Source organism: Macaca nemestrina, chromosome 3 (genome assembly GCF_043159975.1).
Source record: "Macaca nemestrina isolate mMacNem1 chromosome 3, mMacNem.hap1, whole genome shotgun sequence".
In the NCBI taxonomy this organism is placed as follows: domain Eukaryota; kingdom Metazoa; phylum Chordata; class Mammalia; order Primates; family Cercopithecidae; genus Macaca; species Macaca nemestrina.
This window is the reverse complement of record NC_092127.1, coordinates 137486790-137545570: the sequence shown is the minus strand read 5'-3', so window position 1 is coordinate 137545570 and position 58781 is coordinate 137486790. Positions and strand designations below refer to the sequence as shown.

General features: G+C 37.1%; 1 protein-coding gene across 1 annotated transcript; it reads left to right on the top strand.

Moving 5' to 3' along the window:
- The first annotated feature begins 4045 nt into the window (after positions 1-4045).
- LOC105477384 (betacellulin) lies at positions 4046-54377 on the top strand. The gene is made up of 6 exons (XM_071093505.1): positions 4046-4404; positions 28078-28176; positions 42855-42972; positions 48669-48815; positions 51000-51109; positions 52461-54377. Exons 1-5 carry the CDS (start codon positions 4341-4343, stop codon positions 51106-51108), a joined length of 537 nt encoding a protein of 178 aa, XP_070949606.1. The 5' UTR covers positions 4046-4340; the 3' UTR covers position 51109; positions 52461-54377.
- The last annotated feature ends 4404 nt before the right edge of the window (positions 54378-58781 follow it).

Below are 58781 nucleotides of genomic sequence, written 5' to 3'. Positions count from 1 at the left end.
TGTTACTTTCCCAGCAGAGCCTTGCTCTGTGCTTTTCCTTCTCTCTACCTCAACTATTAGTAAGAGAGGGTTAGTAAGGGTGCCTGTTCCTACTGGTTCTATGTACCATGTAAAATTTTATAATGACATAACAACTATTAGTGGAACATGGTGGCTCACGCTTGTAATACTAGCATTTTGGGAGGCTGAGGAGGAAAGATTACTTGAGGCCAGGAGTTTGAGACTAGCCACATAGTGAGACACCCGTCTCTACCAATACTACTACTACTATGACTCCTACTCCTGCTACTATCAACTATAATTCACTGAACAGTTTCTAATGTATCAGATTTTTTTCCTTGAAGATATGTATTGTTGGGGATCATAAAAACTATGTAAGTCATTGCCATCACATTTTATCAATGAGGAAATTGAGGTTCAGAGAGTTAAGTAGTTTGTCATTCGGTCACTGGGTGACACAGATCCAAATTGAACAGACTGAACAGATTCCAAAACCAACTGTACATAATATTCCAGCTCTGTTGTCCCACCTAGAGGAGTGTCTACCTTGAAGGGAGTCTGGGACCAAGTAGGAAGAGATGAAGCCACTGTGGCAAGTACATTAGGAAGAGATGTCTAGGGCCACATAGGTGTTTTCTCACTTAGCCTACAACTAGCGTCAGCACAAAAGCCCAGATTTTTTTAAATCAGAAATTACTTTTTGAAGTATGTTTCAATATGGCCAAAAAAAAAGGATCATCATGGTGAACTGAAACTAACAGGTATAATGTCACGGAGACAATTATTTTTGAGGTTTATCAACACATGTTAAGCTGCCATTTAAAAGAGATAGCAAGTTGACTGGGTGCGGTGGCTATTGCCTGTAATCCCAGCATTTTGCGAGGCCGAGGTGGATCACCTCAGATCAGGAGTGTGTGACCAGTCTAGTCAACGTGGCGAAACTCCGTCTCTACTAAAAAAAAACAAAAAAAATTAGCCAGGTGTGGTGGCAGGTGCCTGTAATCCCCAGCTACTTGGGAGGCTGAGGCAGGAGAATCGCTTGAACCCGGAGGTGGAGGTTGTAGTGAGCCAAGATCATGCCAATGCACTCCAACCTGGGGGAAAAGAGCGAGACTTTGTCTCAAAAAAAAAAAAAAAAAAAAAAGAGAGAGAGAGAGAGAGATACAGTCAAACACATTGAGAAATACATATAAAAATGGATCCCCTAGACTGAAGAGGAAGACACAAGAAAGTAGGCAGGAAAAAAAAAAAAAAAAAAAAAACCTCCCTCAGAACAACTAGATTACAAAATAAAATTACCTGAATACAACATTTGAGCAGTGATTTTTCATTGATATTTTCCTAGAGACCAATTTAGTAGTTTTAAATAAAATATTTGAAAGTTCTCTCTATATAACTGTATCACTAATAATCTACAATGCATGATGCTTATCATTACTATAAAAATTACAATTTTAAAAATGTCTTTCTTCATTTTCATTCGCCCACTCTTATTAAATTAAATAAAGTTAATGGTCATCAGGAAATCTTCCTATACTACTGAATGCCTTAAAGTCTTAATTTGGAGAATACATGTTGACCTAGAAGGAATGCATTCCAAAATTTTCCTTTCCATCACAGCGTGTGTCTTTTTATGTGTTGTGCCAGATAAGTAACTACAAGTTTATTTTGTCCTGTACAGAAGACAGGGAGGACTGTCCCAGCTGCAGGCTGTTCTGTGTGGGAAGAGAAAAGGCTGATGCTTAAAGGCCCTCCAAAGGAATCTACTTAAGCCTCATACCAGATTTGGGAGGACTGGTTATACCTGCCTAAACCCGGCACAGGAAAAACAGCACTCAAGCAATTCCTAGCTTGGGGTTACTAGGAATACAAGTATTACCTTGTGACTCTGGTGTAACTTTGGTCTATTTTTCTCTTAGCAACAGCTCAGCTTGCAAACTAAAACATTGAGACACAACTCAGTTACATCATTGAGGCCCCAGGAAAATCGATTGTTACCTTCCACTCTTCCAAACTTAATGGTTGTATTCCGGATGCCTCATAAGCAAATGACTTGAGAGAGACAGGTGGTTGGAGGGCAGGGGAGGGGGGGTTGGGGGAGAAAAAGAAGGAGGAGAAGGAGAGGGAAGAAGGGGAGGAAGAACAGAGAGAAAGAGAGAGAGAAAAAAAGAAACAAGCAAGCAAAAAAGACAGGAAAAGTCTCCTAACCTTGAAGAGATTGGATATCCAGTGTCAGAAAATTTGGAAGGCATAGTCTTGGGAGTACTTATTTTATTTATGGTGGTAAATAAAGCCCTCAGGGAAGGTTATTAATTTATCTGTCCTATTTAGTATATTAAATTATACTACTTCACATTCTAGTGGCCTGAAAAAGTTAATTTACCACTTGAATGGCATGAATGATGAATACTTACACCAAGTCCTGGAATTTTCCAATGCTCAACAAACATTTAGTAGTTTTTGTTTAGGTCTCACTTTTTTGTTTTTATTGGTGTCTATGAAAAAGGAAAATAAAATTGTAACATTCTGTTGGGGCTAACAGGGCAGCTGTTGGCTAGGCTAAATGTCATCTTGGAGTAAGAAATACTTTAACTTAGGGCACTGATGCTGGGAGATGGAGAGAATATCAGAAAGGATAAAGGCAGGGTGGAAGTGTTGGGAGGGAGGGAGATGATGTCAAAATCCGTTGGCTTCCAGTGTTTCTGCTCTTTTTAGCTGGGGTGCAGTAACCTTCCATCTTACAACTTTGGGTTTCTCTAAACTTCATGTCTGCCTTCTCTACCAATGTTTTATGAGCTGTCACGTGGGACTAGAATAGGATTCTGAAAATTAAGAGCTGCGTTTTATTCCACTGGATATATCAGTTGCCTGGGGCAGTAAAATGATTTGAATTAGTTTTGAAATGAAATGTCATTCGTGGGAGAAAAATACACAACAATTTATTTAATTTAAACAACAGGATGGCGAGGAAGAAGCAGACACCCAAGCTACATTTCATATGTAAAATAAGACTTATGTGACTTTTGGATGCTATAGAAATAAAATTTCTGTACTGAGGGGCATAATTATCCACAAAAATCTTATATGAGGAACACAGATCAGTACAAAAACAGCTGTACCTTTTGGTTTTCTTGGAGGCATAATCTAACCACATAAGGTAAAATTGGATGCTGTTTGCTTTCTCTAAAAGCTGTGAGGATGTCTTTCTGTTCCAGAAAGTGCTTAGTGCAATTAAATGAAAATATACTGAATACATGAGTAAATTCATAAATAGAAATACAAATGAAATTTCTAAAGTAGGTCCTGGTGAGACCAAATTTTACAAATTATTAGAAGACAATGCACCTAGAAACTAAGACACTAGCTTGAAGACTTTTTTCATTTCTTTTCTTTTCTTTCTGTTTTGTTCCTTTTTTTTTTTCTTTTTTCTTTTTTTGGTTGTCATTGTTTTGAGACAGTGTCTCATCCTTGCGCCTAGGCTGGAGTGAAGTGGCTCGATCTCCGCTCATTGCAGTCTCCATCTCCCAGGCTTAAGCGATCCTCCCGCCTCAGCCTCAGGGAATAGATGGGACTGCGGGTGCACATCACCATGCCCGACTATTAATTTACCTTTGTATTTTTTGTAGAGACGAGGTTTCGCTATGGCTTCAAGACTTTAAAAGGCAACAATGACTCTTTTGAAATTGCCTGCATTATCAAATGCCTGAAGTCAACCACAATGAATGGTGACTATGGTTTCTCCATGACACTAGCAATCCTCTGAAATAAAGGAAGTTAGAATTCCAGAACACCTTTGGGTCTCTGACTCTTCCTCAGTGGCTTCCAGGAGTTTAGGTCAGCCTGCAGGCCCGACGGGCACCCCCGACACCCCTCCACACGGATTCTTTACATCTCCCTCCCTACCTTGTTTACGCTCTAAGGGGGAGGGAAATGAACAGTCAGTCAGGTGAGACCCAGCAGGGGGAGTGGTGAGCTGGTCCGAGGGCAGCCCGAATATGTCCCTGGGTGTGGGTGTGGGTATGGGTGTGGGGCAATTTGGGTGGGAGCAGCGTGGAGGCTCCCAGGACCAAGTCCTGCGCCTCTTTGGCGGGGTGTGTGCAGGAGGAGCGGGGATAAATAGGAGGCTCCCTCCTCCCGACGACATTCACGGAGCCGGCCGGCCGCCCGCCCTGGGTGTTTCCCTGCCCTGTAGCCAGGGTGCCAGCCTGGGAAGTAGTTTCGTTTCCTTCTGGCTCCGGGATTAGTTTCCAGGCACCCTCTCAGGCGCCCGAGGCCCGGGAAGGGGGCGAAGAAGGAGGGAGACTTGTCTAGGGACTGCCCGGCCCCGCAGAGCGGGTTTGATGGACCGGGCCGCCCCGGGCAGCGGCGCCAGCTCCCTGCCACTGCTCCTGGCCCTTGCCCTGGGTAAGTGGCCGTGCTGGGCACTGGAAACCATCAGGAAAGTCTGGGGCTGGAGTCGCGGGGAGGGTGAACCCTGAACCGAGCTGGCATCTGGACAAGAGGGCGCGCTCGGGCTGGCAGGCGCGGGTTGGAGAACTTTGAAGGCTGGGAGAGCGCGAGGTTAAAGATCTGGCAATTGGGCACCTGGGGCTGCACCTGTTGGAGGCAGTCCCTAGACGCGTGAGGAGGCCCGAGGGCGGAAGCGATTCCGAGGTCCTCGCTGCCAGTGCTGCAAGTAGGCCGCCAGCTGTTGCCTTGTGCACACAGCAGAGGGCCTGGCGGCGCCGGCGGGGTATTCACCGCGGTGAGGCGCTGTGCTCGCGAGTGAGGGCGGGGTGGGGGCGAGCAGGGAAACCCACTAAAGAAGCTCACGTGGGAGTATAGACCAAGAAGCATATCCTGCAGGAGGCAGAAGAACGGGAACTCTTTGACTGGAGGTGTGATCACCTGGCGTTAGGGAACAGTGCCAGCAGGAGGAGAAGTAGCAGGATGCCTAGAGCCCTCCAGAGGGTCTCTCCTGCCTCCTTAGGAGTCAGAACTCACAAAGCACAGCTAGAACTTCAGATGCCGCTGGAAGCAGGCCTCCCCTTCCCCTCCCCCGAGGAAAGGTAATGAGAAGGCTTCTAGGTAGGAAAAATCCCAACTCCTCAAAGTATGCTCTCTGCATCATGATCATTTTGCGGGGCAGGGAAGGGAACTCAGTGACATTTTCTAATCTTAGCTGGGCTGTAGACATATCTGGGTTTGGAGCATTTATGTGGTAGGAGGAGAGTCTCCACAGCTGAAGTGTCACCATGATATCACTCCTACCCTCAAGCCTGGGAAAGGGACACCACAAATGAAAAAGAACGGGAATTCCTCTTATGGAGGAAAAAGAGAGGAAGCCTAAATGAAAACTTTCATTTGACTGTGTCCTTAGAGTAAGAGAGGTGGCTAAAAAGGTACAGTGAACTTGGTTGGAGGTGGATCAGACTTAGGACCAAGGTTAGAGAAAATAAACTTATTTAACAAACCCTGAAAGGGAAGGAGTCAGTAGCAATTTAGTGGTAGAGTGAATGTGTACATTCATGAAGAAGCGCAATGGGGCTGAAACTTAACCGCAGAAATCGTCCTGATGCTTTTGCCAGCATTGCTTGCATGTAGCTGACATTCTCTTCCTCCACCATGTCTAAACTGTACAACAATCAAAGTATTCCCTGAGAATCTGTCATAGTCAGCAAGGTGCTGAGGTATGTAGGAATGGAGGTGGGGAAAGGGCTCATGAGATTCCTAAAATAAAACATGATTCCTGCCCTAGAACTTACACTGAATTTGGAAATGCAAGCCCAGCAGTGTAACCTGTGGAAAAATTCATGAAATCAGAAAAGGGAGAGAGAGGTCAGCAGTGGGGCCTGAAATAGTGGGGAAAGGCTGAATGGAGGGCACCAATGCGTGCCTTGAGGCTTGGGTAGAGTTTGCAATAGTAGAGAGGAAAGAGGGAACAGAGACCAGAGAGAAAGCATTAGTGAAGGGTTGGTGATGTGAATGAGCGTGCTTTACTGGAAAGAGCAGAATTTCTGAGAGGCAGACACATTATGAAGAACTGAAAAAGCCAGATTAGAATATTTGGAAAAGAATCAATAAGCTATTACACACACACACCATCACAGGGCTTGACTAGGGAGTGATATGATGCAAACAATGATTTAAAGGTGATAAATCTGGCAGTGAGGTGCAGTATAGGAAGGGGATGGTGCCTGTGGGCCAGAGGACCTGATTGTCTCATAGGTGTAATACGGGTATGAGCTAATTGGGGCCTAAATTAGGGTGATGTTTTAGCAGAAGTGTCATAGTAGAAATGACTATTTAAAGTCGATGGACATTCTTTCCCCTTTACTATCACACAATATTTTCTTCTCAAAACTTGTCAAAAGACAGAAATGAAAAACAAAAAGCAAAACTCTAATTTAGTGCTATTGTACGCTCAGGGTAACCTAAATGTACAACCCTCCTGTTAAATGATTGTCTTGGGAAATTGAATTTGGTCTCTAGATCCCCTTAAAGCTCTACTTCTTGCAGAATGCCAAAGGATGTAATTTGTTGGCATCACTGTTTCCATTAAGTGGTCCTATTTCTGTCACACACACTTTACTTTGAAGTCTCTTTCCTAAATTATGTCACGTGTTGTTCCATTGACTTTTTGAAAACAATGTGAGCAATAAGATGCATGAGGCACTGGTGTGTATGTGTGTGTGTATGTGTGTGTGAGAGAGAGATGGTGGAAATGCGATGAGAGTGGGCATTGAGCAGACATGAGTCCTGGTTCCAGTTCTGCCATTTCATGACTCTAAGATGTCTGTAAGTTACAACTTTCTGGGCATTGTTTTTCTCATTTGTCAAATGAAGAGGTTTCATTAGATGGTGTTGCCCTTTCCATGTTACATTCTTTTCAAAAAGTAAACAAAACAACATGTGATGTAAATTAGAAATGGCTTATGTTTATTATAAATGTAGATGCTCCTTAAATACATCTGGCATTTAGTAGATGGATCTTTACAGGATAACTTCCATTCTAACATATGCAAATTGTGTACTACTTTCTTTGGGAAATTTTATAAAGACAGAAGTGGGTTTGGAGATATAAAAAGAAGGTATGCCATAAGCAGATTATATGGTACAAATACATTTAATATAAATATAAATTATATGTTTATGTGTTATTGATATTCTTTATATGCATTAATTTGGTTTTATTTTCTAAAACCATTTAAAGGTGTTTTCTAAGTCAGTAGAAATCCTGAGCCATTTAATCTTACTTTCTCAAAAAATGAGATTTTCCAAAAGGGGCTCATATTTCTCTACTGTATTTTCTTTTTCTTTCTTTCTTTCTTTTTTTTTTATTCTTTTAGTTTTTTGAGACAGAGTCTCACTCTTTTGCTCAGGTTCGGGTACAGTGGCATGATCTCTCAGCTCACTGCAACCTCTGCCTCCAGGGCTCAAGTGACCCTCCTGTCTCAGTCTCTCCAGTAGCTGGGACAACAGGCACTCGCCACCACACCCGGCTAATTTTTGTATTTTTTTGAAGAGATGGGATTTTGCCATGTTGGCCAGGCTGGTCTTAAACTCCTGGTCTCAAGAGATCTTAGCAGATAAATATTTGTTGCTGAATTAGGTAGGGAGAGATAGGACATTCAAGTACAGAATGTCCTATCTAAGGAGACATAGGACACTCAAGTGCAGAGATGTCACATTGCGTATAACAGGAAAAACCAATACTGGAAACCAGTTCTTTTGACTTATTTAAAAAGCATGTAAGCTCATCCTAGCTGTCTCCTACACCTTTGCTTCCCCAACTGCCTACCCACACATCTGTGCCATCCCTGGCTCTGGCTATTCTCTGGCAGATTCTTGGACTCCTGGCTCTTCCTTGCTTCCAGGAAACCCTGCTTCTCCTAGCCCAGGGCCAGGCTAGCCTGGCTGATAATGTTCAGTTGGTATTGGTCAGACCAGGTGCTTTATTTTGGACTGTGTCTGGCCTGTGTCAGTCTGGATATCCTAGTCTGATTCTATCCTTGAACATGTGGGTGACTCCTGTTATTCTTTAGTCTGCTTAGAGCACCAACACCTAGGGGATGCTCCTTTGGGCAGATGGAGAAGGGGTGACATTGCTTCATAGTCTCCCTGATAGAACCCACATGGTAATTACTGAAAATTGGTAAAAAGAGCATATCTTGAGGCAGGGTCATGTAGTGGTCAAGCCTGTAGACTTTCAACCAGACCTTTGGGGCATGGCCCCCTGGTGCTGTGACTTGCTGGCTCTGAAACTTCGGGCAAGTCTCTTGAACCTACTTGGACCAGTTTCCTCACCTGTAAAACCTAATAGTAATAGGACCAATGCAATTATGTGAATTAAATGCATTACTATGTAAAGCACTTAAAATGTGCCCAAAACATAGAATAAGCATGAGTTATTATAATAGACAGTAGGAAAGCACAGGACAAATCATTAATTGTTATCAATACCTCTTAAAATTTTTTGACATTTTGATTCTGGATACTTCCTGAATGTCATCAGGTTCTACTAATTAATGGGAAGACTGTTTGTTGCCTTCATTTCTCAAATTCCTGCTCCCACTAGTTATGAAATAGGTAATAGATAAAAATCCTCAAAAACAGTTTTATTTTGACTGGTTTCATTAAAAAGGAACAAATGTAAAAAATAAAGCTGCAAAAGTAAAATGCATATCTACTCTTGAAAAAATAAATGCCTCTACAGATTCTTCTTTCCCTGCCAATTTTGATCCTAATTTTATGCAATGAAGAGCTTTACCGCACTTGCCTAGCATTGATATCAGACAAAAAAGTTAGACTGCACTAGCAGAGTAAAATAAAATATTTAGAAGGTAATTTTAATATTTTAGGAAATCTCATCAAAATCGGGTTGTCAGATTTATTTGAATTATATAAGGAATTGCCTTAATTAAAAAGAAATAAAACTGTCATTTTAGAAGAATGGATGATGATGCAATGCCAAAAGTTGTTTCCATATGTAAGAAAAATACATTAATTTAGGAAAGTTTGGACAAAATAATTTCTTCAGATGCTTAAGAACAGATAGCCGTGAATAAGTGTTGTTATTCTATAATGGTTGCCTTGTAACATTGAGAACGTTGCTTAAACTCCTTTTGTGTAATTCTCTCACCTATAGAATTTTAATAAAGGTAACTATCATTTAGAGACACAGAATTATTTTGAGGATAAAATGAGAAAATGCAGGAAAAGATTTTAGAAGAATAATTGGCAGGCAATATTCAATGTATTATTACTATTTTACCTTTGTGAATATTCAGATAACTTTTCAATTATTTCATGGGTATTTGTCTAAAAAGAACTAGAATCGGTGTTTATTAAGCCAATTGGAGTGTTAGAGTTTGTACTTTGATCAAAGGAAACTGCCATAATAGTCAGCAGTGGAGGCAGGCAAAGGAAAATAGGGCAGGAATTTGCCCACCATGGCCACGCTTTCAAAAGTGCTTTGAATTGTTTCCTTAGAATGTAAGCTCCATGACGGCAGGGGTTGTTTACAGTTAGAGCCCAGTCCCTATGTATATAGTAGGTGCTCAATAAATACTGGTTGAATGAATGAATCTCAGTGGGGATAGTCCAGGAAGTTCTTCTAGGTCAGTGGCTTCTCAGAGCGTATCACAAAGATGTTGATGTGAACTCTTCTGTTTCCTCACATACACAGTCACATCCACTCCCTCTCTCCCTGACACACACTTTCCTAGTTTTGATAATCAAAATGTAAGAAACTCGCTTTCTCCCAGAACTCTTTGTATCCTATCTTTAATGTCTTCAGATTTGCTAACGATGACTTACTTTTGATACACAGCTCCTTGCTGAGATGGCAGCTGACTGTGGTTTTGCCAAATAGGCTGACCTGGTATGCGTTTTGTTCATGAAAGGTGGTTACTGACTATCGCCATTAGCAAAACATTAACCTAACTAAATGTATAACTCTTTTGCTCATGGCACAGTACTTGGCAGGTTGATGAAAAGTACTATCATTATTTCTAAACATGTGATACTGAGGAAGACAGACCTAAAAGTTTTTACTATTTTAATTTTACTATTTTAAAGTATGTCTAATATTGTTTACAGTGTGTCTAAACTGTATTAAACATTAATGAGAAAAGCCTAAATGTAAGCTATTGTCTTTCTAGAAAGACTTACATAGGATAGAAATGTTCATTCCAAATGAAACATTGTATAATAGTTCAATCCTTAAGGAAGTTTAAATTACATAGTACGGATTAAATATGATCACAGAAAAGGAGAATTTATTACGGGCTGCAGAGATTAGGGGGAAATTCACTAATAGTGACAATTCTTTCTTGGTAGTGGTGAAGGAAAAAATGGGAGAAAAATTAAAAGGTGGACAAATTAACAAATTAATAGTTATCATTTTTTGTGTGTGTAGCAGTAAGTAGACCCAAATATCTCAAACCAAAAGTTAACTTTGTGCAGTTTTGAAGGAAATAATGTCTGGTTAAGAAAACACGATTTCCAAAATGAGGGCATTAGTCAGAATCCTGAATTCTTGATACAGTTTTATCTCTGTAGGATATCCTGGGAACTGGAGGCAGGGGATTTTATAATTTAGACAAATTCATGCTTTTTGTTATAAGTTAGACTTAAAATATTACGTGGTCCCTTATCTGGGGAATTTGTTAAAATACTCTGGAAATATCTAGACTTCCTTTTACCTTATTCCCTACAGCTTGAGGACAAGCTGGCCCCACCTTTTGTGTAAGGTCCAGATGAGTGGTTTACTGGTTTGCTGGTTTGTTTCATGTTTCTTTTTCCGTGTTCCCTAATTATGTATTGCCAGGCTTTCTTAGGTTGGAGATGGCTCATAATCAGGAGGTCCTCCAGGTTCATCTTAGGGTAACAACAGCACCTGGGAAAAAAAGACTTTATAAATGTGGGAACTAACACTGTGAAAGAATAAGTAGCTTCCCTAAAACATAGCATATGCTTAGAACTCAAATTCTGATCTTCATGACTCCGCATGTGCTTTCAACCCTACCATGTCCTGCTTTTATGCTTATTGATCTTAGGCTGTGCCAGACCCCAGCTGGTACTGGATCTGCAAAGGATTATACAAAAGTTGGTCAAGAATGCTCTCAAGTCAAATTTAAGAGGGAAGCAATTTGATTAAAATTCTTATGTTTTATATTGCTGAAGATGGCTAGCCTTTCCAGGCATATTTATATCTTAAAAAAAGAAATCTTAGTATTTCAACGGTATATCTAATTGTTATAATTTAAAGAAACAATGAAATACTTTTTTAGATGGTTGGAGGGAGATGCAATATTTAATCTTAATTCACATCAATTAAACAAGGTCAAATAACCATGAAATACTTTCATTTATTCTCTACATTTTCTTTCCTGAGGATATGTAGTATATTACTTACCTGACTCATAGACTAGAGGTATTAATTACAAAATGGGTATGGGAAGTTTAACAGTATTCATATTCAGTTGCCTTGTTTTAAAGTGATGAGCTAGTTGCATAACAGGATGAATTACTAATATAACATCTTCCTCTTTGCAAGACTGTGGATTTATTCACTTGTTTAACTATTTAGTTTTGAAGAGTTACATAAGGAGTGCCTGACCCATAGTAGGACCTCAAAACGTATTAATTAAATGAATGAATGAATGTAAGTGGCTATTGGTAGAAGATGCCCAGTCAGTAAAATGACAACAGGTTAAGTAAAAAAAAATTGTATTTCTTGTTGGCAAAACACTGACCCCAGATTCAGAGATGTGGTAGAAGGACAGGTTTATCTACCCCTTGTTATATGGGACTTGCTGCTAGCAGTGCTAGAGATTCTTTCACAAAAGGACTTTTCTTTTTCATGTAGCATTTCTTCTAGTTCTTATGTTTTGTATTGAGGATTCAGACTGCTACATGTTTGGTTCAGGGCAGATTTTACTGGTCAAAATGTAAACTTTAAAAATAAGTGTCTAAGTTGGGGAGGGAATGGCAATGGACTCAGGACACTCTCCAGTGGTTTATTTAAAAATACCCTTGAATTCTGTAAGATGTCAGATGATATTTCTCTCTTGTGTGATTACAATTGTTTTTAACAGAAATGGTTTTCATGAATGGTGAATAATCAAGTTGTTGTATTCATGGGTTTATGTTTAGCTTTAAACAGAAAAACAAACTTTTGGTGGCTCCTATAGAAATAGAAATAGCTTTGCTTTGGAGGCTGACTGCAGCCTGAGTTGTTAGTGTTGAGAATCTCTAACTTATTTAGTATTATATACAAAGATTTCATAACAATCAAATGTCTGAATTTTTTAGTAGTTAAATTTAGGCACATTACACACGGATCTTTGTTCTCTACTCTTTGGAGTGAGCTGCAAAGTCCAGGCCATCCTAGAATAGGTGAGAACCACTTCCCTCTGTCTTCTAGTGCAGAAAGCTTGTAGCACCACCAGAAAATTGTCATCAGAGCTGAATTAAGCACTTTCAGGACACTTATACTTGACTTGTTCACGATCACTTTCCTACTGAAATGCCATCTGGGTTTCTGACACTCAACTGGTCTCATCTCTTAGGGTGAGAGACACAGGATGTAACTACATATTCAGGTATCTCCTTGACCTTCTCTATAGAGTATCAATGTAGTTACTTACATTTTGGGGAAGTTTATAATTGCAAAAGCATTTTGCTACCCATTATCTCATTTGATCTTCACAATAAAAATAATAGCAGAACAGTTGTGTATTATGTGAGATGCACTGTTCTAAGAGCATAATAATTCATTTCATCCACATAACATTTATCTAACACAGGAGCTAGGTTGATATCATTATTATTCCCATTTATAGAGTAGGATATGAAACACAAAGGGATTAAGCAACTTGCCCAAGGTTCTGGCTCTAGGAGAACTATGTATGTGAGGTGATAGTTTTTTCTTAGTCCTGATAAATTTACCACAGTGATATGAGATGATAACATTAGAGGAAGCTGAAAGTGGGTAAAGGGTGTGTGAGAATTCCCTGCACTTTTCAACTTTTCTGTAAGTATAAAATTGTTCCAAAATAAAAAGTTTATTCCAAAAAAAAGATACTGCAGGAAATTCCAATTACTAGCCAGTTTAGCTATTCACCTGCTTAGAAAATAGGACTTGACACATCAAAAAATCTAGAAAGATCTCAAGTTAACACCCTAACATTACAACTAAAAAAACTAGAAAACCAAGAGCAAACAAACCCCAAAGCTAGCAGAAGACAAAAAATACTCAAGATCAGAGCTGAGCTGAAGGAGATAGAGACATGCAAAACCCTTCAAGAAATCAATACATCCAGAAACTGTTTTTTGAAAAAATTAATAAAATAGCTAGCTAGACTAATAAAGAAGAAAAGAGAGAAGAATCAAATAAACACAATCAGAAATGATAAGGGGGATATCATCACTGACCTACAGAAATACACACAAACATCGGAGAATACTATAAACACCTCTATGAACATAAACTAGAAAATCTAAGATAAATGGATAAATTCCTGGAAACATACACCTTCCCAAGACTAACTCAGGAAGAAATTGAATCCCTGAACAGACCAATAATGAATTCTGAAACTGAAGCAGTAATAAATAGCCTACCAACCAAAAAAAGCCCAGGACCTGACAGATTCATGGCTGAATTCTACCAGAAGTACAAAGACGACTTGGTACCATTTCAACTGAAACTATTCCAAAAAATTAAAAAGGAGGGATTACTTCCTAACTCATTCTATGAAGCCAGTATCATCCTGATACCAAAATGTGGCAGAGATACAAAAACAAAAAAAGAAAACTTCAGGCCAATATCTTTGATGAACATCTATGCAAAAATCAACAAAAAACTGGCAAACCAAATCCAGCAGCACATCAAAAAGCTTATCCATGACAACCAAGTTGGCTTCAACTCTGGGTTGCAAGGTTGGTTCAACATATGCAAATCAATAAACGTGATTCATCATATAAACAGAACTAAAGACAAAAATCACATGCTTATCTCAATAGATGCAGAAAAGGCCTTTGATAAAATTCAACATCCCTTCATGTTAAAAACTCAATAAACTACATATTGAAAGAACATACGTCAAAATAGTAAGAGCCATATATGACAAACCTACAGCCAGTATCATACTGAATGGGCAAAAGCTGCAAGCATTCCCCTCAGAAAGCAGCACAAGATAAGGATGCCATCTCTCACCACTCCTACTCAACATAGTATTGGATATTCTGGCCAGAGAAAGAAATAAAGCATATGCAAGTAGGAAGAGAGAAAGTTGAATTATCTTTGTTTGCAGATGACAAGATCCTATATGTAGAAAACCCCATCATCTCAGACCAAAAGCTTATTAAGCTGATAAGCAAATTCAGCAGGCTCAGGTTACAAAATCAATGTGCAAAAATTCCTAGCATTCTTTTTTTTTTTTTTTTTTTTCTGAGAGGGAATCTCACTGTGTCAACCAGGCTGGAGTGCAGTGGCACTATCTCGGCTCACTGCAACCTCTACCTCCCAGGTTCAAGCACTTCTCCTGCCTCAGCCTCCAGAGTAGCTGGGATTGTAGGTGCCCACCACCATACCCAGCTAATTTTTGTATTTTAGTAGAGACAGGTTTTCATCATGTTGGCCAGGCTGGTCTTGAACTCCTGACCTCAAGTGATCCATGTGCCTTGGCCTCCCAAAGTGCAGGGATTACAGGAGTGAGCCACCACGCCAGCCTAATCCCTAGCATTCATCATATACACCAACAAGAGTGAAGCCAAGAGCCAAATCAGGAATGAACTCCCATTCACAATTGCTACACAAAGAATAAAATACCTGGAAATATAACTAACAAGGGAAGTGAAGGACCTCTTTAGGTGGAACTGCAAATCACTGCTCAAAGAAGTCAGAGAGGACACAAATGGGAAAAAATTGCATGCTCATGGACAGGAGGAATCAGTATCATGACAATGGTCATACTGCCCAATGTAATTTATAGATTAAATGCTATTCCCATTAAACTACCATTGACATTCTTCACAGAATTAGAAAAAACTATTTTAAAATTCATATGGTACCAAAAAAAAAAAAAAAAAAAAAAAAGAGAGAGAGAGAGCCAAATAGCCCCAAGATATTCCTAAACAAAAAGTACAAAGCTGGAGGCATCATTCTACCCAACTTCAAACTATACTGCAAGGCTACAGTAACCAAAACAGTATGGTACTGGTACAAGAACAGACACAGAGACCAATGGAAGAGAATAGGGAGCTCAGAGATAAAACTGCACAGATACAACCATCTGATCCTCAACAAACCTGACAAAAATAAGCAATGGAGAATGGATTTCTTATTTAATAAATGGTGCTGGGAGAACTGGCTAGTCATATGTAGAAAATTGAAACTGGACCCCTTCTTTACACTATATACAAAAAATAACTCAAGATGGATTAAATACTTAAATGTGAAACCCAAAACTATAAAAACCCTAGAAGAAAATCTAGGCAATACCATTCAGGACATTGGCATGGACAAAGATTTCGTGACAAAAACACCAAAAACAATTGCAACGAAAGCAAAAATTGACAAATGGGATCTAATTAAACTAAAGAACTTCTGCACAGCAATAGAAACTATTATCAGACTGAACAGACAACCTGCAGAATGGGAGAAAAATTTTGCAATCTATGAATCTGACAAAGGTCCAATATCCAGAATCTACAAAGAACTTAAGCAAATTTACAAGAAGAAAACAAACAACTCTATTAAAAATGGGAAAAGGACATGAACAGGCCCTTCTCAAAAGACATACACGTGGCCAAGAAACACATGAAAAAAAGCTCAACATCACCGATCATTAGAGAAATGCGAATCAAAACCATGATGAGATACCATTTTCACACTAGTCAGATTGGCTATTATTAAGAAGTCAAAAAACTACAGATGTTGGTGGAGTTTCAGAGAAAAAGGAATGCTTTCACACTGTTGTTGGGAGTGTAAACTAGTTTAACCATTGTGGAAGAAAGTCTGGCTCTCCCTCAAAGACCTAGAGGCAGAACTACCATTTAACCCAGCAATCCCATTACTGGTTATACACCCGAAGGAATATAAATTATTCTACTATAAAGATACATGCGTGCATATGTTCAGTGCAGCAGTATTCACAATAGCAAAGATATGGAATCAGCCTAAATGCCCATCAATGATAGACTGGATAAATAAAATGTGGTACATATACACCATGGAATACTATGCAGCCATAAAAAGGAATGAGATCATGTCCTTCGCATGGACATGAAAAAGTTGGAAGCCATTATCTTCAGCAAACTAATGCAGGAAAAGAAGACCAAACACCATCGTTCCCACTTATAAGCGGGGGCTGAATGATGTGAACACAAGGACACATGGTGAGTAACAACGCACACCGGGGTCTGTTGGGAGATAGGGAGAGCATCAGGAAGAATAGATAATGGATGTTGAGCTTAATATCTAGGTGATGGGATGATGTGTGTAGCAAACCACTGTGGTACATGTTTACCTATGTAACAAACCTGCATATCCTGCACATGTACTCGTGAATCTAAAATGAAAAAAAGAAAATAGGGCTGGAAATATACCTGAATCATTTTACTGATTATAATTTCAGGGTCTAGCACAGTGCATGAATGCAATAAATCTTCAGTAAATGTTTGATCAAATATTGATTCCATGGATGTTTTGTGAGACTATGTGACATTACAAAAATGAAAATGACTTTGACTTTTTTGGTCATGTCTGTGACGGAGACAAAGTCATAAAGACGGAAAGCGGAATGGGAGCTGGGAGGAGGGGCAAGTAGGGAGTTACTATTTAATGGGTATAGAGTTTTAGTTTTACAAGATGAAAAGAATTCTGGAGCTACATGGTGGTGATGGTTGCACAGTGTGGATGTATTTAATGATAACTTAAAAAAGGTTAGGATAATAAATTTTTTGTTATATGTATTTTACCGTGACAAAAAAGTGGAAAAAAAAAAAGACAGAGGTAGATTATTTGTGGCACACATATTTATGGTGTGGGAGTCAGCAAAAGAGCTGGCGAAGTTGAGTAAAAAGGAGAGGATAAGTAGGAAGCCAAGAATGGGGGTGGATTTTAGATGGAAGATTTGGGAAAGTCAACCATATCAAATACTCTAATGTGGATGTGAAGGAGGATGAGGCTAAAGAAGAGGCCACTCTTGAGTGAGCTATGAGGAAATGATTGGTGCTCTTGAAAGACAAGGGACAAGAGATTATTGGTAACTGAAGCCACACACACACACACACACACACACACACACACACACACACGTGACTGAGAGAATAGAAATTGGGGTTGTGGATGGAAAGGAGCCAAGATTTGGCTTATAAGAATCAACTTCAAATATGCGAAAAGTCATTTCAACCAAGGCTTTCCCCTGTATAGTTCAGAGAATACAGCTTACATTAGTGAACTAAAATTCCAGGAAGGCAGCACTTACCTTCATTTGGAAGAAATTTTTTCCCAAATGGAGCTTTGAAAAAAGTGGAGCCAACTGCCTTGGGATGTGGTGAGCTTCCCCTGCCTGTACACATATGCGGTCTGGATGGTACATAAATAGAGTTGTGTAAAGGTGATTCTTAAGGTGGGTAGGGAGTGGGCTATGACCATCAAGTTTTCTTAGGTTCTTATGAGTACAGGATGATATTACTGCACTTTGGCAATGTTTTTGAGGTTGAAAGATAAAATTTCAGAATAAGAAACTCTCAGTAGATTTCCCTGGGAAGGATAGAAGACACAGGCCACTTGGAACCTGGGAAACCAATAATGAAGAATTTTTAAAAAGACAATTGAGTTTTTCCCCCAAAATTGAATTCAGTAACTGTGTTCTCTTATGGTCCTCATCTTGGAATACAGCACCAATTCTATGCCCCAGGCTTAGTTTTTGCATTAAAGACATTGCATATTTCAGATCTTACCATCTATTGAAATAAGAATGACAGACCGATAGCTTACTATGAAGGGGAAAAATAAAGCACAACTACAATAGGTAAATGACATTGACAAAAATTTCAAATACTGTTACATCAGGAGATAGTTATCTGTAACACTGCCATCCTGTGATGGAAGACTTCTGTGAGGAAAATCCCTGCTCATTTTTAGGTAAAAGACAATCATCATGTAATGGAGGGTCAGAAGAGTGATTGGAAGTTTGGTTGAAATATGAAATGAGACTACACACAAAATAATAAACTTCACTTCCATTTGCCTTTGCAGAAACATAACAAAGAATACACACGTCACTCTTAGTGATTTCCACACAGCAGTTGTCTTCACTATCAAATACTTAGTGAGTGGTTTTCTATACTAGTCAGATTCTTAATTGGGAATCTGTCTTTCAGGATGTGGTGGGCAGGCCTTGAGAAGCTTCAACTGGCAATATGTGTTGTGACTATTTCTTAATGAGTCTTCTTTTCATAGGCCACACAACAAAATCAATTGAATTATTTCATAGTCACACCAAACACACCAAGAAGGCCATTGTTTCTTAATACTTTTTTGTATAATTTGTCACTCCAGCTGAACAGCTTTACTCATTGTCTCCCAAAGACACCAAGCTCATTTCAATGTCATTTCCTTTGGTCCTCAGTTTTTAAGTTCTTCTGTGAAACTTTTCTTTCTGATTTCTCCAACTTAACACATTGCCACTTTTTGGAATTCCAATACAATTTATGTTCTAAATACCTGATGCCTAAAATATTCTGCCTAATCTTTGTTTCTTTATATTCCTAGTCTCTGCAAATGGTTTTATTGATAAAGATGATAACAGATTCAATGCTAAGTTGTGTTGGCTTACTTTAACTCATTCAAAGGGTTTAAGTACTGGGGCTTTTTCAGGTTGGGTGAACATCTACTCTGAAATCTTGTGTTCTTTTCTTTACCATTATTAAAGTTTGATGACTATTTCCTCATGGGTCAGAGACCGTGTTATCACTAGATCCAGAAACCAATGCCACAGTTTCACCTCACTTTGCACTTGGATAATCCTCCTTGAAAACAAATTGTCCTTTTTCCTTGGTTCTTTCACCTCCTCTCTTTGAATTACTGTGGAAATTCGGTGAGCCCAAAACTTTTCATTCAAATTGTCACAATGTGTAACTGCCTGGTTTGGCCTTACTATAAAGGAATGGGAATCAAAAAGTCAAATTTTGACAACTGATGATTTCTGAGAAACTAGCTTCAGGTTATTTTGGAGTTCCTATTAAATGTAGTCGTTCAATCAATTTGTCACAAATTTAATAATGGTAATAGTAAAAAAAAGTGGTGATTTACCGGCAAAGGCATTGTCATGTTGACAGTTTTCAGATACCTGAATTAGTTTGTATATGACAGGTTGTTAAATTACTTTCCCTTCTGGGTTGTAAAAATATACGATTGTGAAGTACTTTTATGAGTTAAAAACCATATTATCAATCACTTTTAGCCTTTCCTAAACACCAAGATATTATTTCTACCAATTCAGAATAGAGTTTTACGTTGGAGGAAGAAGGAGTTCATATTTTATTTTTCTGAATTTGAATGCACATACACTATTTGTAAAGACCCTCTTCTTTTTTTTTTTCTTTGCTCCTGTCTCTGCTTCCCATGTTGGCCCTGGAAACCCCGAAGCCTGTCTTTCAGTTTTAGAGAATAGGCAGTTCTCCAGAAGATATGATTTAAGAGAACTTGGAAAATCCCTCTTTGTCCTGGAAAACTGTTTCCCAGGAGATATACTGATACCCAAAATGCTCACTGTGTTGGGACACAAATATTGTGCACTTCCTAAGAGTCTTTCAACCATCTTCATTGCCTCTTTGTCAGCTCCTCCCCATGCTAGGTTGCTCCACTTTGAAACTTGGATAAAACACCATGTCCCAGGGCATGAGTTCTGGCCTCTCAGCCACTAAGGGGTCAGAATTGAGAGAGTTAATACTCAGTGGGGTGTATTTTGTCCAGTAGGAAATTGGTGATGAAAGTGATTGGGTCTGATACATTCTTCCTTTTTTCATTTTTTTTTCCCAGTGGACTGCTTCAAGGTGTGAGTCTTTTTCTTGAACCATTCATGTGACCTACATACTAGTGAACAATGGTTTATAGTTGGGCAAAAGACAAGAAGAAAAAGTAGAAAAGGAGTTAACAAAAAAGGAGAACACTGTCACGTTTCGCCCAGTTCACAGTTTTCATCTCAGCTAACCACAAACCCAGTGTTAAACAATATTTTCACTCCCTATTTTTTTTTTCAAACTCCACATTAGATAGGGTCTCTTTTTGGACTTGGAAATTACTCCGTGTATAGTATGCTTATTTAAAATTCTGTTTTCTTCCTAACAGTGAAGATGTAATAAGAAAGTTCCCCAAATGCTTATTGCTTTTACTCCTAGTGTTGATTAAACTTAAAAACTTTATTTTTTACAAATTAGAGATATGATTTATAATTCACTTGATTTTTAGTTATTACTCTCTATGATCTGACTTTATCAGCTATATTTGTATTATTGAATCATTTAACCAACCAACTGAATCAGTAATCCCAACTGACATAAATGGTACGCTGAGTCACTGGCCGAACTATTCTGAAAACACAAAGAACTATGCATATAGAAGATGTCATATTTCTATTAATTAGCTGAGGCATATTAACTTCAAATTTTTTTCACAAATTAGAAAGGACATGCAGATAGACCAAGATATAGTTTTGTCTCATTAAGTACATAGGAAAAAGCATACTGTTGAATGTGTGCATATATATGTGTATTCATCTTTCATAGTGTATATCAGAAACATATTTTATACACAGTGAAATCACACTATAAGTGTAGAAATTTGTCAATATCCACTTACGAGGCTGCGAATCTAGTTTCTTACCAGGGTAATTTAAATTTTTGTTCTTTTACTTCTGGTCACTTACAGCTACTATTTTTTGAGCGCTTACCCTGTGCAAGGCATTACCTAGGTTCAAAATTCATAATTTCTACCCTCCACCTTGTTTTAAGCACACAGCTAAATTTTTACCAGGCCATGTAAGTTAGGTATTATGGGCCTCAGTTTACAGAAGAAGACCCTGAAGCTCAGTGGTTGAGAAACTCAATCCTAATTATAAATGTGATGCTTAAAAGGTCCTAGGATTCAAAAACAGCTCCATTGGACCCTAAAGTTGCCTTTTCTCCATTACTCTGCACTGCTTCTCTTTAATATAAATAAAATTATAGTGGCGTGACTATGAAATATTCTTCTAATTTCTGTTTATGTTCATAGGTTGATATATTCTTCTTTGACTTAAAGCTAGATTTTCTAATGAGACATGGAATGTGATTCTAATATTAAATGATACGATATGACAAGGAATCATTGGATTTAGTATACATAAGTAGAAGTTTGGAGTGTATCTAGGAAGATGTCCTAAATCATGAGAATATAAATGAATGGACATTTTGTGATATTATATTTATTTTTAAAATACAAAATGCACTTGGCTCTAAAAATGGAAAATTTGGCTCAGAGATGAGGCAAATACAACATACATGACTGTTTAAGTTGGTCATATATGATCTTTTTAAATAGTTGACCCAGCTGGTGTACTACTTACCTCAGCATTAGCAGTGACTTTTGAGACAGCGTGTCATGCTCCTTGTCAGGCTGCCTCTTTTTGAATGCTCGTATTGTTTACGCTGACTTCATTCCTCATGCTGACTGATGGGGATAATACTTTTAATACATTCTGTAATATTTAACTTGAGAATCTCAAAATGCATAGAAGTAAATACAGCCATGATTCACTGAAGTAGAATTGGGATTATTTTTCTTTTGTCTTTAATTTTACGAGTGGAGTTGATGTTTTAAAACTATCCCCAGAAATAGGGACTAATTTCTAGTCACTTAGCAAATGCAGTTAACATTATTTTATTTTGTTTTTATTGCTTTAATGCACTTGAGAAATTCTTCAGGTCATGCAAAGCAGGGAGGTATGGACAATAGGTTGAATGAAAGAATCAGACAACAAAAAGACTGAAATATTTGAATGATAGGTGAAATCCGACCAAAAAAAATTTAAAAGGAAAAAGTGTAAAAACCATTTTCTTAAGGTAAAAAAAAAATGCAACAAAACAGAACTACAGCAATGAAAAAAGAAAACCATAAATACATTGCTTTCCAGCATTATAAAAGATAGAGGAGCTTCATTTTATGGTAAGGAGAATAAAACCCCGGTATTAATGTGACAGGCAAAAAGGGCTGCTATGTTATGGGGAGTTCCCAGTGTGGGGTCTGAAAGCCCCCACTTTATTCTATCTTTACCAGACCATGTGGGATGGCACTTTATTTTGACTTTGCATTTAGAACAGGATGATAAGGCTTGTGAGGGGTCTTGATGATACTATAAAATATGATTGAAGGAACCAGGATGTTTAGCCTGAAGAAGTGAAATTCTTTCAGGAAGACTTGATAGCTGGCTTCAAGTATATGAGAATCTGTCAAGGAAAAGAAAGCTTAGACTTATTTTAGGTGACTCCAAGGAGCAGAATAAAATGACAGGAAGGCAAAAAACCAGCTCAATATAAAGAAACATTTAGAGCTTTAGAAGTAGGTGGTTAATTTTTTTGAATGAATGAATGATCATGATTGAAAGAATTGATGAATTGTCTCCTTGAAATGGCATATTTTGGAAGAGATTGTAATTTCTGTGCTGAAATTTTAAATACAGGCTTGATGAACTTTCCCAGAGGATGATTTCTGGGGAGTTGAGAGTTAATTGGTGGGAAATTTTAAACTTTTAGTTTTTACTAATTCTAAATTTTAACATAACCTATGATGTTTTTGAGTGGAAATCTTACTATGTTTTCTACAGCTGAGTATCATATTTTCCTTCATTTTCTTTAAAATACAATTCATACTTTCCCTGATAAAGATGATTATTTTAATAATGTACGTTCCTTTAAACGTTCTTATTTCACTGGATTTTCAGAATTCTGCTCTTAATCAGCCTTTTCTTTTCACATTGCCTTTTTTTTTTGAGAAGTCTATTCTCATGGAATTAAATTCCAGTTTATTTTCCATGATTCCCTAAAACAGAACCTGTAGCTTGGCTTTGGTCCAAAGTTCTGGATGTACACCTCATCTACTGTCTTCTAGATGAGCCACAGTCATCTCAAAGTCAGTGACCCAAATTGAATTCCTCTCTATACCCAACCTGTTTCCCTTCTGTGTACCTTGTATCTTTGTGATTGGTACCACAATCCAGACAGTTATTCAAGCAGCAGACTCTGGGGTCATCCCAGACTCCTTTTTTCCACTTCCAGTCACCAGGTCTTTCATATTTCATTTATGGCTATCCCCTATAGGCCTTTCTTCTTTTCTGCATACCCGGAGCTACAATCTTGGTTTAGGTGTTTCTGAATCACCCATGCTGATATTAAAGTAGCCTTTTCAAAATGGAAAAAATAAAAAGATGATTCTGTCGCTTCTAACTTAAAACTTTTCAGTGGTCTCAACTTAACTGCATAACAGAATCCCAACTAATCCACATGGCATTTAGACCTTTTGTTGCCTACTTGCTTGCCAGCCTCCTCTTCTATCACAATCCCTACCCACCCACCAAACAAGCAGGAAAAGTTGTGTTGTTTCATGCCATGTCTTTTAACAAGTTATTCCTTTTGCTTACTACAAGTTCTTCCTCTTTTTTTTTTTTTAAGAATGCCCTGGTTAACTATGACTTTATCCTTTTCTTAAAAATTAATTATATTTTTAATAAAATGATAAATATACATTTTTTAATTTAAAAAATCAGTACTAAGAGGCTTATAACAATAAATAGCAGATCTTTGCACCATACTTTTCTGCCTCTCTACTAACCACTTTTGACTCTTTTTGATGTTTCTTCTGGTATTCAACTGTTTACTGCAAATCATTTCCTTATAATGCTACTTCTTGACTTGTCAGGTTTAGACTTTATCTGCTGACCTTATCTTCTCTCATAATTCCAGGACCGATACTCAAAACATTCAAGAACTGGCATAGCACACACTGATTAGTCACAACCAGTTATCCCATATGGTATATGTGGGCTAATTACTGGCCCTGAATTTATGAACATATTTTGTTAAATTATCAATATTGACATTATTATAACCACATAAATATTATCCACTGTTGAAACAATTAACATATTATGATTATTATCTTGTTTACACTTTTTTTTGTTTTTTATAAAAGTTATTAACTGATGCTTTTAAAAATCATTTATTCCTCATTAAGAACTCATGGCAAATCTCAATTTCTCCATGAAGTCTTTGCCACTAGGCAGAGTTGATTCTCTATCCTATTACTTCTGCATTATCATTGTTGTTGTACGTATTATGCTGTACCTTAAAGATTTGTGTGTCAGGCCAGGCTTGGTGGCACATGCCTGTAATCCTGGCAGTTGGGGAGGCTGAGACGGGTGTATCACTTGAGGTCAGGAGTTCAAGACCACCCTGGTCAACACAGTGAAACCCCATCTCTACTAAAAATGCAAAAATTAGCCAGGCATGGTGGCAGGCACCTATAATCCCAGCTACTCGGGAGGCTGAGGCATGAGAATCGCTTGAACCTGGGGGGTGGAGGCTGCAGTGAGCCTAGATTGCGTCGCTGCCCTCTAGCCTGGGAAATAGAGTGAGGCTCTGTCTCAAAAAAAAAAAAAAAAAAAAAAAAAAAAAGAAAAAAGAAAAGAAAAAAGCAAAAGAAAATAAAAGTGTGTGTCTATCTTCCCAGAATGTGATCTCCTTGAGGTTAATGATAATACCTGTGTCTGTTATCTTAGAGCCTTCAGTGTCTTGAGTCTTGCACCTGTGTCAAATACATAGTCTTAATAAATATTCATTGTATTATGAATGAACAGGAGTGTCCTTTTTCTTTATAGCAGCCTTTATTGTTTAGTAGATAGTTTTGTGAGCATTTATCTGGTTTCTGAGTCTCTTTTTACAGATCACAAACTCAAATACCTGTTAGGGCCTGAGTAGTTAAAATAGATAAGTGCAGGAAGCCTCATGGGTTCTGGGGCACTTAAAGGGGTCACCTGCTTCTTAGTTTCAGCCAGTTGTTGCTAGGAAAGTATTTTAGGTCTGTCTTGCCAGATCTTCCACTCTTTCAATGGAAGAAGAAAATTCAGGTTTAATATGAACTGCCTTGATTCAATTATTAAAAACTGTGAAGGTCAGGCAAATGCTTCTTCAGGCTCGCTTTGGTTCACACCCACCAACCTGTGACCTGTAGGTTGCTGGGGTGGGCAGGAAGAGGAGCAGTGTATGCTCTGCTTGGTTTGGGAGCTGGCTTGGCTGAGGATTCCTCCTCTCCATGCTTTGCCTCCACCTGTGAGGACAGTAACCTCCTTTTGCCAACTGACACCAGCATGTGAAATGAGGCTTAGCAGAAGGAGCCTGGGCTGTAGCCCCCAGCCTATGGGGATGTTTGAAGGCCTCAGCAGGGTTTCAAAGGAATTGGAACTCCCTCTGTGAGTGGAATTGGAGAATAATGGGTTAAATTATAAGTGATAGTGAGAAGGCGTGCAATTGGACTGCACATTGTATAGCATGTGCCAAGTCATGTGCTCTTTTTAAAAATAAACTTAAGTTTTACAATAACCCCGAGAAGGACATACTACCATCCTCAGATTACAGATGCAGAATCTCTATGAGATTTAGAGATTTTTTATTTTTATTTTTATTTTTTTAGTTCCCATCATTAGAAGAGATTAAGGCCTATTACTGCCCATGAAGAAAACCCATGGATAGGGTTTTAGAAATGAATTAAACATATTTTATTATTTTCCACTAGAAATTGCTCCTGGGATTTTTGAATATAAAGAGTTTTTTTCTTGTTCATTTATAGATTGATTCATTCAGTCTTTTAACATTTGTTGAATATTTGTTAAATTCTGTATTAGGCACCAGGATTACAAAGACGAATGATATAAAATTACTGTGCTTCAGAAGCCCTAAATGATTGTTTGTTTCTATTTGTTCCAAGTGTGAAGGAAAGGGCAGGTGCTGGGAGAAAACGTGTAAATAATCTAGAAATTTGGTAGCCAAATTACAATTTACAAAAGAAATACATGAGTCACCTCTTTTTTCTTGTTGCAACAGATAAAATGTGCTTTTAGAAAGCTTCGAAAATACAAATAAGCAAAAATTAAGAAAAGTGTTGCCTTAAAGAAATTGTGAGCAACTCTCTATTTACTCATTCACCTTTTGACTATATGGATAGATTTTTACATATGTTTGAATATCATCTTTTAATGGCTGGATAGTATTTTGTTGCATGAAGATAGTTCAATATACTTAATTAATCTATTGTCAGTTATTTAGGTAATCTATATATATTTTTTAAGCTCATCCCATTTTGTAGCTAAATGTCTTTATTTAACGTGAATTATTTCCTTAAGAAAAACCATTAGCAATGTAATTACTGAATTTAAGACTTATACATTGTGTTTTCATTTGCTTTTGTGTTTTGTGTAGTGCTAAATTGTCCTCAAGGAAAGCAATACTAATTTACCCATCACCAATGGATTTGAGTTTCCGTTTCTCTTTACTGTTACCCATGCTAGGTACAATTTCTTTCTTTAAAAAAATGTTCCAATTAGATAGGTAAAAAAGAGTCTCTCTTTTAAAAGACCCTTTTGAAAACTCTTGACCTTTGAATTTGCTAGCCACTGTTGCTTTCTGGTACAGTAGTAGCACTTTCTGTTATGGTTAATTGGCTCCACAGCTTGGGGGCAACTTGAGGATTTTGCGATCTAGCACATCCTATTCACCTGTGTGTTCCTGTATGTCCATGAATGTTTGTTGAATGAAATTGAATTGGAGAACATCCGTATGTTTAGAAATCATTAGACGTATAAATTTCAATACAACTGGTGGACAGGCTATTTTATTCTTGTCAGTTGCATCATAATAAGTAATTTTTATTGCACATTGCTTACATACCAGCACCATGTTAAGTGCTTTTCATAGTTATCTGGCCAAAACAGCTCTTAAACTCAAGAGCAGCTAATTTCTAAGCCATCTTTCTCTTTCTTGACTTTCCTCCCTCCTCTCTTCTTTCTTTTTCTATTCTTTCCTCCTATTATTATGGACATGTTTAAACATATACGAACTAGAGAGGACAACATAATGAACCTTGATATACCCACCATCAGCTTCAGCAATTATCAATATGTGGCCAACCTTACTTCATCCATGCCTTTTCATCACTTCTTTGTATCCTCCTTCTCATGTTGGATTATTTCAAAGCAAACATCAGATACATCAATTTTATCCATAATTACACACACACACACACGATATAGACCCTGTTTTTTAACCTAAACCACAATATCATTATCATACTTTAAAATATCTATAACATTTTTAAATATTATCTAGTGTGCAGTCAGTGTCAAATTTCCCTGATTATCTCATAAGTGACCTTTTCTGCTTGGTTTGTTTGAATCAGTATCTACACAAGTACTGCACATTGTATTCTGAACCATTCTAACCACAGCATGGCATTCTTCTCTACCTTGTAAAACATGTGGCCTGTCCTTCTCAGAAACAGAGATTCTTAGCTGAAGGGATCTAAAATTTTTAAAGAATTCCCATGGATCAAATATCTCCCCAGAAAGAAGCGCACTCAGTTGTTAACACCTGAGAAACGCTGGGTCTGTGTGGAATGGAGAAGGCACTTTGCTTGCCATGGAGGTTCACCATCCACTTTCCCTGGAAATTCATCAGTATATCCACTCAGGGACTGGGAATTCAGCTGCTCGTACTTCTGCTTTTGTTATAAGGCTCTTTCACAAGCTATGGCCAAGTTTCCTCCTTAAGATCCATAGTTAGATGTAAGTGATGGTGACTTGAAAATTCATTCTTTAGCAATGAGCTGAAAATGTGCAGCATGTTGGCCTCTGTATCCCTTCTGGGAGTGAATGACTTGGAAATGGAAACCGTAGGTTGTTATTTTCATAAATGGGTGAAATGGGTGATGACTTTGATAGACTGTTTCACAATAAGCAAATTTTCATGTCTGGTTTTGGTTGTGTTTTGAACTTGAAGGTCTAGTGATCCTCCACTGTGTGGTGGCAGATGGGAATTCCACCAGAAGTCCTGAAACTAATGGCCTTCTCTGTGGAGACCCTGATGAAAACTGTGCAGGTAATGTTTCACAAACTTTATATTCAAATCTGAGTTTTAGTTTTCTGATAATAATAGTACTCATAATACTAGGTAATTGAGTACATATTGAAGTACCAGCCACTGTGCTAAAGTGCTTTATATACAGTAATTCATCACTACTCACAAGAGCCCTCTGAGCTAGATAATATTTTTTATTTTATTTCAAGGAAAAACCTACAAAGATTAAGTAACTTGCCAAAGGTCATACAGCTGGAAAATAGCAAATCTGGAATTCAAACGCGGGTCTTTCTGATTCTAGGGCCTCTAGTCAGCCACTGTATTTTGGGTCACAGATGCATGTTCCAGACTCTAGCGTGTGATATCTTAGTCTGGATTCATGAAAAGCTGACATATTCTACTCAAAGTTAAATTCCTTTTTTCTTTTCTATTTCTTAGTTAAAAGAAGGGAAGAAGGCAAGGATTTTACATATTTTACCTTGGAGATGCTTGAATTAGTGTTCTGAAACTTATCAGTCTAAGGCAGGAGTTGGCCTTAGTAAAGGGTTAGGTAATAAGAGTTTTAGGCTTTGTGGGTCATGATGTCTTTGTCACAACTACTCAACACTGCCATTGTACTGTGAAAGCAGTCATAGACACTATGCAAATGAATAGGTTGGGCTCTGTTCCAATAAAACTTTAGTTAGAGAAATAGGCTGTGGGCCAGATCTGATGCTTGGACTACACTTTGCTGACCCCTGTTCTAAGGTTACGTTTGTTCTGTATAGATTGTATGGTCTGGTCTTCTACAGGGGTTATTTCTGACTTAAAAAAACTTCTATGAACTGGGAGTATGGTGACTTGATGTAAACTTCTCCTTTCCTAGCACTCTTGGGAAGTTGTAACAGAGCCAGGAACACACTGAGCAAGTCTTCCTGATGTGAGTCATCAGTTCCAGCCCAATTTTCCCCTTTCATCCCTCACAGTAGTGGGTGGTCAGAGGGTGCTCATCGGCTGTAGAATCTAATGGTGTCTTAGGTCATGTTTGGGTCTTGTCATCCTTGTAGGCAGAAGAACAAGGCCAACTTTATGTGTTCATGTGTTTTTCTTCAGTCTGGTTTCAAATGTCTTCAATGATGGCATTTTTTCACATTTCCCTTGGGAAATCATTCCATAATTTGATGACAGACAATGTTCCAAAATCTTCCTCATCATCATCCTAAATGTGTTTTCTAATTTTATTTTTATTGTAGTAAGAACATTTAACATGAAACCTACCCTTTTAACAAACTTAAAGTGGGCAATACAATATTGTTAACTACAGATTAGCAGATCTCTTCAAATTTATTAATTTTGCACTAACTGAAACTTTGTACCCATTGAATAGCAACTCCCCAAGCCTCCAGCAACCACCATACTACTATCTGCTTCCATAAATTTGGCTATTTTAGATGCCTCATATAAGTAGAGGCATTCATATTATATTTGTCTTTCTGTGACTGTCTCATGTCACTTAGCAAAATTTCTTTCAGGTTCATCCATGTTGTCACGATGGCACTATTTTTCTCTTTTGTAAGGCTGAATAATATTCTATGTATGTACTGTACTTTCTTTATCCATTAATCTATCAGTAGACTCTTAGGTTGCTTCCACCTTTTGACTTTTATGAAATAATGCCACAATAAACATGGGAATACAAGTATCTCATTGAGATCCTGATTTTTATTAGGTTATTTGTTTTCTTGTTATTGAGTTGTAAGAATTCTTTATGTATTTTGGATATGTGTAATCAATATGTTTTGTATAGTGCTAAATTTTCCTCAAGAAAAACAGTACTAATTTACCCATCACAGTGGATTTGAGTTCCCATTTCTCTTAACTGTTATAACTTCTAACCCTGTCTCTGCACAGCCCAAACTCTGTTGTTTCTTTTTCTGTGAAGAAGCTTTTTCATTTGACATAGTCCCACTTGTTTATTTCACTTTTGTCACCTGTGCTTTTGGTGTCACATCTAAGAAACATTGCCAAGACCAATGTCAAGAAGTGTTGTCGTATGTTTCCTTGAAGGAATTGTACTGTTTCAGGTCTTAATATAAGTCTGCAGTCCATTCTGAGTTGATTTTTGTGTAATGTAACAAGCGAGTCCAATTTCATTCTTTTGCATGTGTATATCTAGTTTTCAAACATCATTTATTTAAGAGACCACCCTTTCCTCTTTGTGTATTCTTAGTACCCTTTCTGAAGATCAGTTGTTCATATATTCATGGGTTTATTGTTTGGCTGTCTACTCTGTTCTATTGGTCTTTATGTATGTCTTTATACCAGTACCATGCTGTTTTAATTATTGTAGCTTTGTAATATGCTTTAAAACCAGGAAGAATGATACCTCCAACTTTGTTCTTACTCAAGATTGTTTTGGCTATCCAGGGTCCTTTGCAGTTTCCTTTGAAATTTAAATTTGATTTTCCATTTCTGTAAAAAAAAAAGTCATTGGTATTTTGATAGTCAATCTATAGATCACTTTGGGTAGTATGGACATTTTAACAATATTAAATCTTTTAGGCCACAAAAACAGGATGTCTTTTTATATACTTTTGTCTTTCTAAAATTCTTTAATTAATATTTTATAGTTTTCAGTGTACAAGTCTTTCATTTATTTAGTTAAGTTTATTCCTAGGTGTTTTATTCTTTTAGATGCTATCATAAGTTAGTTTATTTTTTACTTTGCTTTTTGAACAGTTTGTGATTAGTGTATACAAATACAACTGTTTTTTCATGTTTATTTTGTATCCTACAACTTTGTGAATTTGTAAATTAGTTCTTACAGTTTGTGTGTATTTGTATATGTGAGTGTGTCTGTGTGTAGTCTTTAGAATTTTATATGTTTAAGATCATGTCATCTTCAAGTAGAGATAAAATTCTTTTTTTCCAATTTAGATTCCTTTTATTTTATTTTTTCCTAATTGCTCTGACTAGGACTTCCTGCACTATGTTGAATGGAAGCAGTTAGGCTGGACATTCTTGTCTTGCTCCTGATCTTAGAGGAAAAGCTTTGTAATATTTTACCATTAAGTACCATGCTAGTTGGGGGTTTACATATAAGGCCTTTCTTATGTTGTGGTAATTTCCTTCTATTACTAGTTTGTTAAAAGTTATTATGAAAGGGTGTTGAATTTTGTCAAAATGAATTATGAATGAGTCTATATTCATTACGGACATTGCCCTGTAGTTTTCTTTTCTTATAATGTCTTTGTTTAACTTTGGTATCAGGGCAATCCTGGCTTCGTAAAATGTTTTTGGAAGTGTTTCTTCCTCTTCAATTTTTTGAAAGAGTTTAAGGATTGGAATTATATATTTAAATGTTTGATAGAATTCACTAGTGGAGGCATCTGGACCCGGGCCTTTATTTGTGGAGGCTTTGGATTATGACCAATTTCCTTATTAGTCATAGGTCTGTTCATATTTTCTGTTTCTTTATGATTCAATCATGGTTGGTTGTTTGATTCTAGGTATTTATCTCCTTCTTCTTGGTTATTCAATTTTCATAGTAGTCTAATATAATCCTTTTTATTTCTGTGACATCAGTTCAAAAAGCACAAAATAATAGAAAAAGCTTATAGAATAAGATATAAAGAAAATATTTTTGTAGAGCTGTACAGTGTGTTTGTGTTTTCAGCTGTTATTACAAGAGTCAAAGGAGAAATTAATAAAAAAGTTTATGCAATAAAAAGTTATAGTAAATTAAAGTTAATTATTGAAGAAAGAATTTTTTTATAATGCAAATGTATTGTAGCCTAAGAGTACAATGTTTATAAAGTCTACGGTGGTTTATGATAATGTCCTAGGCCATCATGTTCACTCACCACTTACTCACTGACTTACCTAGAGCAGCTTCTAGCCTCTCAAGCTCCTTTCATAGTAAGTGCCTTATATAGATATACTATTTGCAAACTTTTATATCATATTTTTACTGTACCTTTTCTGTGTTTAGATACAAAAATACTCACCATTATGTTATGATAGTCTACAGTATTCAGTACAGTAACATGCTATATAGGTTTGTAGCCTCAGAGCAATAAACTATACCATATAACTAAGGTGTGTATAGGCTACACCATCTAGGCTTGTGTAAGTACACTCTATGATGTTTGCTCAATGAAAAAACTGCCTAATAACGCATTTCTCCAAACATATTCCTGTCATTAAGTGATGGATAACTATATATCATCCTAGTCCTTTCTGGCCTACAAGGTTTCTGCTGAGAAATCCACTGAGTGTGATGGAGGTTCCTTTGTGCATGAAAAGTAATTTTCATCTGACTCCTCTCAAAATTGTCTGTTTATTTTGAACTTTTGACAATTTGATTGTGAGGTGTCTTGGTGTGGATTTCTTTGGGTTTATGTTTTTGAAATTTGTTGGTCTTCTGATTATGTATGTATATTTCTTTCCTTAGATTTGGTAAGTTTGGGGCATTATTTCTTTGAATAAGCTTTCTGCCCCTTTCTATTTTTCCTCTTAGACTACTATCAGATATATATTGGTCTGCCTGTAGTTATGGTGTTTCATAAGTCCTTTAAGCTTTTTCACTTTTTAAAATTCATTTTTAATTTTTGCTCCTATGATTGTATAATTTCCAATTATCTGTCTTGAAGTTTGCTAATCCTGTCTTTTGCTTGACACAGTCTGCTGTTGAACCCATCTATTGAATTTTCCAGCTTAGTTACTGAATTACCCAGCTTGAAAATTTATGTTTGATTAAAAAAATATTTTCTACCTCTTTCTTGAAAATTTCACTTTGTTCATGTATTGTTCTCCTGTCTTCATTGAGCATCTTTATGATAGTTATTTTAAATTCTCTGTCAAATAAATTATACATCTTCATTTCATTAGTGTTTTTTTTTTTCTTTAGGATATATTTACCCGTTCCTTCATTTTTCTTAACTTGCTGTGTTGGTGTCTGTGCATTAGAGAAAACAGCTACCTCTCCTCTCTTCATGGACTGGCCTTATGAAGGAGACTCTCATTAATCAGTCTGGTTGAAGACTTGGGGGCCCTTCGAGGCTTTGTGCTAGTCCAACTCTCTTTGTTCTGAGATCTAGGAACTTTTCTTCTGATCATGCGGTGCTGTGTTAGGGGTAGGGATTATGATGAGAGACTGTCTCAGATTTTTTTACCTTCTTCAATGTGGCTACTTTTGCATTCGCTTAGAGGACAGGAGCTTCTCAACTATTTTCTGAATTTCTTACAAAAGAATTTGTCTTTATTTTGTAATGTTGACTCAGTGTGTTTGTGGAGGGTAGGATAGTTGGAGGCTTTCTATTCTGCCATCTTGATGATGTTACTCCTCTTTTTTCTTTTCTTTAAAACAGTTTTTATTTCAATAGTTTTGGAGGAATGCCCATCAATGATAGACTAGATAAAGAAAATGTGGCACATATACACCATGGAATACTATGCAACCTTAAAAAAGAATGAGTTCATGTCCTTTGCAGGGACATGGATGAGGCTGGAAACCATCTTTCTCAGAAAACTAACACAGTAACAGAAAACCAAACACCACATGTTCTCACTCATAAGTGGGAATGGACACAGGGAGGGAAACATCACACATCAGGGCCTGTTGGGGGACGGGTGGCAAGGGGAGGGAGAGCATTAGGACAAATACCTAATGCATGGGGGGCTTAAAACCTAGATGACTGGTTGATAGATGCAGGAAACCACCGTGGCATGTGTATACCTATGTAACAAACCTGCACATTCTGCACATGTATCCCAGAACTTAAAGTAAAATTTAAAAAATGGTTTTGGAGGTACAGGTGGTTTTGGTTGCATGGATAAGTTCTTCAGTGGTGATTTCTAAGATTTTAGTTCACCCATCACCCAAGCAGTGTACACTATATCCACTATGCAGTCTTTTATCCCTCACCCTGCTCCCAATCTTCCCCTCTCAGTCCCCAAAGTTTATTATAGCTTTCTTGTGCCTTTGCATCTGATATTGTTTGACTGTGTCCCCACCCAAATCTCATATTGAATTGTAATAATCCCCAGGTGTCAAAGGCAGCAGAGCCAGGTGGAAATAATTGATTCATGGGGGCGATTTCCCCCATACTGTTCTCATAGTATTGAATAAGTCTCATGAGTCCTGATATTTTTATAAATGGGAGTTCCCCTGCACAAGCTCTCTTGCCTGCTGCCGTGTAAGACATGACTTTGCTCCTCAATCACTGTCTACCATGATTGTGAGGCCTCCCCAACCATGTGGAACTGTAAGTCAATTAAACTTCTTTCCTTTATAAGTTACCCAGTGTTGGGTATGTCTTTATTAGCAGCATGAGGACAGATTAATAGAGCATCTTCATAGCTTATCTCCCACTTATAAGTGAGAACATACACTATTTGGTTTCCCATTCCTGCATTACTTCTCTTAAAATAATGGCCTCCAGCTCCATCGAAGTTGCTACAAAAGACATTATTTTGTTCCTTTTTATGGTCAGGTAGTATTTCATGGTGTATATAAATCACATTTTCTTTATCCATTCATTGGTTGATGGGCGCTGTTTTCTAATTCTTTATGTACTACAAATGGATGTAGTTTTTATATGTCTCTCTAATACCCTTTAACAAAAAGAGGGGTCTAAGAAAATCCTTGAACAGAATAATCCCCAATCTCTCACTCTAAGCCATTTTGTTGTCTTAGGCAGCTTTCTACTTCCAGCACCAAAATTTTCATTTTCGAAGTCTATGCCCATCAATGCAGACCTTGCCATCACACGTCTTCCATAGTAACTCAGTGACAAGTTGCAGCCTGCATGGTCTTAGCGTGCCACAGGTCTAATCATTCACTGTGTAAAAGCCGGTTTCCCACAGTGTAGAGGCTACAGTATAAGATCTTTATTTTTAATTTTTTAAAATTTAATTACTTGTTTTTGCATTATTTGCATAGTTTTAGCTTTTAAATTTATCTCTAATTTTTTCTCTGGAGGATCACTGAGGAAGTAGTTATTTTTGTTCACCCACTCAAATCCATAATTTTCTCTGAATTAGTTGTAATTTATTTTCTGAGACATAGTCTGGGGACATGTCCAAATAATTATTTTTTGGTATATTTTCTGTTTTCTTTAAAATTTATTATGATTATTTTTAATTGACACAATAATTATACATATTTATAGGATACAGTGGGCTATTTCAACACATGTATACAATGTGCAATGATCAAATCAGGGTAATTAGCACGTATCTATCACCTCAAGCATTTATCATTTATATGTGTTGAAAATATTCAAAATCTTCTCTTTCAGTTATTTCAAAATATGCAGTAAATTATTGTTAATTATAGTTATCCCACAGTGTTAGAGAACATTAGAACTTTATTCCTCCTATCTAACTATAATTTTGTATCCTGCAACCAATCTCTGGCTATCTCCCCATCCCCTCAGCATCCATGAAAAGCGAAATTTATTAATCTCTGATTCTTTTTTATCACTATTGCTTGTATGTTCCCTTTCCCTCCCATTCAGGAGGTTAAGCCTGCATTTATAGATCTTATAAATATTTTAGTAAAATTATTGTAAATTTTGTAAACTATTTTACAAATATTAAATATAAACGTATTATTTACAAATAAATGTAAAAGCTGAAAACTATGCAAATAAGGCAAAAATGAGTTTTTGACTTAAAAAAATTTAAAATAGAGACCATACACTGTAATCTCTACATGGGGAAACTTTCTTTTACACCATGAGTGATTAGGCCTGTGGCATGCTAAGACCATGCAGGATGCAACTTACTGACTTACAATAATTTTAAGAAAATATTATTTGTAAATTATTTTAGTAAAGTTATTGGCATAATTAAGATACAATTACAGTAGTGATTTGGTGGAAGATCACTTTGCTTAAATATCACAATGATAATATAATGTCAGAAAAATTATTTTGTATTTTCCTATATAGGATATAGAATTTTTTCTTGCAAATGGGCTTAAAAACATAGTTACACATTTTACTATTTGGGGAATATTATCTAGAGATGGAGAGAAGACAGACTTCAACATGGATGTATGTTGAGAAATCAATGAGAAACCAGAAATACAGAGCAAAAATGCTTAATTATTTCTTTGGTTTACCCTTCTTCTCCTAGTAGCCTATTAGAAAACAGAAGACAAACAAAAAACATCTCAAGAACACAATTCTAGAGGTGTTGAAAATCAATTGATTTGATTTTGAAAATTTTAATCAAGGATGGAGCTTCTTGAAATTTTTGTGGCATTGAGTAGCGTTATTTATGTTACTACTCTCCTTTCACATTGTCAGGCTAAAATAACTGCATTACCTTAAAATATCAGGTAAAATTAATAGGTAGACTATGCTCAATATATTTGAGCTTGATCTCTCAAGTTCTAAGGTAGATGGGCCTACTCTTATATGATGGTCACAATAGCATTAATTAACTTATTTAAATCAACTTTCTTCCCCTTTCCACCGTCCTTCTCATTCTCCTTCCCTCTTTACTTTTTTGTTTCCTTCCTTCCTTCAGCCCTCCTTTCCTTCCTTTATTTGGTATACTTTATTCCTTTGGGGTATAGCATCATCATCAACAATTACACTTTTAATAAAAAGATAGCATCCATCATCTATTTATCTCCTACTATGTGCCAAGGATTGTTCTGAGTGTTTTGTGTATATAAATTCATTTAATCCTATGGAGTACCTACATTACTCCCTTTTTCAAATGAAGACACTGTGGCACAGAGAGATAAAGTAATTTGTTCAAGATCACACAGTAAACAAAGTAGCCTGACGTGAATTCAGAGACATCATCTCTCTAGAAAGTGTGTTGTTAATCACCATGCTAAACTGCTTAGAATCATGTGGGAAGATCAAAATGTGGAATGTGTGAGAAAAATGCTAAAAATAATAAGAATACCAATCATTTCCTGAAGTTAAAGTGCAAATGAGAACAGTAGGTTCTTGAAAAATAAATTAATAGAGTGCCCGAACAGATCTTCTGTACTGACTGTATCATTTTCTAACTTGGGTGATGCATTCATTCATCTTACTAATATTTATGAGTACCTACTATGCAGCAGGCTGTCATTCAGGTATCAGGGATGCAAAAATGAACAGTGGTCAAATATGAAGTCAGAAAGGTAATGGAGAAAGAGAGGTAATGAGTACTGTATAACAGAGCCTTCCCAAGGAGTATAAGGCCTTCAGCTTTTTCTCTGAGTGAGTTTTAATGGCATTACTCTGGTTTTTGTATGCAGATTTGATAGTCAAGTGGGCAAAGGCAGAAGGAAAGAGACTAGCTAAAGGTGTTGTCATAGAAGCGATTTCCAGCCTGAGACGCTACTGGGCTCAGACCAGGGTAGTGGAGATCATGGGATTATTCTGCGTATATTTTGAATGCAGCCAATAGGGTTTGTTGATGCATTGGATGTAGGGTAAGAGAGAAATAAGTCAAGATAATTCCAAGATTTTTAGCTGCAATAATGTAAGAATGGATATTATTTACTGAGGTAAGGAAAGACCAAGTTTCAACGGGAAAATCAAATATTCTATTTTGAAAGTGTTAAGTTGAAATGTCAGTTAGATATCCAAGTGAAGATGTTAGTTGGACAGTTGGGATTGAAGGATGATATCTAAGATGTAAACTAAATTTAGAAATTGTTATCATAAAGATGTGTTTAGGACAGGAGACTTCATGAGCTTACCCAGGAAGGAGAAGAGATGAAAGAGTATCCAGCCCTGCTGTATCTGCAAAATGTTAGACGTTGAGGGAGGCGAAGAGGAACCTGTAAAGAAGAATGAGCAAAGGATTCATCATGCACACAAGAATTCTATAGCATGCATTCTTGAAAAACAAGGGAAAGATAAGTTTTCTTCCTGTCCCTTCATCTTTATTTGCCTCTAGCCATGAATATTTTTAAACATATGCAAAGATACCCATGCTTCAACATTGATTCTTTTTTTTTCCACCAAAGGGATTAAATGAAAAAGGGCAGCTCTGGGTGAAGGCCCATTCCTATAAGCTCAGAAATGGTTGCCAGGGCCTTCTTAGTTAAAAGACATGCTATTCTGTCCATATCGCACCACTGAACTCCTATATAAGCAAATTCTAGTAGCTCAAAAAAAGTTAACATGTACCTCTGTGAGATGTAACGTCCCCTTTCACTTTTCTGGAGGAAATGTCATTGGATGTAAGACAAATGGGAATCCTCAATTAAAATAAAATTTCAAAGTTTGTATTTCTTCAAGGACACTGTGAATTTACATTTCCCTGACCAGAGATAGCTGGCAAGACAAAAAAGAAAATTAACTTTAAATATATAAAACTTTCTTCTTCACATTTTGGCCTAAGAGGTTTGTAAAAGGAGGAAATCCCTATTGGGAAGATGCCTGGAAGCCAAGGAGTAAAATAATAAAGCCCTAGGCTCTACTTCCTATCTGTGTGGGAGTATGAATTTATAGTTGTTTTTCTTCCTCAGTCTCCTTGTTAACACCTGTGAGACATCTATTTCAAAGTTTAGCCTTTCCCTTTACATTTGTACATGCAGATTTAACTATGCATCTAACAACGGAGCTAGAGACACTATAAGGCTATAACCATTATAATAGGTATTACGAAAAAGCACTGTAATAACAGTTGTAGTATTGATTGACCTTTGAGTTGACTTCAGAATACAGTTGCTGATATTAATGTCATCTACAAAATTATTAAATACTTTTGAATGAACACTGTTAGAATAAATAAGCAAAGGCTTTATGAAGGATACACCTAATGGATCTACTCCTCAGAGTTTTAGTCACAAAGGCATCACAAAGCCTCTTTTGTCTTGAGAACTAGAATCATATAGAGACTAAGGAACTATCCTATGTTTAATCAAAATGTCATCAAATTGAGGAAAATTCCATATGGAAACTAAGTCATTTAGGTGTCTACTGCATTCCTCCACTTTGGCTTAGCCCAAGGGAATCTAGTACATCTCATCTAACTACCCATATGACCCAAGGAGGATGACTACTTCTTGTTTAATTGCTGTGTGATCTAAGAAAGATGTCCCTGCTTTCGATTCCTTTTGCAAACCTTAGAGTTAGGTTTTTACATCCACTGACCTGCAGTAATCCTAATCGTTTCTTATTTAATTGGTGTTTAGCATCTTTGGAATATAGAGTCTTATGAAGAGATCGATATATATTACTTGTGGTGCCCATCCACTTATGAGATTGTGTTGCAGCCTGACCCACTAGTGGATGTACTTTTCCAGTGAGATTCTCTGGGACAATTTCCTGACATAGACAGGAAATTCTATGTTTTGTTTTTGGAATTTGAGTTGCAAAAGCGTAATGTGGGAGGAAAAAAGATCAATTGCGTTCCACCACCTCTAGGATCAGAAGGATATTTCTGGTTGCTACCTTGCTACATTTTCAAGACTATGTCATTCACTTTACAACAGAGAAACACAACACTTAGGACATATCCCTCTTTTGTCATAGGATTAACTTTTCCTTCTTCTTGATAAATTTCTCTGGAATGGAAGGGTATATTCACCCTCCTGTGCCCTATATCATCAGGTCTCATGACAGGCAGAAAACACTGGGTTCCATAGTTCAATTTTTAGATAACATGAACTTGATGAATACTGGATTATAAGGAACTGAAATTTTAGGTGGCGTTCAAAAAAAAAAAAAAAGAATGCTGATAAGCTTTCTCATTTTGACAAGGACAGGATGATCCCATCTGGGTTTGTATGTGTATGTGTGTGTGCATGTGTATTTATGTGTATGTGTGGCAGTATGTGTGATTTATTTTGCTTTCAGGTTTTAAAGTTCCATAAAGAAATCACTGGACATTTTCTGCCTGGTGGCATGGAAATGTTTTAAAATCTAAATAATGTTGGGAATATTTAAGAGCATGCTTACTTGGCAAAGGAGAGAGCTCTGTGAGCGATCAAAACAAGACCTGGCAAACATTTCCTTGGCATAGATTTGTGCTGCTTGGATGAACGAAGGCTGATCAAATCACTGCATTCAGCAGCTGCTGGTTAATTTGCTTTTTGGTATCATACTCTGCATGGTGTTTATCAAAAGCCTGGGTGCATTTAAAGGGGCACAGCAACTAGAGAAATAAGTAAAGATTAGGATATATAGCCAAATGACTTTGATATTTAAAGATAGGTATGCTTTGCAAATCTGGAAAGGTCTTTCTGGTTCATACAAGATCTGTCATTAAGTCTGCTGCCTCTTGAGTTAATCTCCTTCCCCTCCATCTCCCTGGCCCAGACTCTTATCGCATGTGTCTCTTTGCCCCCACTAAGAGCCCAGTCTATACTCTCCTATATAATATGATGACAAAATGCTCCACAGTTTAAAGTATTTTTATATATACCATTTAATTTTATCCATAGGAATCATCTTCAGCTCTCTCTTGCTTTGTGTTTCAAGTGTAAACACTTCAGCCTACTGACATCTGAGGTTTCTAACTTTCATTCACAGCCATTCTTTGCTATTCTCCTTCAGGATCCTCCCATTTCAGTGAAATGTGCCTTCCACTACCTGCACTAGACCTGCATATTCTTGACTCTGTGCCTTTGCTATTGACATTCTCCATAAATCAATTGCTTGTTCACCTCCTCTAAAAAATCTACATTTTCCATTCATTTCTCTTTGATTAGGTCAACATTCTTCACACTCATACGAGATTGCTGTTAGAATTGCCAAGATTTTAAGATTCTTGGATTAACTCATTTGCTGAGGGGATTGCTGTCCCAGGAATTCTGCTATGAACTTCTACATATCTTTTTTTATTGCATCTCTCAACAGCCCTTCAATGTATGTTATCATGTCTATCTTACAGATGAGGAAACAAAGGTTCAGACAGCCTAATTAGCTTGCCCAGACTCATACAGCTAATGAAAGGCGGAGTTGAAAATTAAACACAAATTTTCTTTCTCTGAATCCAGTGTTCTTTCCACTGTTTCCAGTGTATTAAAACTATTATCTGGTTATGATGGTTGTTTTTGCCAGTTAATTGCTTATTCTTGTTTTTTGTTTGTTCTAATCTACCAATTTAAATAATAAGATAGGGTATCCTTTATGTCTTTGATGTTTTCTACTGCCTATTACAGAGCTCTGGAAATGGATACACTCAACAAATGGAAGCTGACATCAATTTATTTGTCAAAATACACAGGTCTTTGTCTTTGATACATTTTGTAGTTATTTCTGGAAGAAATTTCAGTCCTTCTGATGAGTCTCATTGGTTGACATGTATCAAGCAAATACCTGGCATGTAGTTCAAGCAGCCAGCATAGGTGTTTATCAAGTCACCAATCAAACCAGGTTAGTCAGTTCCTCAGTGAGATTCTGCCATCCCCTGAAACTCTGCCCTGTGACCTGGAATCACAGGAATTTGCAGTGTATAGATCATCCTAAGTCCTTTGAGATTCCTCTCTCTGGTGGCCTGGGGCAATTATATGTACCCTTTTCATAATATTAATTAAGATGTTTAGTAGTCATTGCTATTCATAAAGTGATTATTCAATGTCATTGGATGACAGGTGCCATACCAAACCTAGCGTGACATGCCCTTCTGACATGAATACACTATGGTCCTCCTGGCTCCACAGGCGCCTGGATCCTGCAAGCTGTTGGTTATACCATGAACATGGAAAGTTTGACCCTGGGCTGGAGCTGGCTCGTTAGTTGTTTTCTGTGGGTGTGGGCATACGTCCCTTGTAAATTAACAGAAGAAACAGGTAGTATTTCTGTTCTGTTTCTCTTGATGATTGTTATTTACTGAAATTTTACATGTCAGTGATGCGGAAATGCTACATGTTACTACCCTCAGTTGAAAAATTAGGCAATCAAACCCCTAAAAGGGTAAGGCAAGGAAGTCAGTTCAGGAGTGAAATCCAGAGCATGAAGCTTTCAGTATTTTCCTTCTCCTTCAGAACAGCAGAAAGAATTCATGGGCCAAATGAGAGACACAATTGCCCACGGAGGCAGGTGTGACTTCTGCATGCATCAGGCTGAGAGTCAGTGACAGACACCTGGTGAGCGGCTGGCTCAACAAAATGCCAGAGTGTATGTGGCAGTCAAGATCGTGGACTCAGTGGCACACTCCCTGGGTTTGAGTCCCAGTTCTGCCACTTTCTATCTGTGTGATCTTGGAAGGTGACTTAACCTCCATGTGTTGTGCTTTGTACATCCGTAAATTGGAGATTAAAATGGTGCTTACCTCACAAGGCTATTATGAACATTAAATGAACAATATACAAAAAGCAAACAGACCAGCATCTAGCACCCAGGAAATACTATGGAAGTGTTTAAGTTAAACAACCACAACCAAACCCCAAAACCAACCAAACAAAAAACCTCTGTTCTCTAGCATGGCTCTGATAGCGTTCATGGAATGAAAGCCTTCTTCTTCTTATACTTGTGTTTTACCCTTTAAATGACACTAAAGTTTCTGAAAGGTAGGTTGAAGTCAATTCTTAATTAAAGTAGGTAACATTCTCACCATGATCTCCATTGTCCAATCTCCAGAGCTATTTTGGAGTCACAAAAGTCTGAATTCTATCCCAATGCAGAGAGAAAGAAAAATGAGAGATTCAAATATATTCTACAGAGAAACTGGCAGCAAGATAGGAATATGATTCTATTTACAAGCGAATATTTAAAAATAGTTGATTTATTGAACTTTTTCTCATTTTCCAGCTACCACCACACAATCAAAGCGGAAAGGCCACTTCTCTAGGTGCCCCAAGCAATACAAGCATTACTGCATCAAAGGGAGATGCCGCTTCGTGGTGACCGAGCAGACGCCCTCCTGTGTGTAAGTGGAGTGTCCTCAGCCAGCAAGCAAAAGGGTGCAGAATGGTGCCCGCCTGGGGCTTGCCAGGACTGGAAAGTGTGAGCTAACCATGCCATCTGTCCGAACACAGTTCTGCCTGGTTCTGCCCCCAGCCACTTGTTTAGGGGCCCACTCAGCAACTACTTATGGAGAAACTGACGCACACTTTCCTCCTGAAATATGAGTATGTGAGAGTTCAGCTTCCCTTCCGGGCTGGGCAGTGTCCTCTGATTTCTTGCGCCAGCAGAACTGATTCTTTTCAGCTCGAATAATCTCCTGGGTGGTTCAAATGGAAATAAATTATTCTGGCAAGTGTTAGGTAGTTTATAGTTAGTGTAAATACGAGGAAATTCCTGCCAAATTAAGAGCTACTTTTGTAGGTGTCAGTTAAGTGCAAGGAATTAGTCTTATTTATAAATAAGAGATTAGCGAAGCCTGTTTAGTACAGTGGGGAATTGGGAGAAGAGTTTTCTTTTCAACTCTTTGTATTTGAGCCTCGTTCAGTTTTACTCAGGCATACACAACTTTCTTTTTGCATCTTTTAAATATGTGTTTTCTTCTAAAAGGATGTCCCACTAATGTGCTTCCTGGGACCTTTCCTTAGAGAAGTGGAAGGTGATTCTCCAAGTGCAATTTTGACTTAAAGTTCATAGAACGTTTATGTTCTTCTGCATAGTTGCCCCAGTATATAAGTGTTCTTCTCATAAGTTTCTCAGAAAAATGATTCCAAATCCTAATTTTTTGGAAACTTTAAGGGTCATAAACTTTTTAAAAACTTAAATATATTTAATTTAAAAAAGAAATATGCGTGGATAATACTTGGAGGCAGATAACAATTGCTAATGTAAGAAAATAAGGAAGTGTGTGTGTGTGCATGTGTGTGTGTGTGTGTGTGTGTGTTGAGAGGGATAGATCTAATTTTTTAAAAAATTCATTTAATTGCTCCCTGGTTTGGAAGCATATATTGAATTTTAAAAATATTAATGATCTTTAACTTAATACATTTTCATGATTGGTTCCTATGTCTGCAGATTTATTGTTCTTTGATATTGCTGCCGTCTAAAATGAAAATCACAATGTGTAATCTACCTGCCTAGGATCAACACACAGATTGTTCCCTTCAATGTAAAGTTTACACTCGATTTCTTAGCCTTCCTAGATCACCTGATCCTGGCTTAATTTTTTAGCTATATCTCACCATATTCCTAAATGCTCTTCTAAAATTCTACATTTCATTTCATGATTTATTATATGCTCTTCTCATAGCCTAGAAAGCTTATTCTTGCTATGGTTTAAGATGCACTGCACTCATCATCTCCTTGTGCACCCCTTCACTGACTTCCTCCTTCTCAGGCATACACCCAGGTCTGACTTAGATGGCCTTCCCCTGTGATCTAGCCACACCTCTATGAAAGCTCTTATCCACTGGAGCATAACTGGTGGTTTCTTTCAATGTGCCTTCTGTGACTGTGAGCTCCTATAGGGCAGGGCTCATGGCTTATTCATTTTTGTATTTCAGTGTCAAACACAGCCCTCAGAATTTACTAGGTGCACAAGAAATGACTGATGCATGAAAAAATAGTGCCTCTATTACAGTCCATCTAATACTACACTAAATTTCCAGACCAAGGCCTTAATCTGAACGGAACATCTTCTTAGTAGAGGAATAATACACAGTCAATGGGAAGCAGAAGATCATAACAGACGGGGCACAGATTTTGGAGTCAGATATACCTAAAGTAAGATTTTGTTTTCCCCAATTATAAGCAGTGTTAACAGTGGGTCAGTTACCTTTTCTGAGCCTCAGTTTTATCATCTACAAGGAGTAATAATACTGTCCTGTCAAGTGGTGAAGATAGCAAAATAATAAATGCAAAAAACACTAATTGTGGTACCCAGCACAGAGCAAGAGTTTAATAATTTTTAAAGTTCCAACTTTTTAAGAACATATTTAAGTATGCCATTAATAAAAAGTTCCACTTTTTTTTTTTTTTTTGACAGAGTCTCACACTGTCGCCCAGGCTGCAGTGCAGTGGGGTGATCTCGGCTCAGTGCAAGCTCCACCTCCCAGGTTCACGCCATTCTCCTGCCTCAGGCTCCAGACTAGCTGGGACTACAGGAGCCCGCCACCACGCCCAGCTAATTTTTTGTAATTTTAGTAGAGACGGGGTTTCATCGTGTTAGCCAGGATGGTCTCAATCTCCTGACTTCGTGATCTGCAAGTGCTGGGATTACAGGCATGAGCCACCGCGCCCGGCCCCAACTTTTTAAAAACAATTTTTTTTTTTTTTGAGAGAGAGTCTCGCTATATTGCCCAAGCTAGACTCAAACTCCTAGGCTAATGTGCTTCTCCTGCCTCATCCTCCCAAGATAGCTATGAGATGAGTAGTAGAAAATCAACCTAGGACTGATGTTTCAGGTGATATAGCACAGATTCAGGCAAAACTCTCTTGCCATTGGTGATAACGCTGTCTTGAGAAACCAGAAATATCTCCTTTTCTTGGGATCATGGGATCCCACAAACATGGGAGTTTGTGGACTCTTGTTTTTACATGAAAAACCAAAGTGTGTTTCAAATAATGCACATCTTCTCCTAGTAATCTTCTCAGTACTTCCTTTGAAAAGGAACAATTTGTTTCCAGATACATAATTTTTATTTATACATGCAGCACAGCACATCTACTATGCAGTTAAGAGCATGAACTTGGGAGCCAGACTGCTTTTTTGAATCCCCATTACCTTATCTTCTCTGTGCATCAGTTTCTTCATCTATAAAATGGTGTTAATGATAGCACATACCTCAAAGGTGGTAATAAGGATCAGGTTAATGTTTATAGATCTTTTACAACAGTTTCTGGTGATTATTTCAGAATAGTGATCCCAACGCCCAATTTTGCAGTACCCTTAAGGATCATGAACATCTTTTAAAATTATTTCTGATTTTAAATAGTATAAGATGCTTATTAAATAAAAACCCACTTAATCACCGTTTAATAAAAAAAAAGTTAGAATCTGCTCTCTTTGCCTCTTCTCTTACATAAGAGATACACTCATTGAAAATAAACATCAGCTGATATGTTATTGGTTTGCTGAAGAGCATAAATATCATAAGAACCACTATAACCAGCTATGTTAAGGTTTGACCTTTTAGCATGGATTCATTGGGGTACAACTTACAGGAAGTACTGCTTAATGAGGAATTCAGTTAAAGCATTGTTAAGCCACCAATCCCACAGCATATAATTAGGAAAACATTCTAGAAGAGTAGAAAGTAATTGCCGTGCATTTGATGGGCAAAGCTATTGTTTACAAATATCACATTTAGTAAATTTGTTTAAGGAATGTTTAAGCTAGTTGGGAAAGATGATATTTGTAAGATTTAATTCCAACCTTATAAAAACTCTGACAAATCTTTCTCCTATACATACAATTAAAAGTGATTCCCGGCCAGTTGGGTTGGCTCACACCTGTAATCCCAGCACTTTGGGAGGCCGACAGGGGCGGACCATGAGGTCAAGCAAACGATTGCAAGAACAGAAAACCAAACACCGCCTGTTCTCACTCATAGGTGGGAACTGAACAATGAGATCACTTGGTCTCGGGAAGGGGAACATCACACACCAGGGCCTATTATGGGGAGGGGGGAGGGGGGAGGGATTGCATTGGGAGTTATACCTGATGTAAATGACGAGTTGATGGGTGCTGACAAGTTGATGGGTGCAGCACACCAACATGGCACAAGTATACATATGTAACAAATCTGCACGTTATGCACATGTACCCTAGAACTTAAAGTATGATAATAAAAAAAAAAAGAAGAAGAACTAGAAAAAAAAAAGAGAGAGAGAGAGAGAGATTGAGACCATCCTGGCTAACATGGTGAAACTTTGTCTCTACTAAAAATACAAGAATTAGCTGGGCACAGTGGCACGTGCGGTTTCATCCCAGTTACTCTGGAGGCTGAGGCAGGAGAATCGCTTGAACCCATGAGGCGGAGGTTGCAGTGAACCGAAATCGTGCCACTGCACTCCAGCCTGGTGACAGAGCGAGATACCATCTCAAAAAAAAAAAAAAATGATTCTCCCCCTCCCTAGTTTTAGTCTTATGTATGACAGATTTTTGATATCTCATGCAGGAAACAATTTTCTTTCATTCATCCTTGCGTCCTTTTTTAGATGTCTTTAGGTGTCTTTTCTCCTTTGCTTGCATTATGCCTCACCTTTCGACTGATGGCTGTTACTGAGCTTGTTTTTTGTTTATTTGTTTTGAAGCACTGTCTCAGCTACAATATTGGCATTAAGGGATCTCGTCACTTGAGAAATACAGGCTTTGTGAGGATTGACTGCGTTGGCTTTTGTCGAGCATAAAGTATAGAACAGCCCAGCAGTAAATCCTTTCTTAAAGGAAAATGGGGGTGCACAGAAGTTTTCTAAGGAGAAGAATTTAATCTTTTTGACATTTAAATAATTATGTATAGGACCAAGTATCACTTTGTGTTTTGACTTCATTTGAAATATTCTTTTAAGGAAAATATTTATTAATATTTTCTATTACTATTTCCCTAATATTAATAAAGGAAAATGTTTATTAATACTAAGATACTGACGTTACAACACATAATTTTGGTTAAAATGTCCCCAAACTTTTAATGTACCTTAATTCTCTGATGCAGTTCAGATAATTCTATGAGGAGTACTCAAATCACTGAGTTGTTAGCCCTGGGCGTTACTCAGACAAGCCCCAGCTTGGTCAAGTGGATACATAACTGTAATCTCAGATTTAGGACATCTGTTTATGTTAGATATATCCTAAGGCAGATTGATAGAAAGCTGAGAGAATGAGGGAAATGAAGAGAGATTGTTGATTTCTGGTCATTCCCTTGAAGAGGGCCATGGAAAAAAGGGAAGCCATTTAGAGGAGAGTGAAGAGAATGGTGAACAGATCTGCAAATGTGGTTTTAGGAATCAGATAAAGGAGCTAAAGGGAAAAGAACTATGTGTTTGCGGGGATGTAATGAAGGAGGCAGTGAATAGAAGAGTAATAGAAGGCATGACCTAATCTGTGATGCCTTCAAGCAGTAGAACTAGAATCAATGGATAGCACTTACAGTGGAGGAAGGAGGAAAGAAATTCTGTAGAAACAACATTTATAGAACATTCTCTCTATCTAACGTTTATGGAACATTGTGTTATGAACTTTCACCTGCGTTAGCACGTTTGATCATATAAAACCATACAATTTTTATATAATTTATAAGACAGCGTGAACACATCAAAACTATTTGCGTTATCCTGTGATGAAATGGGAAGTCCTGGGGATTTTTGAGTTCCTTGTCATGGAGGTATTTAAGCACTGGGAATGCTGTGGAGGAAATTTTATCCTCCTTTCCTTTTTGAATTCAGAGACTAAAATTTTAAAATACATTTTAGTTAATTGTCATCATCCTTGTGTATTTATATCAGACATATTAATGATGTCTAATGATCAAGTGGTGACAGGTTTTCGGCAAAGCAAAAAAATTGAAGTCACTAGTCGACAAAGTAGTGTACCTTTTTTTAAAAAAGGAACTGTGTTCTTTATTAATTTCAAGTAATGAAAACTGTTAATCTCTTCAGAAAAGAAGTAGAGATTCTTAAGTCTTGCATCTTTTACTTCCTTGCCCTCTTCTTGTTTTATAGCTGTGATGAAGGCTACATTGGAGCAAGGTGTGAGAGAGTTGACTTGTTTTACCTAAAAGGAGACAGAGGACAGATTCTGGTGATTTGTTTGATAGCAGTTATGGTAGTTTTTATTATTTTGGTCATCGGCGTCTGCACATGCTGTCAGTAAGTATTTTTAAACTTAATTTTAAGTAAATCTGAGAAATAGTATTGCTCATAGTTTTTCTTCTTTTCTTCCTTCCTACATTCTCTTTTGCTTTTTCTTTGATTCAAATAAATCTACTTTTTGAGCTTTGCCATTGTTGATATAGAAGTACTCATAATAAAACACATAATACATGATTTTTATCATTTACTGAATAAAATTGTTATAGTTTAAAATAAAATCTGTATAAATTTTCTAGTTAAAAAAGACAATCATTTAGTCTTAAAGCCTATATTTTATGTTTGTTAGTAGATTACATAAGACTTTTATTTTCTAAAACTGTACCATAACACAATAACATTGAAAGATAAAAACAAATTTTTTTTTTGCTTTGCCACATTAAAATAATAAACTTTATGTGCAAACCACATTAGTTTGTTTTTCCTTTTGCTTTCTATTATATATCAGAACTTTGAAAATCAGGAAACATCTTGTTTTTTCTCTGAGACAGAGCGGCTTTGCACAACTTTTATTTGTATTTATTTATTTATTTATTTATTTATTTATTTATTTATTTAGTGACAGAGTCTCACTCTTTTGCCCAGGCTGGAGGGCAGTGGTGCGAACATAGCTCACTGCAGCCTCAAACTGCTGGGCTTAAGCGATCCTCACACCTCAGCTTCCTGAGTAGTAGGGAATACAAGTGTGTGCCACCACGCCAGGCTTTTTTTTTTTTTTTTTTTTTTTTTTTTTTTTTTTTTTTAAGAGACTGGCTCTCACTATGTTGTCCAGGCTCGTCTTGAACTCCTAGCCACAAGTGATCCTCCTGCCTCAGCCTCTTGAGTAGCAGGATTACAGGTGTGAGCCATGGTACCTGGTTCTGGGACAATTCTTAATTAAATTAGTTTCTTTTTGTAAACTTTATTTTTTATTTTTATTATTTTTTTGCAGAACAGGACTACCACCAAGTATCCTACCAAAACAACAAAAAAAGTATCTTATTAAAGTGGTATCTTTTTGTCTTAAGAAGCTTGCCCAGATTCCTAAACTCTTGGATCTACCCTTCACTATGGACCATACATAAAGAGGGTGCTCTTTATGATTCCTTTCTTTGCAATGTGCTAGGGAAAAAAACACTACCGTAGAGGGAGTCTTTGATTATTTATTTATTTATTTATTTATTTATTTATTTGGAGACAGAGTCTTGCTCTGTTGCCCAGGCTGGAGTGCAATGGCTTGCTCTTGGCTCACTGCAACCTCTGCCTCTTGGGTTCAAGCAATTCTCCTACCTCAGCTTCCCGAGTAGCAATTACAGGTGTCCGCCACCACACCCAGCTAATTTATGTATTTTTAGTAGAGATGGGATTTCACCATGTACACCAGGCTGGTAACTCCTGACCTCAAGCTGATCTACCTACCTTGGCCTCCCAAAGTGCTGGGATTACAGGCATGAGCCACTGTCCCCAGCCAGAGTATTTAATTTTTGTCTCAGCTCCTCCATTATGTATCTTTGAGACTTTGGGCAAATTTCTCAACATCTTTGAACTTTTATTTTCTGTAAGACAAGAGTGTTAAACCAAATAATCTGTAAGATACTTTCTAACTATAAAATTGAAAGATATATTTTTATTTTACCTACTTAAGGTAGGAAGAAATACTATGCCAGGTTTGGGGCAGAGAATCAGTTGGGCAAAGCTGGGAAACAGCCTATTTTGTTATATCAACTTGGTGCTGTACTTTAGGAAAACAGGAATGCCGTCTGGAATATCTAACACATTTTTTAATGTATCTAGAAGCCTAGTTAATATATCCAAAGGCTACGTCACTCTTGTTTTCCTTATGCCTGTTTCCAATTTGTACTGTTTCTTGTACACCACATGTACACTATGTAATACTCATTAGTCTATTTTGTAAAATAACTTGGCCTGAAAAATTCTCTTCTGCTAACTAAACTCCATCAATATAAGTGACATATTCTTTCTGTTTTGATAACTATTTTCTACCCACACTGTTGCCTATTATACCTATCATCTGAACCTAGAGAAGGAGATGGGTTAAGAGAGAACCCTAAATATATATTTTTTTAAAAGAAACCTATGCATTTTTAACAGTCTGTAAATAGGATCATAGGATCTTTTGATGGATAATTTTGTGTTCACATGAACTACTAGGCCCATACTAATTTCTAACATGTATTTTCTAAGTCCTCTTCGGAAACGTCGTAATAGAAAGAAGAAAGAAGAAGAAATGCAAACTCTGGGTAAAGATATAACTCCTATCAATGAAGATATTGAAGAGACAAATATTTCTTAATGTAAGTGAGATAAACTTGCTGATAGAAAACTATTCAGGTGACATTTAACTGGTGAGACTGGGCTTACTTGCATCTAATAAATCATTCACTAGAGTTTGCTTTTATTTAAAAACATCTAAAAATAAATTGTTTTTTTTCATAGAATCTGAAACCAAATAAAATACTTTCTCGTATCTTTTTCTGCATGTTACCACAGAGATAGGCATTCTAATACTGCATGGTTGTAGGGATATTTATATAATTTTTCTTTCTAAGTTTTGGGTATAGGAAAGAGGTATTTTAATATAGACACCTCACATTGAAAGGAAATAACAATAGCAATAATAACTACATATATTGAGCATTTACCACAATGCCAAGCACTGTTATAAGCTCTTTAAATGTAACATCTGTAAGGATTGTGCAGGAATCACAAATATTCTCAGATGATCCAATAGAGAGATTTTAATGAAAGAACCATGGATCAAGGTTAAGGAAAAGTACATTGAGGCTCCCTGAGCTTGGGAATGGTTGGGAGCTGTTGCCCTTCCTATAGGAAGGGCCAAGGTAAATATTATCTTAGCATTCACAGGCATGTTGCAGGAGGGTCCCCTAGGCAGGAACTGTGGTTGTGGAGGGCATAGCCACTGTCAGATATAAACAAGGACAGAGGGAGGAAATAGGGAAAGAAGTATTCCAAAGTTTCTCTCCTTTTGCCTTCGGATCTTCAGCAGGTGCCTCCTACTAGTCAAACCCACCAGAAACCAGAGGGCAATGGAGCCCTGGTGATGGAATCTGAAGTGGTCAGTCTCCTGGAGACAGAGCAGGGCAGAGAAAGGCTCCAAGAAGGCACATGATGCATAACTAGCACAACAGAGCAGGATAGTTTGTAATAACATAAAATCCAACTCAAACTGGCGTAAAGTGAAGGCAACATATTGGCTCACATGAATGGCAGTCCAGAGGTAAGGTGGGCTTCACACTTGTCAAACCAGAGGCTCACACATAAGGAAACACATTATTTCTTTCTTTCTGCTCACTGTTCTGAGTTGGCTTTCATCCTTGGTCAGTTTCTTTTAGGTTATAAGGAAGGTCAGTAGCAATTAGACCTACAAGCTTCCTTGTTGACATCCAGTATGAGAGAGTAGTGTCTTTCCACAGCTCAGTTGTACAAAGCATCACTCCCAGACAATCCTAGCAGCTTAATGGGGTTGGTAAATGCTTGATGAAAATTATATGTGCTCCTAACTTATTCCAAAAACAACATTACTGAATTGAAAACAAAATCACTGGCTCTGGATTTTTAAATTATTATTATTATTGCATAGTCCATTTTTTTAAAGTGACGTGTTGTTATTTTCTTCATTCTCAGAGGCTATGAAGTTACCTTCAGGCTGGTGGCAAGCTGCAAAATGCCTTGCTCATTTGAAAATGGACAGAATGTGTCTCAGGAAAACAGCTAGTAGACATGAATTTTAAATAATGTATTTACTTTTTATTTGAAACTTTAGTTTGTGTTATTTTTTTTAATAATAAGAACGTTAATTATATGATTATTGTCTAGTAATTCGAAAAACAGCAACTGGTTACGTAGCAACAACAGAAGGGAAATTTCAATAAACTTTCATTTAAGTATTGTCACCAGGATTACTAGTCAAACAAAAAAGAAAAGTAGAAAGGAGGTTAGGTCTTAGGAATTGAATTAATAATAAAGCTACCATTTATCAAGCATTTACCATGTGCTAATAAGTTTGAAATATATTATTTCATTTAATCCTTTCAGCAATCCATGAGATAGATATTATAATCCTCGTTTCCTACATATGGAAACAGGGCCAAAGAACTCAAGTCAAATAATCTAATCCAGATTTAGACAGTTGGAGATTGTTGGAGACAGAATAGAAATCAAGGTTTATCTAAATCAAAATCTGTGCTTTTAACCATCATTTTTGTTCATCTGAATCGGTGCAACCTAACTCAATAACATAACCCAAGGTTTTATACTGCATTGTGTTTTGGTATGATTGTGAGATGTCAAGGCCATCTTCCTACAGGCACACAGACTGAGAAATCCTGGCCTAGATTGCTGTTACCATCATGCTTTCTATAGAATTGACTTTTATTACATTTCTTTGCTCCTTTATAAGTTCTCAATGATGTGACTACATTTTTACATTATTAAAGCAAACAGATTGGCCCCGTAACTAAGGAAATGAATAGAGATGGAAAAGTAAATGCTTGGCATTCCTTAAGCCCTGGGTAAGTGTTTATGCTCAATAAAACATAAATAATGTTACTGAAAGAGGCTGTTTATATGGGAGTAATGGTCAGGGACAACACTGGAGAGACCAGGTAGGGACTGGTTGTGACCATATCCTCATTTGCGTTCTTCTTGATGACAGCATATATGATTGCCCTCAGGTAAATTTTGATGCAGTAAATTCATGACCATAACATCTATTACTTGAGACCATCTTGCCAAGTGCTCCTTTACTCCATGGTATATTTAATGAACACTGCTTTAAACCTGGAAAAGCACAATCTACATTTAGTCAATAGTTCGTGGAATATTTAACTTTTTACATTGATTAGGTGGTTCACTTACAAAAATCAATGGAAGATGCCCCCCAAATTGTGTGTGTCAGCCAAGCAGCTTCTTTTTTAGAATCTTTGCAAATTTTACTTTGCAATGTAGATTCCATAGTGAAGTGGAGAATTCAGACAAATGCTGAAATCATATATCACCTTCTAGCATCCGTGGTGTTTTGAGTGAAGCTGGAGCTGTACTTATATGTAATACGGAAATAGCTTCCCTATCAGTAAGAGCTAAGTCAAGCAACTGATAATTTTCAAAATCTATTTTTTCTCCTGATTTAATGATCATACTTGAAACACAATTATATCCAACTGATCCATGTTGTATATGCTTTATTTTCAAAAGCTCATTCATGCCCTCTCTCTTATGTAGTCTTCTTTGATACAAAAGGAGCTTGGAATAAATATCCATTAGAGTTTTTAAAAACACAAAACAATGCTCTAAATGTTTCTTTTTTCCTGGACTGAGTTTGGCTGACCAATAAAATCTCTCAAGCCATTTTGTTTTGATCCTAAAATGTCAATGGTGGCTCTCAAAATTTGGTAGATCTGGTATCAAGAAAGAATTTCAAAGATTTTTATATCTTTTCAAAATGTGTTTTATAGTTGCTTTGCATACACTAAATAACTTTGTTATGTAAACTGTCAATATTATCATGTAATAAAATAAATTTATTTTTAAAACAAAGTAAACGTGGTTACTTGGGAATTTTTTATTTTACCATGAATTACTAATGAAAATAAATTTGAACACTATTGCTTTTAAACACCTTATGCTTTGTAAACCCTATCCATTAATGTTCTTGAAATAATCCATCCTGACCATGTGTTTTCTTTAGGAACTAAAACATTTGGGAGTGTGTTTGACATCTATGGGACTGTCTTCCCAATACCCTGGCCATATTTTTGAACTCCACCTCCAGCTGCATTTGATTGGTCTGAGGTGGGCACTTAATGAACTTGGGCCAATTAGAGTCATTCCCAGAGAAATTGGAAACTTGAACTGAAGTCAGTCTTCTTAAGGTTCTTGGGGTATAAAAATGTGCATTTTGAAGCTATTGGCACTTACCTTTTGCTTCATGTGGAACAGAAGAACAAAGGAATCTGGTCAGCCTACAGCAAGTGAAGCTTTAAGCAAACGCTGAGTGAAAAACAGAGACAAGGCACAAATTTCCCGACAGAACGTGAGTCCTGGTTACAGGCATTCTAGAAGTTTAGCACAGTTGCTGTCTATGGGCGCCATGAGACATGTTAGTATCTTCATAATAAATTCTTCATTTGTCTTAAGCTAGTTCCGTTTGGGTTTCTGTAACCTGGAACCAAGATCCCGACCAACTCAGGTGCATCCTGAGATTGTGGACAATGGTTTCTTAAAGAGGAAATGACATCTTCTGTAAAACAAAATATCAAATTATTATTTTCAAATAGTTCCTTTTATCATATTAAACGAACATTTCCAGCAACAGCATTGTGTTTGCACCACACAGACATTCATGGGAGCGTGGAGAGGGAGCAGGGATTTCAGCAAGCATTGATTGGGCACCACTGTATTTCAGGTACTGTTTCACCCACTGTGACAAATGCTAAGGAGGAAAGACTCTTAGAAGTTTAGAGTTTCTAAGTAGGGGAAACAGCTACTCACTGAACATTTCAATGCAATTTATTGCTCTGAGAGAAGCTCAAGGTATTAAGGAACAGAGAGGAATGTCACTTAGCCTTGCTTAGTAAGAATCAGGGAAAGCTCCTGTAGGAAATTACACCTGAACTGATGATTGGCTCTGAGAAATAAAGGCCTCAGTCCCAAATCTTTGGTAAGCTCAAATATTTCTTTTCTTTTTATTTTTCTTTTCTCTCTCTTTCTTTCTCTCTTTCTTTCTCTTTCTTTCTTTCTTTCTTCTTTCTTTCTTTCTTTCTTTCTTTCTTTCTTTCTTTCTTTCTTTCTTTCTTTCTTTCTTTCTTTCTTTCTTTCTTTCTTTCTTTGTTCCTTTCTCTCTCTCTCTCTCTCTCTCTCTCTCTCTCTCTCGTCTGTCTTCCTTTCTTTTTCTTTCAAGACAGAGTCTGGCTGTCACCCATGCTGGAGTGCAGTGGCACCATCATAGCCTCAACCTCCCAGGCCCGAGCAATCCTTCCACTCAGCCTCCCGAGAAGCTGGGACCACAGGCATGTACCACTATGCCTGGCTTTTTTTTTTTTTTTTTTTTTTCTTGAGACGGGGTCTTCCTATGTTGCATAGGCTGGTCTTGAACTCCTGGGCTTATCAAATATTTCTTAAGTCTTTGTCAAATTCTACCAAGTTCCCCTGAAAGCACCAGAAGTGGAGGGACCAGGAGGTGGTGCTTCAAGGGAACAAGTGAAGAGAAAGAATCAAGGCTTCATCCCTTGTTCCAGGCTGTCCTGGGTATAGCAGGGTAGAGCATGTGGGCGTGTGAGCTGTGAGAATAGATGTTTCTGGTCCCAATAATGCTATCTGATTAAGTGATTTCCTGACGTGGCAGGGAGAGATTTTTATAGTTTCCTACAGTTTGTCATTTAGGGCTTTCCCATTTTCCACTTTATTTTATTGCCCATGGTTTAAGCAAGTTACATTGAGAGTGGAGTAAAATGTTCCAGGTAACCTTATTTAGATAAGATCTTGTTTGTGCAATATTTTGTAAATGAAGTCCAGAACATATTTCAAAGCCCATGGCTTTAAGACCCAGCTATAGCTTTAACGAAATCTTCATTTGAGTATATTGTGGATGTACTTCGTTATGCCTAAACATATTGGGGCACTGCTATCGTTAATTAATTCACACAAAAATAATTATTAGGTTTCTACTAAATGCCAAGTACCTCAGGTGCTAGGGGGTATACCACTTGCATAAAACAATTTAAAAAACCCTCTGACCTCATGAAGCTTATCTTCTAGTGGATTTAATCTTTCATAGCATGGAATTTAAACAAAACTTATGCAAGAAGTTATCTTATACTGAGGACATTGACTCTAGACTTTAACTTAAACAAGTGTCTTAGAGCATAAAACTCAAGATGAACTCATGAAAGATCTCAGTACATCATAGGTTTGACAGGTTTTCCTTGACTGAATAATTTTCATATTTTAATAACGATTATGTAGAACAAAAAAAGTATAACTATGTTTTTGCTGTCAAATGTTTATTTTTGCTATGCTTGATTAATATTGGTGCTACATTTGGGCATCTGCTCTTCTGCAAAAGATCTTCTATGCTTCAAAGCATTTTTCTACAAAGGAACCTGTTCCCATGTGATCATCTTTGTTAACTAAATGTTAATGCCAGAACATAATGTGCAAATAGTGTACTCTTGCCTGTTTGCTAATGTTGTCGGAGCCTAGGAATGTGTATCTTATTGGAACTTCTATAAGCTCCTATATAAGCTTCTGTATATCTAATTGGAACTTCTATAAGCTCCTTATTCTTCCCCAGGATGTGTCAGCTATTAGCGTTTGAAGTAGTCTGAAATTTTATATGAGGAAACTGTATAAACTGTACAACTACAGAAACTGAGAAACTGTACTAGTGGTTATTTTCAAGAGCCGAATTATTGTTTTTGGAAATTTCAAAATGTGGACTTCAAGGTAGGTTTAATCAAAAATTATAGTCAGTAATTGTACTCAAATAGAAGTGTTAACAAAACATGTTTTTAAAGAACTTTCCTTTTATATTTTATTATTTTTATTTAAGTTTAAATTACAAGAAAAAATATGCAACAGAGATACTCAAGGTTTGTTTTCTTTATTTTTTCTAACAAATTTATTAAAAACATGTCAAACGAAATTCTTCACAAACACAGAACTCTTTAGTGTTGCTTTCTCTAGCAAGTATAATTATTCTTCCAAGATATATGCAGAATAATAAAATATTCTGAAACTCTGTGAACCAAGCTAAATAATGATGTACAGTATTTTGGGCTTTAGTAAGAAGTGACAGAAAAACTTGTATCTCTGACTTGTTCTCTAATACCATTTTTGAAATGCTACAGTATGTAAATTAATTAAAATAAACTTGCTGCTAGCACATTCTTTTTTAACACCCTAAGAACATTTCGTTTACTCAATGAACCAGAGCTAGCAATTCTAAAAAATCATTTACACAGTGTTTTGTGCTTGGTTGACTGCTGTTTTTTTTTTGTCTGTTTTACTTTTAAAGATAATCTGGTCTCAGGTATTGTATCACCATCCCTCTGCCTCCTAACTTTAACTGGACTTCAAAATATCTGAGCTCTTAGCTCAGCCAGTGCTCCTGATAATTCTGTAACTGCAATAGGGATAGGAGAAATTTGCTACTGAACTATCATAATACAAAAGTTATGAACATAGGATCTTTATTCAGACAGATGTGGGCTTCAATTCTAGGTCTGCCATTTACTGTGAGACCCTGGGCAAGTTATTTAACCTTACTAATGTTTTTGCCAGCAAAGTCAAAATAAATAATAAATAAGGTGGGTTGAGAAACTTAAATGAGATAATGTCAGTAAAATGCTCAGCTCAGCACCTGGAATATTTTAAATATTCTCTAGATATGGGCTCACTGATGTTAATTATTATTACTGAGATTAATAATAATCACAGTGATAGTGATGATGATGATAATGATATTCTCTAATTACTCCTGTGGAAAACAAGAAATTATTTTCTGAAGTTGAGTCACTGCACTGATACATTGCAAAGTTTCTGTAGTTTCAAGAAATCACCATCCCTGTGGAAAAGAATGTCTTTCTATTCCTATTAGAACAAGTTATGTTTAGGTGAAAAATTCCAGCTCAGTGACTAGTCCTATGAAATTGCTTCATTTTTCTCTCTACATTCTTCCTTTCTTGCTTCCCAACTCCTTCCTTAAAAGCACCCAATGAGAAAAAATAAGGAATAATCACTCTAAGGCTATTGAAAATAACTGAAAGCCCAATAATTTTCAAAATTATGCTGAGACAGAGATATGATAGATATTTTTGAAGGTGTAGTTATACTCTGTACTACTTGTATGTTCAACATTAAGGGAGATTTTAAAAATAACTTGGGCAGGGACTGGGAATAACCTCTGCTATTTGTTACTCACAATTGACCTACACAGTAAGTATTACG

Coding starts and splice junctions, on each gene's coding strand:
- LOC105477384 (XM_071093505.1), top strand. CDS start 4,341: ATGGACCGGGCCGCCCCGGGCAGCGGCGCCAGCTCCCTGCCACTGCTC. Junction 42,973..48,668: donor GAGCAGACGCCCTCCTGTGT/GTAAGTGGAGTG, acceptor CTTGTTTTATAG/CTGTGATGAAGGCTACATTG. Junction 48,816..50,999: donor GGCGTCTGCACATGCTGTCA/GTAAGTATTTTT, acceptor GTATTTTCTAAG/TCCTCTTCGGAAACGTCGTA.